A 57093-nucleotide genomic window follows, 5' to 3' on the forward strand; every position below is an offset into this window, starting at 1 on the left:
AGGCAGCAGGGAGAAGCCGCGGGAGCAGGAGCGTGGAGGGCCCCCGCGCCCCGAGGGGACGCCAGCTCTCCCGGGAAGGGCAGAGCGAGGCCGGAATCCCGAGGAGGTGGAGCGCCAGTGCCACAGCCGAGGGCCGGAGGGAGGACCAGAGCCAGGTGATGGGCCGCGTCTACCTCGCGTCGGCTCCGTCAGCATGTGGGTCAGGCAGGCCGGCAGCCGGGGTGAGAGCCGCCCACACAGGCAGACGGCGGGGGCGTCGGAGAAGAGGTGGCAGAAGGGGACACCATGGGGGGCCGAGGCGTGGGTGGAAGGCGGCAAACCTGGCTGAGACCAGGATGAGGCCCAGGAACGGCAGGGCGGCTGGCGCAGGGGAGCGTCGGCGGCCGGGCCGGGCTGGGCAGACCAGACTGGCGGTAGGGGAGCCGACGTCCTGCAGGCTCCGACCCAGGGAGGCGAGGCGAGCAGAGGAGAAAGTAGGAGAGGCGCAGGGGGTGCCCCAGGCAGGGGGTGCCCCAGGCAGGGGGTGCCCCAGGCAGCGGGTGGTCAGCGGGAACGGAGCCGGGCCGGCCAGATGGCTGGTGCTACGGGTCCAGCTTCCCGGCTGCGATCGAATAACTGAATTCAATGTAAGCCAAGGTCAGTTTTAATTCTGTGCTTTGCTGGTGCTACAGGATCCGCCACTGAGTCCATATGCCCAAGCTAAACCCATGCTGAAGCGGGGGCAGCTGTGTTCCACCGAAAGGGAAAAATGAAGGCGCTTTTTAACTATGCTCATTAATACGGTCGAGGGAACCTTGAGGAGACTTGACTGGTGGTGTTGAGATGCATAGAAGTTTTCGTCGAGATTCCACTTTTCAGGGATGGCGTTTCGATTCTTCACATCCTGCCTTCCACTAAGGTGCGCATTTAATTTAGTAGAAATAGCTACCAATTGAATACTTGGATAATCTTTTTCTTTATATGAAAAATAAAAGATGATTATTTGTGTACGCGTACATGTGTGGGTCAGGACTGGAATCAAACATAGGTTAAAGTCTTTGGCCAAGAACAAACAATGGGCAGATTCATAAGTTAGAATCTATAATTCCACTGTGAATTTAATTAACCTGTTACTGTAACTAAGGGGGCTGGGGCGGGGTGAAGGGGGTCAATGGGGGAAGAAAAGGGACCTCTGTAATACTTTCAACAATAAAGATAAATTTAAAAAAAAAAAAAAGATAAACTGGGCCCTGGCCAGTTATCTCAGTAGGTTAGAGCATCATCCTGAGAGGCCAAGGTTTCAGGATCGATCCCCAGTCAGGGCACAAACAAGAATCAACCGACGATGCATAGATAAGTGGAGCAACAAATCAATGTTTCTCTCTCTCTCCCCGCTTCCTCTATCTCTCTCAAATCAATAAATTTTTTTAAAAAAGATAACCCTGCCTCAGTTGAGCTATAGATTGTAAATCCTGTGTCAGATCAAATTTTTGCCAACAGATACTAATGAAAGCAGAGGATATTTAGTCAGAATGGAACGGAAAGTGAAAACACAGCCATTAATATGCTTATTATGATATTAGCAAATATTCAGTCTTTAGGATGATCCATGGTATATTCAACAGTTATCACAGAAGCACAGTTTTTTAAGTGATTTGTCCAAAGTTTCTATTCATCCATCCTAGTAACAGAGCCAAGTGTTGCTGCCCGAGGTACAACAGCTGCCCTGGGAATCCTGTCCAACCAGCAAGTCCACCACTCTCCGCAGTTATATCTGGTCTTTCCCACCCCCAAGCACACACACAGATTTTTGTCATTCTTGGCACTGGGCAATAGAAGTGGCGAGACGTGCCAGCGAGCTCCGAAGGCAGAGTGTCGCCCCACCTGTTTCACGCTGCAGGCCAGGCTTCCCAGGGCGCGGCGGTGAGGGGGCTGCTTCCCTGCAGGGCAGCCGAGTGGGCACAAGTGAAACAGTGGTCGGAGGGCTTTTCCACGTGCACCTGCTGGTTGTGATGTTGCACTGCAGCTTTGCGAGATGTCACAGCCGGGGTAAAACTGGGTGCACAGGATCTCTCTGTATTATTTCTTCCAACTGCAGCTGACTGTGCAATTATCTTAGAATTAAAAGGCTCATTATAAATAAATAAGTCAATCCACAGGGTGAATTTCTCAGCCTGTCCCTTTCCCCCTCCTGAAAGGGCAGATCGGCCCAACAAAAATCTACCTGCAACCACCAGCTGAGAGTCTTTGGCATCCATATTGATGAACACAGGCAGGTGTATCAGGAGGCCTTCAGGTATAAGTAAAAAAATTGTAAACTTCTAAAGAGAATGTTTTAAACTTTTTTTTTTTTTTTTAATTCCCCAAAGTCCCTAAGAGGAAGGACACAGTGAGTGCTAAATGAGAGAATGACAAACGTTTTGAGAGGCCAGTGTGCCACCCGGACCTATTCTCAGTATTTCTAGTTTCATCAGGAAACAGCGGGGCTGTTTTTTGAGGTGAAACAGGGCCTCACACGGGCCAGAGCAGAGCAAGACCACAGGCCTTGCTCTCAAACCACAGCTCGCACCCGGCCTTGCAGAAGTGGGAGGAATACTTGTCTGGTTCCCAGGACAAACAGGCTCTCACCTGAGCAGTTCTTGTGGATTTTTTGACATACATGTGCCCACATATTCAGTCTTTTTGTGGGGAAGACATTGATTGATATGGGGTGTTTCCCTTCACAATCTATTTAAAACTAGGTGTTTCAATTATCAGGTCAATTAAAACTATTAAGTACAACACATGTATTTTGAGCCTAATTTTAGACTGTATCAGCACAGCTACCAGATACTATACACATTTGCGTCTATCGATATGGTTGGAAACTTTTGTTTTGTGACTTGGAGCAGAGCCCCAAGCATAGTTGCTGGGATGGCTGAGAGCCAAGGAAGTATGAGGGATAGTTCTAAGACTTATGGGTTTTTTTGTTGTGTGTGTTTTTTAAATATTTTTTATTGATTTTTAGAGAAAGAAGAAGGGAGAGGGAGAGAGAGAAACATCAGTGATGAGAGAGTTGTTGACTGACTGCCTCCTACATGCCCCCCACTGGGGATCGAGCTGTAACTAGGGCAAGTGACTGGCAATCAAACCATGACCTGGATTCTAGGACAACCCTCAACCACCCAGCCAGGCTAGGACTTAGATTTTAGGACCTGGTTTTAAGTCCCAGTGCTTAGATGGGTGAGGGCCAGAAAGTAGGGAAACTCTTGACAAACAATCTTTATGACTCTCAGATAGCAGGTGAGCAAGCAGAGCACAGAGCTGGGAGGAAGAGGCCACTTCCCCCTTGACCCTGAAATCCGCGCTGCTCTGACCACCCACGGCTGCCGAGCTGGGCGGCTCTAGCAGCGGCCGTGGACGTGGGCCCGTCAGCGCTGCTTTCAGGACAGCAGTGACAGCCTGCCGCTTTCCACGTGGCCCTGCAGGAGGCAGACCTGGAGGAGCCAGAGCAGAGAGAACAGGTGCATCTGCGGGGCTACGGCAGCAGGTTCGTGAGCGAGAATGATGCATCCTGTTGGGGACGCCCAGAAATAGCTGGAGGACACAGGTCGAGCTGAGATGCTGTCGTTACCTTTATAATTTGGACATCAAAGGAAAGGGAACCTGATTTCACATCATCTGGGAGGCCTGGCCACGCTATAACTGAACTGTAATTGCAATTCACGGGCTGGTTTATAAGTCACCTAATTTCACAGGGTAATTGATGGCTTACAATAAAACAAGGAGACTACAGCCATTGCCAAAGGACTGAGAAATGGGCAAAAAATGTGTCAGGTTAAACAAAAAGGGCCTAATGCAGAGCTTGGAAGGAGAAACTCGCCCATGGAGGGTTTTCACCACAAAGCCCCGCATTTCTTTCCAAGAAGAACTTAGAGCGGACAGAAAATGAATGGAGGACTTGTCTTGGGCATGTCCTGCCACTCTGCTTAGACTGAGAAATGGCAGTTTTCCCACCGAGTGGTTCATGGACGTGGGTACTTGGGTATCACTGCTGACCCAGGGTATCCTTAGTTCTTGAGCCACTTCCAGACCAGTCTTGTCAGCTCCCACAGGACCGGTGGCTTCCTCTCCTCCCGGTAAGAGCCACCTGGGGTGCAGATGAAGGTCGCAAGTGTTAGGAGGCATGGTTACAGCCTGGAAAACCACTCCCCCAGAGTCTCCACTCTTCCCACCTGCTGGCATCCCACCTGCTGGCATCCCACCGCAGGTTTCAGTGAGAAACACCACCTAGCAAGCTCTCTGCTGTTAGAGCAGCTTCCCTGAGAACAGAGCCAGGGAAGCACACGTCGCAGCCCAGCTGACCATCCCATGCTGTCTGTCCATCTCCCTCCTGCCACTAACTTTATCTGCTCCTCCTGCGGCTCTCAGCTCGTAAGGGACATCCTCAGGAAAGCCTTCCCTGACCGGGGTGGGCCTTTCGTTACCCCCTTCACTTCTTCATACTTATAATTAGTTAATACTGATATAGTTGTGTATTGAATTCCTGCAGATCACAAGGACACGGGTCATGCCCAATTGTCCACTGGTGGGCCCTCAGTGCCTGGCACATGGAAAATAAAAGTATTTGTTGCATGGATGAAGGTTAGTGACATCTGCAGAGCTTTCCCTGTGCAGCTTAAGGCTTCGGCTAAAGTGCTTGGTGTTTTGCTTCATCCGTCCCACTTCTGCTATAAATATTTTTTAACATTATGTAAGCAATATGTGAATACGTGATCACTGTAAAAATATTCAAACAACACATACGCATAAATATGAAAGTTGTGGTCTTATATATGTAAATTATGCCACAATCAAGCTATTTTTTTTAAAGGCATAACATATATTCAGAGTGTTTTAGTGAGAGTCCAACCAGAAGGCAGAAGCCGTGCTCAACATCACAGAGGGAGTTCAATACAGCTGATGCAGGAGGGGAGAGGCCAGAGATCGCCCACCACCAACCTGGGGCTCGAGGGATGAAGGGAGAAGACAGTGTGGCTGGAGCCCCGGTGCTGGGGCCACCTGGAAGAATATGGAACCCCAGCAGCCCCCCAGGCTAATGCTGGACCATGGGGAAAGGGCTGTACAGCAGGTGCTGGGGACATGGATGAGACGCTGCCTGTCACCATTAGAAGCAGAGAAGAGGGGAGAAATAACCTGGCTTCTCCCCTCCGCTCACTATGTTCCATCCCTGGCTCTCTTTGGCCAGGTCTGTAAGGGCAACTGGGAAAATTGTTCCCAGGGATGCAAAGCCCAGGATTGAGGACTGCAGAGAATAGATCTGAGAGCAAAAGGACAAAAAAACCAGCATGTGCAGTTTAAAATAAAATACATAAATAGCATCAGGATATATTCAGTGCTCTAAATTTATCACATCATTTTTACAGGGATGAAATCTCGCTAAAATGCCCGTTGAGAGCAGGCTTGAGTCACCGAGTCAACAGTACAGCAATGGAGCACAGAAGGCGGTGGCAGACAGCAGGTGTGCTGCAGGAGAAATGCACTCCCCGCGACAGGAAAGGCATGTCGCAAAGCGGTAGCTCAGAGGACGGGTGTGGGTGCAGGTCTTGTTCCGAGGCAGCCAGGCCTGACCTGCTCTGCAGAGTGGGAAGGGGCGGGGTCGTGGGCTGATCACTGCCCAGGAGCAGGCTCGAGTCCGACTGTCGGTCGCAGAAAACTCAGGTCTCCCACTTCAACGCATGACTTCTGCAAAATGAGGAACCAAAACGCAGAGAAGTGACGTGATAGGACAAAAGCCTATTTTTTGTCCTTTTCTGTGTCTTGGGGCGCGGCGGCTGTGAGTCACTGAGCAGCCCCAGAGCATTCTGGCGAGAAGTGAGGAGCCCCGGAAGCACCTGCTCCCGTTGACCCGTTTCTTAGACAGTGCTGGGCACCTGGCATGTCTTATGAAGGAATTTGCCAGAGGAGACCTTTTCCTTAGAAACTCATCTGGCGTCCAGAGCCTGGATCTAATGGCCTTTGGCAAAATTGTGGAACCTTCAGCATGTGCTAGGTGCAAGGATGAACAAAATGCATTAAGGAATGAGCCTGGCCTTCCAGGAGTCCAGAGTCTCACAGGGGATGGGAAATGAATAGGGTGATGATGATACCCTGTGATAAATATAATAAGATCTGTGGCCCAGAAGAGGGAGTGAGTCATTGCTGGGGGAGGGCCACTCAGGGAGGTGCACAAGGGGTGACATCAGAGAAGGTGCAGAAGGAAGGCCAGGAGCTCCAACTCCAAGGCTAAAACAACAGCATTAACCAACCTTGCCTGAAACGACACTCTTACTCCTTGAGGATTTACAGAGCAACTGTTCTTGCCTTCTTCACCTCCCATCATGCATTGGAAACCATACATACATAATATTTTTGAAAGTAAGTGACAGATAAAATGAGCCCACTGGCCCCATCAACCAGGATCAGCAGGGCCAGATAGACCTTCAGAGACCGAAAGCGATGATGATCCCCAAGCATAATTTTAAAAATTTTTATTGAATTTATTGGAGTGACAGGGGTTAATAAAATGATTTAGGTTTCAGGTGTATAGCTCTACAATACATCTGTACATTGTTCCCCCATGTAATTTAATGGGAAATCAAATGCCATCAGTCAAATGCCTCTGAGGAAGTCCAGCAAAGTTCTGTCTTTTCCCACAACAACATCTTTTTATGTTTTTGCAAATATCAAATAGCTAACCATTATCCACACAATATTTTTGGTGTCTCAGCTTTGCAGGTGGCCCACACATGTGTTGGCCGGTCTGCCCGAGGAGAGATCCCCTTTGCACTCTGAGACACCCAGACGAGGTTGTCCCCAACATTTTTAACCAAGTGGACTTAGACCTGTTCCTTCACTTCCCCACAGAGCACATGCATTACGATTTTGTTCTTTATCTCCCTCTGTCAATACTCTCACCTTGCAACTCAGGAAGGTCATCTGAAGGCCTGAAGGTTGGGTTAACCATAAAGGAAGGCTGAGGTGAGAAACGATTTCCTTGTACCGAGCTCAGCAGCTTTTAACAAGAGGAACATCCTATTATAGTCAGGTGTTGATGACCACAGGCTTCTGAAACAGACATGGTCGGCTCAACATGCGCTCTTTCATATGACCTCGTGATCTTGGACAAGCTACTTCACACTGCTCGTCCGACTTTTACCCTCTACAGGATGTAGTCATTCTATAGAGGTCATTCTTTCAACAAACATTAGATACACTCCTACCAAGTACCAGGCACTATTCTTGAAAAGATATTGCAGTAAACAAACCAAGATTCCGGCCCTTACAGAGAGCTACATTCTATGAGAAGAAGAGAGACAACAAAAATGAGTAAGTAGTTACATATTATGTTAGGAAGAAAAGAGGCTAGACAGCATTGGCAGCGTTGTTGTTCTAGATGGAATGACCAGAAGACCCCGAGCGGGGGGGTGACTCAGTGTGTGTGATACAGCAGCAGATGGACATGCAGCGGGACAGCCTTCCAGACAGGGACATCCTGAGGCAGGAGCAGGTCTAATGTGTTTGAGGAACAGTGAGTCTGGCTGGGAGGGTGGGGACACAGCGGAAGGAAATGAGGCCAGAGAGTGGGAGAGCCAGGGAGTGGCCTCTGACTCACATCTGAATGGGATCCCTGGGCTGCTGGGCTGAGGACATGCTTAGGAGGGCGAGGGAGGGAGCTGGGAAGCCAGTCAGGAAACAACTGCAGGGACCCAGGTGAGAGATGAAGCGTGATGTCCTTAATGTGGTGCCCGACACGAACCAACGCTGTGACCCGAGTCCACACACGCGTATCCGGCAGGGAAGACCTCAGCTCGGCTCTCGCCTGCATCTTTCTAACCTACTGCCGCCTTCGCCTTCCTTACCACCCTGCCTTTAATCTTCTTTCCCTTTCCCCTCTCCCTGCCTCCTGCTTGGCCTGCTGTCTACCTTTTCACGCTTTTATGAGTGGTCTGTTCTTCTAGCGCATAGTTCTGGGAGTTTGTCCTGAGTCTTGGGGAGAGAGCAGTGTCCCTTTCGACTTGTTGGTTCCACAGGACACATCAGAAGGATGAGGGAGCAGAGGTGGGGTGGTGGGAATGGAAGGGCCCAGAGAGAGGGCTCTGCTGAAGGTTGTACCAATGTCACGGGCAGAATAGTCAGCTCGGAGTCGAGCAGGAAAAGGGAGCCCCTCGAGGTGTGTCAGGTGACTCCTGAGAGGTCGCCGAGGCAGGGAGTTCGAGGCCGACAGGGCCACTGGGAGACCAGGAGAGAAAGATCAGAAGGCTGTTTCCAGGAACTCGGGAAGTAAAGGGGAACCATGGCAACAACCCCACACCCTCAGCACCAAAGCAAAGGGTTCTCAGAGGAGCCTCATAGTACTAGCCACCGCCTGGTGTCACAATACCAGGGAAATTGTCACAGAGGGGAGGACGGGTAGTCCCAGAGCCATTCTGACAGTGGGACTACCAGCCATGGCTCAACTCGACAAAGACGTGTCTGAACATCACATGAATATATCCCACTAAAGCCCAACTCAATGTGTCCCCGACTCAACTCCCCCCATGGCCAGACCCCCAAGATACCCATTTCCATTCTAATCCCCCCGACCAGGGAACAGAAGGGATGTTAAAAAAAAGAGAGAGATGGGGCCTTGACTAAATGTGATTTAAAATCTCTTACTTTTGCCCTGGACAGTGTGGCTCAGTGGTTAGAGTGTTTGCCCTCACACCGAAGGGTCACGGGTTCGATTCCCAACCAAGGGCATGTAACTGGGTTGCAGTTTCCATACTAGGCCCTGTTCCAGGTGAGTGCAGGAGGCAACCAATGTGAGTGTGTCTCTCTCACATCAATGTTTCTCTCTCCCCCCTCCCTCCTTTCCACTCTGTCTAAAAATCAATGGAAAAAATATCCTCTGGTGAAGATTAATCAAAAAATAAAAATAAAAAATTAATAAAATCTCTTTCTTTGACCTATTTTACAAGAACCCATGACCCTGTGCACACCTGGCTAGTGTCTCTCCCAGGCCTTGCGTGATGTTGCAAGTGAAGGCTCCTGAGGCTTAAGCTTTTCACAGAAGATCTGTCTCTGCCTAGAACAGAAGGACTCAAACTTCACTGGCCAAAGAGCCAGTCCCATCAGAGGAAGGGGCTTCGGGCCAGTGCAAAGGGCTCCCCACAGCGTTGTTTGTGTCCATAACACTTTGTCCAGCTTAGAAGTTGCTCATAGCACTACTAGATAACTTATTACATGCATACAAATTTGAATTCGTAGGTAATGAGCCACTTTATGCAGCCTTTACACCCAGACACTAAGTCACCCCCTTTGAGGTCAACAGGTCCCAAGGCTGTCCTCAGCACAAGCATGAGTTGAGGACCTGCTCTGTGTGGGCACCGCGCTAAGCTCACAATGGTGAGGAGAGCAAACATGAAGCAGCCTTTACAGGGCCCTCAGGGGAAGATTATTATTAATAATCCCATAATCAGCCAAGTCTATAATTACTGGACTGGAGAGGGAAAATTCAGGTCCTACTGAGCATATAGGACAAGGGGGCCTAACCTAGTGGAGGTGACAGGAAAGACCGAAGGATTCATTCTTCCAACAGTTATTTGTGGGCTACTCTTTGCCCACAAGGTGCTACCGGCCAGGATAACGAGGCGTGAAAGCTGCAGCATCGGTGCCTTTCCACAGCTGTCTCCTGGGGGACACTGTCACAGAGTCGTACTGCATCTGTCTGTGAGTGACAACCTGACGACAGCCTCCAGGGAGGGGCGAGGCAGGTGCCTACGTGGACATAGCAAGGCGGGTGGGCACAGTAGGACAGGCTGTCAGGAGGGGCCCAGAGGCGGAGTTAACTGGATGGACGACGAGGCGGGTGGGCTTGAAGGAGTCTCAGGCGAAAGGAGCTACAGGAGCAAAGGCCCAGGACAGGGTAGAGCTAAAGGGGGGGGGGGGGGGGGAGAAGAGAAAAAGAAGCTGGAGTGGCTGGGGAGGCTCCAGGGGAGGATGGGGCTGGAATAACAGGCACAGGCTGGCGCGCCTAGAGCCAGTGGGAGCCCCAGAAGTTCTGGGGAGTGGAGAGAAATCGCCCAATTGGCATTTACGTGATCGCTCTGGCTGCAGTGAGAATATTGGATTACCAGGGCTGCTTTGGCAGAGCTGCATCCGAATGACTCCCCTGTCTCACTCTCCTTTCCGGTAGACACAGAGATTGGAGTAAATGCACGCCAGATACGCCGTTGAAAGCACCCCAACAATGAAGGGCTGTGTGCTCGGAGGAGAGCACACTGCCCCAGTCAGGCCCAGGCAGATCAGATCTCCACACCGCCTCCTGCGGGCCTGTGGCACCCAGGGAGCCACTCACCCTCTAACCCCCACTTCCCACCCAGTCTGAAAAATGGGGACAGTTATGCTCACTCCGCTGAGTTGAATGAGCAAAGGAAAGAGTGTGTGCAATTTACCTGGCATTTGGCAGAACACAGGGCATACCAGCCGTTATTGGAAGTAATCGCAATGCAGTCGAGCTGGTTAGAGGAAGGCATCTCAACCAAAGTCGTACCAGCAAAAACACGGAACAGAGCACAGGCTCTCCTATGAAAATATATAAATACATGCAATATTATACATGTGGATACATTTTTGTAGACAGCTATCTAATGAAATCGTCCTAATACTAGTGTTGGGAAACAAGTCTATGTAACTTATGCAATTAAAATATAGACATATACAATACAGTTTAAAATTTTTCTCAATAAATTCTGTCATACACGAATTGCCTTATTGCTGCCTTTTCCTGTAGGCAGTTGCTCTCTGGAGAAGCTGAGCGTACTTGTGAGCCTCCGGACTGCACACTAGCTTCTCAAGAATAACTTTATCTCTGTTTCTGCAGAGCCTCCTGGAGAGCCTGGCACTCAGTAGTAGGTGCTCATTAAATACTTGCCAAAGGGCCCTGGCTGGGTAGCTCAGTTGGTTAGAGTGGTGTCCCGATACATCAAGGTTGCAGGTTTGATCCCCCATCAGGGCACATACAAGAAGCAACCAATGATGCATAAATAAGTGAACAACAGGTTGACCTTTCCCCCTCCCTCCCCCACCTTTCCTCTCTATCTAAAGATCAATAAATAAAAATTTTTTAAAAATACCTGCAGAAAGGAAAAATAAAGAATGAATGAATAAATTTAACTTCTGAGTCTGACAACTATATGTTATAAGCCAAAATCAAGACATGCTGTATGTTCTACAGAATATGAGTGTCCCAGAGAGAGCACGGCATAAACTATTTGAAATCCAGACCAACCTGGAAAGTTCAGGATAGCTAATCCACATATACCTCAAAATAACTGCATCTGTTTTAAAGGAGCCACGACAAGCAGCTAGAACGAGCGCCACTGTGACCTTGGGTTACGCTGATTTTTCAGCATAAAAACTGTTCCAAGCCCTTTGTGCAGGGTAGAAAGAACAATCTAGAAGCTTTTAAAGGATTTCTGTTCAACCACTGGCACAAGGACTCGGGATCCACTTTTCCCTTATCTCACTTGGTGTAATTAATGAGTCGCCCTGATGGGACATCTACTGGCACAGAGCAAGCGAGTGAAACAGCCATACATTTTGTTTGTTAAGCGCAGCTGAGCCCAGCTCAACAGAGCATCGATTCAAAAGAGGGAAATAAAATATGCAGCAGAGTTGGGAGACGAGAAACAAAGAATCCAGTATGACAATCAACAGGAGAGCCGAAGGAGCACGCAGACGACCATCAGGATGCATCTAGAGAAGTAAGCTGGAGGGGAAAGCCCGACGAAAGCTGAAAAGACCAATTTTAAATCAATGAAGACATTGAAAACTTTGTTCTAACGGAATATTTTTAAGAGTCAGGTTTATTGAAGTATAATTTATATACAATACCGTGCACCTCTACAAGTTTTAAACACCACGTTCAGTCGTATAGCTACCGTCTCGATGGCTGAGAACAGTTTCACCCCCCCACGTTCCCAGGGCCCCTTTGTGATCCACCCCTCCCTCGCCCTTAGCTCCTCAACCCCCCTCTCACCCTTAGCTCCTGGCAACCCCTCTTCTGTTTTCTGTTCCTCTAGTTTTGCCTGCTTTAAAGGAATTTAATTTAATAATGGAACTTAAAATGGGGAGGGGAGAGGAACTGAGATTTTTTTTCCTTCCACCCACTCACTTCCTACACCTGTGAACAGCATCCTTTAGTGAACTTTTATATATTAAGGACCTTTTATTTGCCAAACATTTTACCTACATGCTCTTTCCTTTTCGTAGCTTGTCCACAAAGGAGGTTGTCCCCATTTCCCAGATGGGTAAGACACTCAAGCAGGTGTCAGGCTGATAAGAGGCAGAGCAGAGATTCAAAAATCTAAGTTGACAAAAAAATGTCACCATGGCTTACCTCTGGGTGTTAGATTCTAGCTGATCTGTGCTTGCTTCTTTATACAGTATTTGTACTATCAGGGTTTTCAACAATGAGCTTATATTTTAAGAAAAGTTATTTTTCTAAATAAATATATAAATACATACTACATACACTACATACATGCACACATATATACAACATTTGTTTAATAGCTGTTTGCTGAGAGAGGAAAAAATGGTTTAGAAAGGAATGAAGGAAAGGCTCCTCTTAGCAACTGGTACCCATGCAGAAGGGAGAAGCCAGAACCAAATTTACCAAAGGAACCAGAGTCCAGCTTTGCTCTGTCTCTGGAGCCCGTCACATCTAACATCTCTACCTTCAAAAAGTTCTCTAGCACAAGTGATCTTCCAAAGTGCCGAGGATGGGCCCTGGAGGCCCAGGGAGACCCACTGAGGCGGCCCCAGCCCCAGCAGACAGCCCTCATCGCCATCGCCGGACACCAGGAGGGCACAAGCTGACCACAGCAGGCACGGGGGCGCACAGCACTCTCACCACGCCCGAGAGGCAGGAGCGTGAGCGACAAGGCCAAGGCTACTGGGACACAGGGCACTTTTTATTGGGAGGGAGGGGATCACCTCTGAACCTGACTATGCTGAGGGAATATTATTCATCCCAGGGCTGCAAGGGGACTCCTGAGAGCATCCTCTGGCCTTTAGGCAGAACCCATTTATTCCTTGTTCCAAAAAATATCTGAGGGATCTTACAAAAATGTATGTAATACAAGAATTTTTTAAAAATAGATTAGGGCCCTGGCCAGTGTGGTCCAGTGGTTAGAGCATCAGCCCTCGCACGGAGGGGTCTCCCAATCAAGGGCACATACCTGGGTTGCACGTTCAGTCCTTGGCCCTGGTCTGGGTGAGCGCAGGAGGCAGCCAACTGATGTGCCTCTCTCACGGCAATGTTTCTCTCTCTTTCTCTCTCTCTCTCTGTCTCCCCCCCTCCTTTCCACTCTCTCTAAAAACCACTGGAAAAAAATATCCTCAGGTGAGGATTAAAAAAGAAAGATTAGGTACTAGAACTGGGTACCCAAGTGGAAAAACCATGAACCTTGACCCCCTACCTCCCACATTATACGAAAATTAATTTAAGAGGGATCATAGACCTAAATGTACAAATGAAAACTATAAAGCTTCTGGAAGAAAAAGGGAGGAATCTTCACACCTTAGGATAAGCAATGGTTTCTTAGAATACAAGAAGCAACAACCATTTAAAAATTGATAAACTAGATTACACCAAAATGTAAAACTTGCTCATAAAAAGACAGTGTTCATGAAATACAGAAGAAATCCACAGACTGATATACAATTTTTGTCAAACATATATCTGACAAAAAATTGGTATCTAGAATATATAAAGAACTCCCATACCTCAAAAATTAAAAACACAAACAAAAACAAAACCACCTTAATTTGGACTGACTTGCACAGACATTCCATAAAGGAAGGTGTGTAAATGGCTGAGTTGTTGAAAAGATGCTCAACATCATTATTCATCATTATTCATTAACGCAACAATGAGGTGCTGCTACCCACACGAGAGGCTAAAATTTTAAAAAGACTGACAACACTAAGTGTTGGGAGGACACAGAACAACCTAAACTCTCAGACTCTGATGATGACACAATCACTTTGGGAAAAGGTCTGACAGTTTCTCAGGAAACGAAACACACCTACCCTCCAACACAGAAATTCCACTCCCAGGTTGTAGCCAAGAGCTGTGAGAGCACGTCCGCAGAGCCTTATACAAAACGCTCATGGCAGCTTTGATTGCTAAGCACACTGAGGTGCATTCATACAATGGAATGCTGCCCGGCAATGTAAAGAACCGACTGATGCACACAACAGTGTGAGTGAATCTTGAGAACACTATGCTGAGTGAAGCACTTATGTAAGAGGACATACTGTGTGATTCCATTTATATGAAGTCCTAAAACAGGCCAAACTAATTATGGTGTGGAAAAAAATCAGGACAGCAGTTGCCTCTGAGGTTGTGGGGAAGAAAGAAAAGTCATGAAAAAACGTGCTGGACAGATTGGAATATTCTATATCTTGATAAGGATTTGTGTTACACAAATGTACCTACCTGTCAAAAATCATTGAGTGGTACACTTGAGGTGTGTGCACTTTGTTGAATGTAAAATTTACCTCACTAAAAAACAAACAAAAAACCTATAACCAAATATTGAACTTTAGTTAATGATATGCATACTAAAATGCATAGGGATAAAGTGTAGAGATATTTACAATTTACTTTGAAATATATCAAAAAACAATCGATATAATTGTGTAATAAAGCAAGTATAGGAAAAGGTTAATTGTGGAATCCAAATGGCAGATATATGGGTGTTAACTATAAAATTATTTCATCTTTTCTAGATATTTAAAAATTTTTATAGTGAAATGTTGGAAAAAATAATTGTATCCAAAGACAGATAGGCCCTTGAATATCGATAAGAAATATTCTATCATGTCTTATTGATCTACTTCAATGTATCTTGCTAAATCCTTTCCTCTCTGAACATGTACCATATGTTATGCACCATCCGGAATGATAATAATAGCTCTCTTATACCATATTTCAACTATTCTAAGATGCATCACTTTTTTCCACATCTTGACATTCTGAAATCAGAACAGGCCTTATAATCAATGGCATGCCATAAGTGGTGGGATTTTTTTTTCTCAATGGGACATAAAATAATAGTGTTTCTTAAAATCAATGGCATATTATATTTCATAAAACACAATAACTAGTGCTTCATGGTTCAAAGTATTTTCATCTTATTTGGGTCTCACAACATCATATTTTGGTGAGATAGGTTCCTATTCTAAATATAGAAGTTGAGATTCAGAAAGTTTAAATGACCTCTCTCTCCAAAGTCCTCAGTTAGACTAGGATGAAGCTATTGCTTTAATATGAACTCTCTGAATTTGAAATATCTTGTTTTCTCCCAATGTCACATAAAATATTTAGGGAATGAAATCTCCTTGGAGACAGGGAATTTGTTTTATTCACTATTATAGTGACAGGGCATAGAACATTGCTTGGCCCATAGCAAGTATTTAATAAATATTTACTAAATGAATGAATATTACAGAAGAGAATAAAAGGTCAGCGGGAAAGGCCTATGGGATGTAGTGAGCTGGAAAGTTTATATAGAGGGTGCCTATCTTGGTATCTCTTCTCTGCTTTGGTGAACTTCTCATTAATCGTTCAAATAGCACATACTCCAGGATGCTTTCCTCAGGTTAAACTAAAGATATTTGCTCCCTAATGGCTTGAGACTCAATCTAGTAAAATGCAAAACGTACTGATGTTTGCATGAGAAGACCTGGGTTTAAATGCCTTCTTATTTTAACTATTTATTAGCATAAAACTTTGGGAGAAATTACTTAACTTTCCTGAGCTTCAGTATTCTTGTCTTCAAAATTGGAAATAACCAAATCTACCAGATTACATCACTGTGAGACTTAAGTGAGACCTGATACATAAATGCACCTTACACATAATAGGAGCTCAATAATACTAATTCCTTTCTCCTTCCTATACCATGCTCCACTTCAACATGTTTTTGTTACTGGTGATTTTGGTTCTTGGTTCTTGAGTTCAGTAAAGAAAGAATTCAGATCCAAGAACTCTAGTGCAAGAGGGACTTCATTTAGCATGCAAAGTGAAAGTTCACTCAGAAAAGATTCCTGTGGGCTACTCAGAGAGCTGCCTTGGCCTTTTAGAAAGAAAGTCACAGAGGCAAAAGAAGTGAGCCAGCTGGGCTTCATGGGCTCAGGAAACAAGTTACAGAGGCAAAAGAAGGGCCCTTAGAGACAATAGGTTAGCCCAGGAGGAGCTGCCACTGCCCACTGCCTACTTCTCCCCTGGTTGCAAACCTCATGGGAACCGCTAGAGCTTAGGAGAAAGAAAGCAAAGAAGATACAGGCATGCTCTAGAGACAGAGCATGCACTGGGTTTTTTGTCTTAAGGTTTTTTATCCATTTTCTAAAGGCAGGAATGTTAGGGGAGGTTCCAGGAGAAGATGTCAATAGGATATTCATCAGTTTTCCAGGCCTTTCCTTTAATATGCTGATTCATCAGAATGAGTGGATAGAAGCAGGGTTGTGGATAGAATCAGGGTTGTGGTCTCTACTGATTGGTTGGCACTAGGGCAGCGGGTAGCTGATCAGTGCATCTGGTCCAGATGTCAGCCATGGTGTGATTTCATCTGGTTTTGCTGCTTTTCTGACCCTGGAGATGAAACACAACTGAGGCCTAGATGTTATCTCTAGTTTGACCAGAACTCTGTCTCTGTGATCAACAGGCCCGCGGCTTTGTTCCTAAGACTTTTTGATGCTGATCAGAACCTCATTGTCCGGAGGGCTTATAGTTTAAGGGAGTGGTTGTGCAAGGGGAGAGGCAGGTGATCAGGGTGCTGGATGAGGCCAGAGTTTGAATCAGCTATCTGTCTTAACTTCCCCATTCTACTTGCCAAGGAATTTTCCTGGCTTCTTACTATCCTGCCTCAGTTTCATTTTTGCAATCCACGTTTTCCCCCACAAGATTGTAGGTTTCTAAAAGAACCCCATTTGGGCCCTGGCTGGGTGCCTCAGTTGGTTGGAGCATCGTCCCATACACATTTTTGTTGTGGGTTCGATCCCTGTTTGGGTCACACACAGGAAGCAACCGATTGATGTTTCTCTCACATCGACATCTCTCTCTCTCTCTCTTTCTCCTTTCTCTAAAATCAATGAAAAAAACACTATCCTCATGTGAGGATTAAAAAAAATAAAAATAAAATAAATAAAAGAACCCCATTTGGTTCATATCCACCTCTACAGGGCCCAGGAGAGTGCCAGATACATGCTAAATGCCCTTAAACATTCTCAGAGTTCCTTCATTCACTTACTTAATTCATAAATACTTACTGTGTGCCTATTATGTGCCAGGCCCCTTTCTAGTCGCTGAGGATACAACAATGAACAACACTAACAAAATTCTCTGCCCTCCAGGGAGGCAGACGGACAACACGTGAATAAATAATGTATGGTGGTAAGTGCTATGGGGATAAATTAAAGCAGGGGATGGGGATAGGAGCCACGGCAAGGAGTGACTTGTAATATCAATTTGAGTGGTAAATAAAAGTGGTGAATTCTGAGCAGATTTCAAGGAAATGAGGGAAAAGCCATGCAGCTATCTGGATTAAATCTGAAGAGAAATATAAATATTTGTAGGGAAAAAAAGTAGACAGAACATTCCAGAATGTGGAAACATTTGACCAGAAAACCTGTAGAATGAGGTAGAAAGCTTGCTTGGGCAATGTTAACTGGACCCGTCTAACAGGAGCAACAAGACCTAGAGTATGAGTGAAAGAGTTTGTATTTCACGTTACGGACAATGGTCAACCACAGAGGGCTTTGAGCGATAAATGACAAGGTCAGGACAGCTCTACAGGAAGCTCGAGCCCCCCGGCAGCCCGCGCAGGAAGTAGGAGAGGAAAGGAGAGCAGCTGCGTCTCAGACACCGGGCCTGACTTCACAGCGGCTTTCACAGGGAACGTGCTCAGCCAACAGCTGGAAGTTCAGGCCTGGAGCTCAGAGATAGGCCAGGGCTTGAGATTTGGGGAGCGCAGCCAGTCTGCATCCCGACAGCTGATTGTAATCACCTTCCGAGAATCGCAGACTCTGTGAGCAATAAACAGACCTGCTTAGAGTCTTACTTCTGGCCTGCAAGCTGGTAGAGCGTTCCCCTTGGGAATTTTCCAAGCTCAGGCCAAGAGTAGACAATCAAAGTCAACAGTAATGAGAATTATATGCGGGACCTGACAGGGAGACACGCCAGCAAATTAAGGAGGAAAGGAACCCAGAAAGGTGGGTCAGGTTCTCGAGAAATCTGGGAGAGCGGGTATGAGGCCAGATGCCTCGGCCTCACGGGCGGTCTTTTGTTTAAACGTGTGCTGTGTACAGAAGATTTAGACCCCGGTCCAAGAGCAGCACGCCGATGGCCCATCCTGTCTGAGAAAACAAACGGGCCCTCACACTCGACGGGTCCATCCAGCACTCACTGAAAACAACAGAAGCCCCCTCTCTGCCATTCGGAGTGATTTCTCACTCGCCCGCCAGCAAACGGGAAGAGGGTCTGTGAAAACCCAGCAGCCGGCCGTAAACCTCAGCGAGGGAAGTTGCAGGGAGCGGTCGCAGCTTAGGCAAGATTCTGGAGGTCTGATGTGCCTGAAGCTGCCTGACAGTGGAAGCCTCCCGCTGAGAGGAAAGAAAGGAAAACACTGCCATGGAAATGGTTCCCGCTGACAAAGGCAACTGCACTCCCGAGCAGGTGCGTTCTGTGCCTCTCGTTGGCCGCGGGCTCCTGGGAAGGAAAGAGACTGAAAGGATGCAGAAGAGAGGGCCTCCTTTCCTTGAAGCGTATTACCTCCACCCAGGAATCTTTAAATATGTTGCTTACATAAGCCCCAAAAGAATTTTTTAAACCTCTGTAACTCCTCACATATTTTATGCTGTCATCTAAAAGTTTTTATCGTAAGATAAGATGATGATGGATAGTAATTGGGATAAATATTTCATGACACTATTTGATAAAATAGGTTTTAACTTCCCAATGACTAAAACACCCAAAACTTAAAGAAACCACTTGAAAGTTTTAGAAACCAGTTTTATCCAATGTTTTTCAAAAATATTGTTGTTCTTATAAGACATTTCAGTTCACTTTAAGAGAATCAGCATCACTAACTTACAATATTCAGCTGTTCTAAAACCACAAAGCCAATTATTCCACTTCTGATGCCCAACTTCACTGGTAACAGAAATATGTATATGATCAGCAAAGGAGGGAAGTCCCATGAATGTAGAGAAACTTGGCTGATGATAAATGCAGGTGTCTTCACCAAGCCAATATTTCTGTCTTGTTTTTTACTTCCACATGCACTTGTAAAAAATAAGAATGTTTTCCTATGTATCCAAAATAGGACTGTCACACTTAGCAAAAGTATCTGGTCCATATTAAAAGTTCTCACACATCATCCAAATTCCCGTTCTAGCTAGTTTAACAAACTCAGGACCCAATCCTGGGCCATACATTGCATTTGGTTGTTGTAGCCCTTACCTCTCTTTTAATCTAGAACATGCACGCTTAAGAGGTAAGCTCTCTTTTAATCTAGAACATGCATGCTTAAGAAGGGTGATATTGCCCCAAGGGAGTGAAAACTGGTTCCTGGGGAATGAAAAAAATTTTACTCCTTTTATGCACAAAGCACAGACATCCATATAGTACATAAATATACATACGTTGTGAATGAAAAAGGGGCGCTTGTAATACATCTAATCAAAATTAACCTCACAGGGTGATGTGATCATAAATTCCTAACTGGGCAGGTCATGGTGAGTAGTCACATCCCAGGCCCAAAACTTCCTGAGAAAAAGTTTTACCTTTGCCTTAAGCAGCCCTGTCCATTGTTTCTGTGCATCAAAGTTAACACACCGTTGAAATGCCTCTTTTTCTGACCCCTCAGTCTGAAATCACCCTCAAGGGAGCACATAGTCTTGTTAACTATCCTGTAACCCAATCCCCATCTTGCTTCTCCCACCTCCGTGTGATCTTCCTTACAGTCCCTCCTTAATTCCAAATGCATAAGAGAAATTACAAAACTGTTACTCTCTGGAGCATTTGAGAGCTTGCTTCCTGGCAATGCCATCAGTTTGGCTCAAATAAACTCTTATGAAAAGTCTCTACAGGTTTGGATGTTTCTTATGTCGATAACAGTATAACTCTGATATTAAATTTTCATGGTGGAGAAACAATTAGGAAAAAAATGTCTAAAAATGCTCCTGGAGTAGGAGGATGGGCAATAACAATAACTTTTAAAAGGTTGAAAAATGCTGATCTAGAACAACCCCTCTTTCTTGACACTGATGGATTGATGAGGCCCCCAAAACAATATCTCAGTCTATTCCCTTGTTTGGCTCAAAGAGGAGGTTTTCAGAGCTTAAGGCGATAATACCCTACTGTACAATTTGGGTTGAGTGAGGTGGCCGACTTGGGAAAGTACTGATCAGATACCTCCTCCTGGAAAGGACTGGCTGTCCAGCTGGGAGGAATGTGGCAGCTGAGATTCCTCAGGGTCTTCCCTAGCTTTCCAGCAAAGGTCACATTCCTTTCAGGACAACCCCAGCCAATGGCTGAGCAAGGCTGGTGTAAAGGGCCCGGCTATTTCCACCCAACACAAGAACTCTGAGGGCAATCTGGGCTCTGGAACTCCTGCGTTGATCTTGCAGAGATGTTGTGGGATGATCCCACTTTGCAGGATTCTGTGAGGATTACATTACAGAGCACACAAAGTGCACGGTGCCAGAATACAGTAAGTGCTTAATAAATGGTAGCTATTGCTTCAAGGATGTCTTATAGCTTCCAGGGGAATGAAAGCGTGTTGAGATCTTAGATCCACTGAATCCTTGGAGGATCACACAAGCCAAAGACTGCTTAAGGCAGGGTTAGAACTCACAGAATCATCATCAGTCTGTGCCCCTAAAACCAGAGTTCTCTTTGTCCTTGAGTTGCCAGAGCAGGAGGGAAAAAACAAATTGGTTAACTTCCAGCTGATGAATGCCCTCACTGGCTGCGGCAAAGGCGGCAGTCAATACAAAACTCTGCCCCCTGTTGCTACTGCAACTCAGTGCTTCCTGGGGGCAGATGCCTCCTTCATGCCTCAGAGAGTTGGAATCGATCTGAGAATCATGGAGGCAAATAACATTGTGAAGGACAGAAAAAGGTCACTCCTGTCCTATCATAACTTGATTCTCTCCACCTCCCTGCTCTCTTACACCCGCGTATAACTTCAGGGCCTCAGACACACTTCCTGGTCAGAATGCACTAGGTCCTGAATTAGTCAAGACTGTGGTTGCAAGAAACAGAAAGCCACATAAACCAGCTTAAACAAGCAAACAAATGCACAAGGAAGTAGAAGGAAGGATAGAAGAAAGAAGGAAGGTTATTTATTTGGTTCATGCAACGGGAAGTCCAGGAGGAGTAGACCCCAGGGGACTGCAGGGACTTAGCCACGCAGTCAGATCTATCATCTGTCTGTCTATCTAACTACCTGTCTTCCTCTATCTCTAGCTCGCTGCTCTGTTTACAGTCTCTCCTACTGTAGATGGGCTTGCCCTGCCTTGCTGTGGAGAGGAGGCGGATGGAGCATGGTTCAGACAACTCCTGGGTTCTATCACCTCAATCTAGTGACATCAGCTTCCTCATCTGAAAGCCTGACACAAAGTCCCAGGGAGAGTCTCCAGTTAGCTCAGCTTGATGCACAAGCACATTTCTAGCTAATCACTGTCGCCAAGTCGATGGAGACTAAGATTGGCCAAGTCTGGACCTCATGCTCAGCCCTGTAGACTGAAGACTGGCTTAGCAGTCCGTTAAAGCTGCAAGGGAAAGGGGTGGATCATTTCTCCCCAATGAAACAAGGTGTTGTACCAGCAGAAGATGGGAAAGGAGGTGCTGAACAGATGCCCCTGACTGGGGATCGAGCCCACAACCCGGGCCTGTGCCCTGACCGGGATCGAACCCCAATCGCCTGGATCCTAGGTGGATGCTCAGCCACTGAGCTCTGCCTACTTCTAACTCAACGTTCCGAATCAACAAGTCTTCTTACCTTTGCACCTGCCAAGTTCATGCCTAGCTCCATGCCTTTCCTCAGATTTACCCAGCACTTTCTATTCATCTTACCTCTTCCATAAGGCCTCCCTGAGTCACTCCAGCCCGTGAGGCCACTGTATGTCCATTTCTTCTGTATATCATTTAATTGACATTTTCAGTTCTTCCCAAATTACATCATTTTAAAGAGATACATGTAAAATACTACTTTGGTATGGGTCTCTCAACTTCCTAGAATATTTGGACCAGCCATAGAAGTACTTTCAAACACAAAAATGGTGTAAGACGAATTCAAGATAAAATACCCCCCACCCAAAATTATTGAGTTGCATCTGCTGTTTGTCTTTAACAAAGGGTCTTTCTAACAGGACAGCAGCGATGGGGGGGAAAAAGGGGAGAAACAGAAGCTGGCTCTGATGTGCTCATCCCAGCGCCCATAAATGATCTTTTCATGAGGACATAGCCCATCAGGAGAGAAGGAAAGACAAAAAGCCTTCTTGGCTTAGGGATGGAATAGCGGCTCCCTCTGTGTCTGATTCAGTCACTCGGAATGGCTTTCCTGAGGCTGAGCCCCTTGTGAGTTATGAGTTTCTCTCTCTTTCTCCAACCCCCACCCCCAGGCTTCATACTAAAGACAAGACGCAGCTGCCATGGTCTCTGGAGATTTCCCAGCAGTCTACGATGGTGAAATAAAATACCACGTTATGCTGGAAAACTCACCGGTTTTTTCTTCCCATGGGCTGTGCTATCTCATGGCTGGGATAAAGGACCCCAGGCCTGACCACTTACTGCTTCTCCTGAGACATGACCTTCTAGGCAGCACTCCATCTTTCTGTGTTCCAGCTTCCCAGGAGGCTGCTGAGTTACCTTCTAAAGCCATTGCGCGTGTTTGTCTGTCACACGGACACCCCACCTTCCTGGAATAGTGTCCTGGAGGAGGGCGTTTGCTTACCACTAGAGCAACGATTTTCCTTCCAGGGAGAGAGGTTCAGTGGCCCTGATGCCAGACGATTTGGGACTATGACAGGCTGTGGCCTCTCCCGTTCGCACTGTTTGTGTCATTATTACCAGAGGATTGCACTGCATAACCGGGTGGCGGTCCCTACATAATGACCAGTTACCTGCTTGTAGGGGTGCAATCTTGGCTTTATCTGCCCCAGAGGAAAGTGGAGCCGGGGAAGCAGGTCTGTAACCCTCGTGTAGATTTGTAGTATGCGTACTAGTGAAGTGATAGGACATATTGGATGGGAGGCAACCTCTAGTTAAACAGTTTGAGCTTTATTAGAGACTGAGGCTGAAGGTGAACCTGATACCTCGTTCTCACACCCTGATTTCAATCTATAAATAACAAGCTAGGCTTCCAATGCCAGCCGAGGCCTGCGCGATCCCAGAACAGAGGGGAAGGGAGAACGCGCGAGATGACCGAGTTCTCACTGATGACAGCAGCTCTTCAAGTGTCCACAGACAACCCTCTCCACACATTCCTTCCTCCCTCTCCCATGTCACCCTAGTTATTAGCTAGTGAATCGGGCAAATGAAGACCTCCCTTCCTGTTGGATGTGCTTTGTATTCAGAAATATTCACTAGACAAAATCATCAGGTTCTAAAAATCAACTTCCTTTCCAACCTCTCTGTGAATGGACATGGAAGACAGGTGGGTATGGATCCAATAGTGATTCGAATGCTAATTGAGATGCCATTGGACACACAGGCCCCTTTGGGAGCACAGGTATAAAATCTGAAAGTGCTTCTGTTTGCCAACTGAGGGGCAAAGGTGGGCTCTTAATGATTTTTCTATCATTTTTGTAATAGATGCTCAATATATGTGGTCGGGTTGAATTATTAAATTGAGAACATCCATGCCCATTTTGAAGAACGTAACCTGAAAAGATCAAATGCAATGGATATATAAACTATACCTTGAACCACTTCCCTGCTTTCAGTTGTAAGGTTAAAGAGCTTTCCGAGTTTAACTCGTTAATTTTTACAAGTTGTTGTAGTCCCTGAAGGAAGGGCAGTGGCGATCGCCACCATCGTTGCATTGTACAAACATGAGAACTAAAGGGAGGGCAGCGCTCAGCAGGAGCCAATGGGTCAGTCAGGATGGGACCATAGGCCCTGGCCAGGTATCCAAGTGGTTAGAGCGCCGTCTCGATACACCAAGGTTGTGGGTTTGATCCCTCGTCAGGACACATACAAGAAGTAACCAATGAATGCATAAGTAAGTGGAACAACAAATGGATTTTTCTCCCTCTCTCCCTTCCTCTCTCTCTCTCAAATCAATAAATTAATATTTTAAAAAAAGAACAGGATGATCTGAAGCTGGGATCTGGGAAGAGGAATGCAGCCCAGAATCCACCTTGGGGCTCCTTTTCTATCTCCTTGCCCCTTCTGATGATGACAACTTGGGAAGCCCTGGCACTGCACTCTGATACAACAAGAGAAACCACCCCTACCCACCAGAGGGGCAGAGCAAGGAGGTAAATCCCCTGCCCACCAGAGGGGCAGAGCAAGGAGGCAATGCCCTGACTTAGGGCAGGGACTCTATGTAGTTCCCTTCCGGGTGCTCACCTCCACCCAGCACGCTGGTGTCTACCTAGCTTAGCACTCAGCTTGGCCCTAGTCAACTACAGTAGAAAGAAAGAAAAGAAAGAGGAAGGAAAGAAGGAAGGGAGGAAGGGAGGAAGGGAGGAAGGGAGGAAGGAAGGAAGGGAGGAAGGAAGGAGAGAGAAAAAGAAAGAAAGAAAGAAAGAAAGAAAGAAAGAAAGAAAGAAGGAAGGAAGGAAGGAAGGAAGGAAGGAAGGAAGGAAGGAAGGAAGGAAGGAAGGAAGGAAGGAAGGAAGGAAGGAAGGAAGGAAGGAAGGAAGAAGAAAGAAAGAAAGAAAGAAAGAAAGAAAGAAAGAAAGAAAGAAAGAAAGAAAGAAAGAAAGAAAGAAAGAAAGAAAGAAAGAAAGAAAGAAAGAGAAAGAAAGGTCTTGTGACCCCATTTTGGTGTTTGGACCGTTAAATCAATATTTCTTAAAATGTACAGTCGACCCTTAAGAAGAGAAAAAGCTGCCTAGCATCACTTATCTGCCATTGTTCCTGCAAGAGAAGCAATAAGAATCTCTCCAGATTGACAGGAACACATGCATTTGGTTCCAGTGATGACTTTTTCTAATAAAACAAATACCTAAGTAGGTAAATAAGCACAAATACCATACACGAGTAAGGGTTTTCAGTATGTGATGAAGTGAGAAAATTATAAAACAGAATGTCCACTGGGCTGCATGCTTTCAGATGCGTGATCTCGTCTGAGCCTCACAACTACCTCCTGAGGTGGGTGCTCCTGTTGTTTTTACAGATAAGGACACTGAGACCTAGGAAAGTTAAGTCACTTGCCCAGAATCACACAGCTTGAAAATAAGGATTTAAAACCAAGCCTGTTTGACTCCAGAGTCTGGCATTTTATTGCCTCTCTCTGGTTCTTGCTCCCACTCTGGCTTCTTGACTCGTCTCTTCTGTCTCTTTTCTCTCAGTTTCTTTATCAGAGTCTCTGTCTCTCTCCCCCATCACCCGCCTCCTGCTGCATATGTTCATCTATGCATAGCTTTCTGCACATTCTCTAAGGGTCCATGATTTAGAAACGTTTCATTGCCAGACAGATCTCCTAGTCCAGATTCCAAGGCCAAGCGGGGTGTCCGATATCCCAGCCCCCAGGCCATGGCCTGAGGTCACTGCACAGCTGCTGAGCATGTCGCAGACTCACAGGCTCCGCCTGGGCCTGGCTGTCTGTGCACTCGGTCACTCGGATTTGAAAACAGCGATTATTAATTTTAGGAGCAGTGTTTAGAAACAGTGCCCCTTAGATTTTGTTGACTAGTCTGTATAAACATGTGCTATCAGTGTAAATAATTTACATCAGAGATGTGCTTGGGTTCTTCTGTAGATACACTCTTTCTGCTCTAGAAGTTGTGAAGATCAGATTATCCAAGGAGCAGTTGCCCCTCTTTCTTTAGTTCAAATGCATAGATACGTACTGCTCTTTAGAAAATGTTTTTATTGATTTCAGTGACAGGAAGGGAGAGGGAGAAAGAGATAGAAACATCAATGAGAGAGAAACGTCCATCAGTTGCCTCCTGCAAGCCCCACCCCCACTGGGGATGGAGCCTGGCATGTGCCCTGACTGAGAATCGAACCTGTGAAGTCTGGGTGCATGAGGTGATGCTCAACCACTGAGCCACACAGGCCAGGTCATACTACTTCTAATGGCTAGCATTTTGAGTAAGGACTCTGTACAAAACACATGCTAAGTGGTTTACATACATTATCTTATTTAATGAAGGCTTCTAGGGATTAAGCAATGGCCCTATTGTCACTTACTAGGACATGGCAGAGCCAGCTCTCCAATACAGGTGGGCCTTACATTGGGGCATTAGCTCACAACCCTTCCGCTCCCAGTGACAAGCGCTGGCTATTCTCGAGAAAAGGCAAGATGGAAAAAGCTCAGCAAGGAACTCGGGATCCAGTAGCGAGTACTTTTTATATCTAATAAGAAAGGGCAGAGTGCAACCTGATGTGACCCTCTCGGTCCAACAGATAAGGAGTAGTGATGATTTCTTAGAAGAGCAAACCTTTAATTTGCGTGTGATGTTTTTTAAGAGAGCTTAGAGAAAAGCGGAAACCACACTGCATACTCTGAGGTGGGCAGCCTTCCAAGCATCACAAGTACTTCTGTGAAAAGCAGAGCTAAGACCGAGGGGGAACAGGCCAGGAAGTCAGTGGCCGAGCGGGTTTAAAACTTGTTATGTGCATCTAGAGATAAAGGAGTAGGAAGGGCCAAGCTGAGATTAATGGCCACATGGCAGTCACCCCGACACTGGAGGAGAGGCTCTACCACGGGAACGGCACAGATGCCAAGAAGTCAAGAACTGAAAGCTGAGACCAGACGGCCCTTGAAGGCCAAGACCTTCCCTTGGTTTATTTAGTTTTGAAATAAATCATTTATTTAATAAACTGTCATTCTTAGGATACTATGTTCTATATTAATTTACGACAATTGTAGGGTTGAGAGAGAAAGCACAAAGTTTGTATACAAATCTCCCAAATTGTTTTCTTTAGATGTCTGACTGCGTGCGGGAGATCTTGAAATGTTGTTCTAACTCCAACTTTTTTTTCTTTTTTAATCCTCACTCAAGGATATTTTTTCCATTGCTTTTCAGAGAAAGAGCGAGAGAGAGAGACATCGATGTGAGAGAGAGACATCGACTGGTTGTCTCCCGAACTTGTCCCTGACTGGAGCCGGGGATCGGCCTGTGACCCAGGTACGTGCCATTGACCCGGGACCCCTCAGCCCTCAGGTGGACACTCTAACCTCTGAGCCACACCAGTCAGGGCTCCAACTGGTTTTAAACGACTCCGAGCCCCAGTCAGATTGGCCATGGTGTGGTCTTCCCACTGAAATGCTACTCTCCATTTTGACTTTAAAACATATTTGATCGTTTTGGAAGAATGCAGAGCTAGGGAGTTCAGTGGCTTGGTGGGAGAGTTGTAGGAACTTGACCCTCTTCAATATATGTTCATCAAAGATGGTATTTTTTCAATATGAGGACATTTATTTTGCTAACTCAGCTTCTGCCTGCAAGCATACCTCTTAGGGTGCTGTGCGGAACGGGAAAAAGCTATAAGGCTTTCTCAGGAAAAAAAAAAAAAAAAAGAAATTAGCTTGTACTCCATTTGCCCTTTAAGGGTTACTTAATAGATTGCATTTATCTTTCTCCAAAAAAAAAAAAAATCTTGCTAGAACTTGCAACATCCTACCAGAAAGTGGTATGGAGCAGTCAGGCAGTGACAAGGAGAAGGGAAAAAACAGCGAGTCGTGACTTTGAAAAGTATTAACAGACATTCCAGCGCATTCCAAACACATAAAGGATAAACTTAGCAGGGAAAGGCATTCCATGGGATCTGCGTGAAAGGAACACTTTATGTTACTGCTCCACGTCGAGAAAGGGAGCAGAAACTGTAGGCCCAGATGAAGTGTTCGTGGAAGGTCCGCGAGAGGGAAGGGCAAACGGACACCAAATAGATACTTCTCCTAAGGACGTGCCTTGCAATTTGAGCATTTTTGAGTTTGCAGTGGAATTTTAAAGCCATCCAGAAACAACAGATGTTTGAACCCAAATGATCCAACTTTTGATGCCAAAATTAGGGCTCTGAAGAGGAACGTTAGAGCTGTAACACAAGAACGACATCAGTGCCTCTTCTCCGGGCAAATAGCTGAGAGAGATTTATTCCGTGGCTGGCTGACCTCTCCTTTTATCTGGGCCCATTTATATTCTAAGCGATAAAAATTTCTGTCAAAAGGAAATATTAATAACCAAGATGCGGGTCTCTTTTCTGGGTCTGACTTCAATCTCCCTCTTCCCCCTCCCCTTTGAGCACTCTATCTCTAAATTGAATTATGAGACCAGGAGGAGGGCCCCTCCGAACATGATTTATCCCCAGACTCTTACATATGAAAACTGGTAACAGGTCATGGTTGAACTTACACAGCACAGCATTAGCTAGCTCATTTAAAGGCTGTAATCAGCAAACCAGATATTCCAAGCGAGCAAACAAGAGCCAGCCGATACCAACTCCCACCGACAATAAGTAAGCAGACTCGACTTTGCAAGCTCCTGTTTTTCCCAGATTGAGTAGGTAACAGATAAATGGCAAATCTCGGCTTTACTTGGTTTAAAGGCTACACCACGGTTGTTACCTCATTTTAAAACAAGGTTGTTGGTTTTTCCATCAACTTGTCAGATTACCTACCCACCCCAGCCCTGCCTCTTTCTTAAACAGGGGAATGCAACTTAGACATTGAAACACTTTATTCAGTTTTCAAAGAGACTTCTTGTACATCTTATTTATCAAATAAACTTTTCAACAAGGTAGCAAGGTTAACTGGATGTTAGCATTAAAATGTTTCTTATTTTGGCAAAGGAATACTGTAAAATAGGGCCTGTGAGGAGAAAGTGGCAGTACGGTCATGGTTTTTAGAAGGAAGCCAGGAACTGAGACTGTAACTGCATTTTAAAAATAGCATAGCACTATGATTATAATTTAGCTCTCCAGCACGTAAGCGTGGTATGAGCAGGAAATGGGAGTACATCTTCTGAGCCTGATAAGATTCTCTAATGTAAGACATATGCTCTGTTTCTGAGCTGAGGAGCTAGGCCCAGCCAGAAAGAAGAAAAGCATGTATGTTTATCCTTAACCCAAAGATCAAACTTACCAACCTCGGAAGATTTTCTGAATTGCTATTGAGTGATGAAGTCGAGAAATGCATAACATAGATTCAAATGTGGGGAAAATATACCTTTATTGGAAAAATTAAAATTTGAAATGCCTTCAAGAGGAAAATGAATTAAATGAGCTACGCACCTCAAGCCTGTGTCATCTCAGGGCAGCCTCCACAAGGCAGAGCTGCTCTTGGGGGACATCAGTGCTAATCAAGGGGACATTCCTGACAAAAGAACAGCCATTGTCTATAAAAGGCCAAAGTTGAATTCACTAAGGATCCTATGTTTGAGAACATTCTGCAATATCAATAATTATTCATAATTCTACTTATGACACCTAGAAATGTGATAAATTGCCCTCGAAGTTACCCTTATATTTTAAGAAGGAACTGATGGTTTATACATTTCCAGATTAGTGTTTAGCAAAAGTATGATAGAGCAACACGGCCCAGCAATGGACACATGACAGGATCACATCGCCTAATTTTACAGTTCACGTTAGGGACAGTGAAGTCTGAAACAATAATACACCAAGAGCTACTGGTGATAAAAGTGAGCTAACATAATTGAAAGTCCTTTGTGAGATTTAAAGAACACTGTAAATTAGTGGTAAGTTTTTATGCTTAGTAGGTGCCAAGAACTCAATCATTAATTACCCTGCCTAATGTCACACAGCTAGCAAGCGGTCAAGCTAGCACCTGGGCCCAGCCAATCTGACTCTAGAGTGTGTGCTGTTCATCTTTACGCCGTGAACTGCATTACTGTTATTCATCCAAAACGGAACACGCCTCCAGTGCCCGATGACACGATGTTGTGTCGTCTGATGAACGCGTACTATCAACCAAGCACTGAGAGGAAACCTGTAAATCCAGTAGCAGCCAAATTCTAAGGGAAAAAACAAATTATGCTACCTTGATCTATGTTCAACCTTTTCTTATTAATTTTTAATTTTTTTAAATTAAAGTTTTATTTTTCAATTAAAATTTTTTCTTTCTTAAAATTTTTTTATGTTTAATATTTATACTGTAAGATTTTTTACCTTATTTTATTTAGGCCCTTTTTTGGAGAAGTGGTTAATTCCAGGGCTAGAGCAGGAAAAATATAAAGTGAGTCTGGAGTATCTTGCGATGCTGAAAAAGGAGGCTATGCTCCAAAACACAATGACAGCACGTGAAAATGAAATCAGCTCCAACCAGAAAGCGCTCCAGTGGCCAGAGCTGGAACAATTAGAGCAAGAAATAAATAACAGTAGCATTGGAGTATAACCCATATGAGTAAATATCCATGAATCATACTGATATCAACAAACATTTACTTGAATTAAAAAATAAGTGGAGGAGGAGAAACAATCCATTTTATATAAAAATTGTAATGAATAAATGTGAAAGAAATGAGGAAAATAGAAAACTGGAAACAGACCACAGGAATATTCATTGCGGGCAGGATGCATCAGTGGGTGCTAAAGTTAGTGGAATAGGAACAGGATATTTTCATAATCTCAAAGTGTCCTCCCCAAATATTCATTAATTATAAAGGTACAAGTAGTAACTTACTGTGGGGAAACCTGGCAAATAGCATCTTAACCAAGTGACGGGCGTTAACATCACTGGTAATAAGATAATAGTATTGTGAACGCCCAGATTATGAGGTCCTGACGAGGGCACATCACTGCTGTGTATTCTGGTCAAAATACATACACTCAATTTAATCATGAGAAAACAGTGGGTATAGCAAAACTGAAGCACATTCTACAAAAACTTGACCAGTAATTTCCAAAAGTGTCCAAGTTGTGCAAGGCAAAGAGAGACTAAGGAAGGGTTCATGTTGTCAGAGACAAAGGAGACCCGACAATTAGGTACGATGCAAGGCCCTAGATGGGAACATAGACAAGGATGTCAGGGAAAACAGGGTAACCCAAATAAAATGTGGAGATTAGTTAATAACAGTAATATACCAATGATAATTTGTTAGTTTTGATCCTTATATCACAGTCATGTTAAATATTAATGTTACTTAGGGGAAGCTGGGTCAAGAACTACCTGTTCTATCTTTGTAACTTTTCTATGAATCCAAAATTATTTCAAAATAAAAAGTTAAAAACAAAGGGCCCCAATCCTGCAGTTTCAAACAATTGTTTAAACAACCTATTCCAATATATCTCCTAACTCAGTCATTTGAATAACAGATTTCTCACAGTTTTACAGAGGAGGAAACTGAGGCACAATGAAGTAAGTCAAAGTTACAGAACTAACAGGTGACCAACCCAGGATCCATCCTGAGGCAGGTAGATGCAGAATCTGTCGTAACTCCTCCATCCTAAATCCCTCCTTTGCCCAATACTGCTATCGCCTGTGGCCTGCTGATAATGTGGGGATAGTGCTGAGGTCACTTTTCTATACTTGGGTGATGAGATCTGCTGTCCATAGAAAGGATGATGGATCGGTACAGCTCCTAGGTCAAGGTGTGAGATGTTACGTCAAGGGAGGGGAGACTTGCTAGAAATGTTCTTGGTTAAGGAGGAGGGATGGAAAATTTTTAAAAAGATTTAAAAGAAAAGAAGAAAGGAAAAAAAAACACAAAAACCAACATGAAGGTGTAAGGTGGCAAAGAAAACACACTACAGAACATTCTTACTAGAAGCCGGAAATGCAGCCTTCCCTGGAAGTCTCTTGGGATGGTTAACAGCAGTTTCTTAGATGTATGTTACTATGTCTAGATAGAAACCAACCTGTTAAGAATTGCATTTGCGAATAATATTCAATATTTGGGTATAAGATCTAACATGGGGTGCATGACAAGCATCCCTGAGTTGAAATAATATCTACCTTACGAAATTATTATACAGAAATCAATAGCTTTTATATACATGAAAAAATGCTTAGGAAATATAATGGAAGAAAATCTACTGACAATAAGCAATATATATATATAAAATACTTCATCCTCATTTATAATAAATGTTATTAGAAACATGCTGAGATACCAATTTTCTCCCATCAGACAGGCAAAAATCCAAAAGTTTTACAACACACTTTGTAGGCAATGCTGTCAGGAAATGGGGACTCTCATACATACAGTATAAACTGACACAGTCCTGATGGAAGGCAACTTGGCAACGGTGTCGAAATTACAAATGCCTTTCCCCTTTAGCCTGCCAATGCCACTTCTGGGAACTTATCTTCTCTACCTGTGATACGTGAGGTGACTGACGCAACACTGCAGAGGCTACGTGTGAGGGGCACTGTTACTGAAGCATTGTTGGTAATAGGAAACGACTAGAAAAAAATCAAGCATTCATCCAAAGACTTCTTTGTGGAAAATATATTTGTACAAAAATTAATCATATATCTTGATTGAGGGACATTTTACAAAATACCTGACCAGTACTCCTTAAAACTGTCAAGGTCAACAAAACCAAAGTCTAAGAAACCGCCACAGCCAAGAGGAGCCTAACATGATGATTAATGTAGTATGATTCCGGAACAGAAAACAGTAAAACTAAAGCAATCCGAACAAAGTATAGACCTTAGTTAAGAATAATGTATCAGTATTGGTTCAATAATTGTAGCAACTGTACCATGCTAAAGTAAAATGTTAATAACAGGGGGAAAACAGGTATATTGGAATTTTCTGTACTATCTTCACAATATTTTAAAAGATCTAAAACAGTTCTTAAGAAATAAGTTATTAATAAAAATAAATTACAGGATAGCCACATAATGGAAATAATTCTATGCACTGTTCAGGAAAGAATAAGGAAGTTCTCTGAACTGATAAGGAAAGATCTGCAAGGCTATTAAGTGAAAAAAGCGGTCATATAAGAGCTTGTATTTGCCTAAAGAAACCTGCATATTTAAGAGGGGCAGGATAATTTGAAATGGAAAGGTATTCATCTAAAAAACAGAACCCTAGTGATCTGAAGAGTTAGATTCATTTTGCCTTTATTTCAGAGAACTGTTAGAAACACAATTCAAAAGGAAAGGCTTTGACTCTATGAGCTTCACGATGACATTATCTTCAAGTCAGGCCCACCTCCTACCAACCTAAAAGCTTAGGGTTGAATTTAGATTTCTCAGGCTCTTCTGAGTTCCATCCATACCAGAAAACAAGGAGGGGGGGAGAGGAGGGAAGCTGGTCTGCAGCCCATGGCCTCCCCATCCTTGTGAGGAAAGAGGTGGGGAAGAACCCAAGAAAGTTGCTTGGACCACGTGAGCTGGGAATTCATTCTTCTATCCAGGTTACCCCAAATATGGTGTGGTAGAGAGTGCAGAAGCTCTGAGTGGGCATGTCATCTCACCCGTGGGTGAGGTGGGGCCAAAGAAAGGCCAGAGTAGGGTTCTCAAAAGTTTCCAGCCCAGGAGGAGGGCCTTTCTCCTCTGGTCTAAGGGTGAATGTGCTTCAGCTGCTCCTTAGTGATCAAACATCAGGTGAGGGAATGGAGAGTGAGCCCTTCATTCTTCTGGGTCCTTTGGAATAACACTTTGGAACGGAGACCTTTTCAGTGATGATACTGACAAACAGAGAAAAATCCACAGGTGGAATGACTTGTCTTGGGCTTCACGCACCACTGGAATTTTTTGAAATTCAAGACCGTATGTAACATAAAGTGGAATTGGTTGGTTTTTATTCTTTTTATTTTTCCCATGTGATTTTTTCCATAGCATGTGATTCCAAAGACGACCCCTAGAGAGCTGGAAGGGTGGTAGGGAGAATGGAAGACTCACTCTTCAGTTGCTACCAGTCTTAACTGTTGGATTTTGATTTTGTCGTGTAAATACATTGCATTTACACTGAAACAACAACCCAAAAAAGGAAAGACCTTCTAATACTCCCTTAAGCATATACAGAAGTTTAAATGTTGAGTTTGACTGTCGGATCTTTTGGTCCCAGATGAAACACTGCCAACAAACAGATTAGGTAATGTGATCAATACAGAAACTCTATTTTCTCTTAATGCCAATACTCACATTTGAAGCAAGCTGTCAGTAGCAACAGCTTTGCCTGAGTTGCCTGGTTTAGCAGATGTCTTTGTTAGGAATGTGACAATTATCACCATTATTTATTCCACTGAATATAAAGCAGTACAGAGGGAAGCCAAATCCTCATCAATAGTGCACGTGGGTAATTATGTCATGCTATCTCTCACATGCTTTATTCTCTGATACTCGCTCTCAAAATTATCCTAAAAAGACATATCTGACTGACTTAAAATTGAATGCAGTTCAAAGTTAGTATCAGCTGTCACACAATACTATGTAGGCTACATAGGAAGAAGTGTGCTGTTTTTCCCAGTCCCTTTACTTGCTGTATGATAATATTAGGTAACATTTACTGAGCACTTAGTCTGTACCAAATAATGAGTAAGCATTTTACATACATTTTCTCTTAAAATCAGAAACACTGTGATATTTGCATATATTCTTTCACTTGCCCTGTGCCTTCCTCTTAACATATTATTTTTTGTATTAGCCAATGACTTATTTTGATATGATATCGTAAATTTTTTTCACTGAATAATTCCTGCTATAGAAGTTCTATTATGGATGGAAAACTTATATTGCAGTAAAGACCAAATGATTAAGGAGAACTGAAAATCTTGCTCCCCAAAACAACCTAAACTTTATTCTTAACTCTATCAGTCAAATCAAAGCAACTCTTGATATAAAATCCAACAATTCAGTAAACAATAAAACACTACTATGGGGATGCTTTACATTCATTGGGCACAAAAATGAATTCAACTCTGTCCCTGTCTACTAAGTGATTGGTCTAATGGAGAAGAGAAACAATTGGATGCCGAGACAGATTGTCCTAAATTCCGTGTTCCCGATATCAGCCAACTATTTAATAATGTGGGGAGCCTCTTGTTGCTACTTTGGTGATGAGGGGAGAGCATTTTGAAGGAGAATGACCTGAACCGAACAAAAGCTGGTCTGGAAGGAAGGGCACCTTGATGGAGGCAATAGTTTAAGAAAAGGCACCAGAGTACAGGGCCTGTTTGGGGGGACGTGTCACAGACCAGGCTGCAGTTGAGTGGGAGATGATGCTAAAATGATGGATTTGGACCTACTCATGGAGGGTTTTGACTATAGAAGGCAATGGGCAGGAAAGTCTTTGAGCTTCAAGTGATATGCCTAGATCTGAACCTTTGGAAGGTGACTCTAGCAGTAATGTTCAGAAAAGCCAACATTTAAGGTATTGGTGGGGAAAGGCAATTCAATAAGCCAAACCAGGGGAACAAGTTTTCTTTTAAATGCAAAAGCACTTATGTGAATAGCAAAGTTAGTTATTCTACTAAATGGAGGAAAAATCAAGAACAGGGAGACCAATAAGGAGGCTATGCAACGGCCCAGACAAGGAGAGTTAATGAGTTTTGAAGAAGGGTACTGACCAGATGATTGACTGGAGAGAGAGTGGTGGAAGGAGACCCCATTGGGTTGCTGAGCCAAGATAAAAAACACAGCAGTGAAAAGCGATGAGTTTAACTTAGGTCAGAGTTTAAGGTCAGCGTGGGACGCTCAGCATACAGTTAGGAATAGGGCCTGACTAGGGAAAGACAGATGAGGGATAAAGGTACAGAGCTGGGAGCCACCCTCTAAAGGGGACAGCTAGGTAGGTTAAGCTGTAAGATAGGATGGGATTACCAACGGACTCTCAAGAGCTAACACAGGACTGAACACCAAGTCTTCAGAAATGTTACATTTAAAGGTCTGGTTTTAGGGGGGTAGCATGTAGGGATTCTGGACAGAAATGAAACAGAAGCTGTCCACGAGGCAGGAGCGCCGATAGGATGTAACACGGGCTCCAGTGGGGTTTCCAGTAAGAAGATGGTGGTGAATGTTTTCAAATTCTGCTGGAAACAGAAGTTTTCGGCATCAGGACTTACCATAGGCTGACACGCAACCTGGTTCATTCAGTAAATACATATTGAGCCATGTGCTTAACGTGAAACTGATTCGGTGAGCATGATATGGTAGATTCCTCTCAAGTAACACTTTAATTAACATTAATGCCTTCCCACTGTCAGAGGGTACAACTTAGCACCTGATGAGCTAGCTTGTAGTAAAGTAGAAAATAAAACTGGTTACTCAGAAAGCTAAATCCAGTACCATCACCATGTACTTAAATTAATGGTTGGACCAGTAACAGTTATTCCCAAGAGGTTGCCCGTATTCAATGTGAAACTAATGACTGCCTAACGTTTGCCTTAGAGTATAAAGGTTCACACTCGGAGACTCTCTCTACAGTCAACGAATCCAGACCTGCAGCCTCTCTCGCCCTGTCACCCTCTGCATTTACATTACACTATCCTGGGGTTGGCACCTCTGGAGCCATCGAATGCAGTGGCCACAGCACACTGGACTCACTGGTCCTTTGTACCCCAGATGGAGACAGTCACAATTTTCTAAAGTTCTGAACGTAAATAAGTTGTTTATCCAAGGACAAGTACAGTGACTCTATTATATACACTCAACAGGAGACCGCGCAGGGTTTGGGATGTGGTCATCACCCAACTCAAAGGGGGATTGTTAGTCAGATGTTGGGAAATATATGTAAATGGGCCCTGGGAGGACATGCCCTCCCCGAGTCCTTCCAGAGAATGCTGACCCAGTCCTAAGGCAGTTATTTACACATGCTTTTCAAACAATTTTAAAAGCAAACTCAGAAGCCCTACTTTGCATCACATAGGTTGGTCCAGTACAGGCAAAATGCTGATTATTGATGACACAGTGCAATGGATATGAAATTTATTATACTATTCTCTCTACTTTGCATATGTTTGAAAATTTTCATAATAAAAAAACAGGGAAGGAAAAGGAGATGCCCCTTTATTGTGATGGGAGAGCTGGGGCTAGTAAGAGCCCCTCCTTGCTTTGCTCTCCTGGTAACATACTCGGTAACCTATGCAACCTTGCTCAGCTGAGTTCCCTTTCTCCACAACAAATTAGAATGTACTGACACTAATACGTGGATGGTATGACACCATAATTATTCCACATGTCCCTTTGTGCTACCTAAAACTCTTCCATGTGCTATCACTTCATTTATTTCTGAGGAATTTCTGTACCCACAGGCATTCTCCCAAATAGTTGCCCTCCCCAAGAAAAACTCCACACCAAAAGAAAACAGGTTTTAATCATTCATGAACCAATCTTTATTGAACAAATAGTATGTGCTAATAGCTTTGTAAGGCAAAAACTAACACCCAGCGGAAAGCCTTCATTTGCTCAATAGACATTTATCAAGCACCCAAGAGCTGCAAAGTAGATGCTCAGGTCTCGGTTCCACAGCACGCAGGGAACTTCTGCGTGGAAGCAAGAGCAGGTGAGGAATAGGGAGGGGCCCTTGCAGTGGGGGAAGGGGAGCTTTTAAAATGAGATCCTTAGGCTCCACACACAGAGCAGTTTGAGTCTGGCGTGGTCCCAGGAAGGGCTGAGAACCATGGTCTAAATCACCGAGTCTAAGGGACCAGCGCTAACTCCAGTCTGACTGAAGCTGGCATGGCCATCTATGGAATGCAGTTAGTGGGTGAAAGGCAGGCAGGATACGTGTTTGAAGCTGCATCCTGATGGCGGAAAGGATATGAAAACGGCCCAAGAGGAAGGATTCAGCAGGATTTGGGCAAGCAGTCAGGATTCAGAGCTGACTGGGCTTAGGTTCAAGGCTGGGCTCTGGTCCTGGTGGAGCTCTCAGCGAGGACCTAGAAAGGGCTGTGTGATATTTGGGTTCCTTTTGTGTAGCAGGCACTGTGCAGAGCTCTTCATTACATAATCTCATTTCGTCCTCATGACAGCCCTAGGAGGTTGGGTGGTCTGCCCGAGGCCAGACGGCCAGGAAGTGGAGGAGTCACAGTTAGCCTGACTGCAGAGCTTGCACTCCTTTGGCCCCTCCACGGTGCCCGCAGGGCTGGGGCACAGGCTTGTCAGGCTCACCTGGCTCACCCAGGGGTGTAGCTAGGAAGGCCTCTTGAGTACAAGGGGCTCTGCTCACATGAGGCAGCAGGCAGCTACTTCCACACTCCACTCTCTAGTGAGTGAAAACACTCCCAGTGACTCCTGACCACAGGGTCCTCATGAATCCCAGCAGCGTGTCCCAGGAAACAGTGATGATGCCAGGTTTTCCTTTGTGCCCCCAGCCTCCCCAGTGTTCCCTGCTTCTTCCAGTCCCTGAGGTGGTGCCAACTGTCGTGCTGGTCACCTCCATCCACATCATGTGATACGTGTGTGATGGCGGGTGAAAGCACTGTGCTTCAGGGACCTACTGCTTTGGAAGGAATGCAGACGCTTAGAGGAATGAACTGGTGTCAGGGGCAGGAGCTGGGAAGGATTTGGAGGACATGTTGAATTCCCAGAAACCAACCTTGAAGACAGGCTACAGCCCTTCAAACAGGTCCTGCTGCTCTCTGCAGGGAAACAATAAAGTATCAGGCGTGGGATGAGCAAGAGTCCTGCTGCTTGAGATTCCCCTGAAGTGCTTTTCATACCATGGTACCAGCCTGTCTGCACAAAGTCCTGGTTTCACAGGGAACAATGTGTATGTGTGTGCTCCACAAAGACGGTAATCAGGGGCGCCGGCCATCAAAGCATTTTTCTCTCGATAACCGAAGTTACAGACCCAGACACTGGCGTGTTAGTACTCCAAAGACCAGTACTGCCCTGCCTTACAATAAACAGAGGAAACAAGAGTGACTCCCTACCCACAACCAGCATTCAATGAGAGCTCAAGACCATGGAACTTCCCTCTGTTTATCAAAGTTACTTATAAGTTCAAAATTATTCTGGCAAATACTTCCGATTAGTGGCTGTGAAATATATAATCAATCGATCGATCGACATAGATAGATAGATGATAGATAGGTAGATAGATATAGACTTAGACTTAGAGGTGAGGGAATACAGTAATGACCTGTAAATGTGACTCTAAGATAATGTTAAACTGGACAATTTTCTGTATCCTATATGCACAGTAATTTCAAAAGGCAGAGTGATAAAATAGACCAAAGACTAGGCTTTGTTGCTTATTAACTATGTAACTTTTGCAAATTACTTGACTTCTCTAAGCCCTGTTTTCTGCCATAATAAAATAAAAACAGTAAAACTTGCCTAGAGAAATTTTTTTGAGGATTGGGTGTAATATATATAAAGTGCCTGCCTAACAATAACAAATTATTTGTGGAATGGATAAATAGTAGATGCTCAATACAGTTTTTATTTATTACAATATCTGTCAAACTTTATAGGCTTTAAACCTGTCTACCCCATGTTCTTCGGGAAATAACTTAAAAATTAATGGTTTCATTTTTCAGTTATTAAACCAAACACATCTGTTGCAAAAATTCAAATTATATAAGTATACAAATAAGTGTAAGGCCCTACGACAAAGCCCATACCTTAGATGTAACCACTGTTAACAGTTTGATATATATCCTTTCAGACCTTTGTCCAGGCCTATACAAATACAAAATTTCCAAACATGAGTTTGTACTATACAATGTGCTCTTATGTAAGTTTTTGGCATAGTATCTTGGACATCTTTCCAGGCCTGGTATTCTATTTGTATGGTTAGATTATAATTTATAATATAAATCTCCTGTTAATGTACAATTAGGCTTTTTGCTGTTTCAAGTGGTGCTGCAATGAACATCCTTATGTAAATATCATTTTGGCATATGTGCTAGTTATTTTTCTAGGATAAATTTAGGAACAGCCAACTCAAAGGGTATATATATATAGAACTAGACTCTGCCAACTTGCAGGTTATGTATAATGGACTGAACTGCGTTCCCTCAAACTTCGTATGTTGAAGCCCTAACCCCCAGTACTTCAGAATGTGGCTATATTTAGAGATAAGGCAATTAAAGGGGTGATTAAGTTAAAATGATGCCATTAGGGTGGGGCCCTAATCCAATCTGATTGGTGTCCTCATAAGAGGAAGAAATTTGGACACACACAAAGACACCAGAAAGGGAAAAAAAGACACCAGGGATGCACACACATAGGAAAGACCACGTGAGGACACAGAGAGAAGAGAGTCACCTGCAAAGAGAGAGATTTCAGGAGAAACCAAACCTGCTGACACCCTGATCTTCGACTTTGAGCCTCAGAACCGTGAGGAAACAAATCTTTGTTGTTTAAGCCCCAGACTGTGGTTATTTTGTTATGGGAGCCCTAGCAAACTAATACAGAAAGGTGTCCTTTGAGTTGAGGTCCGCGTGGTATTCTGGTTACTTGCTCCCTACTTACTTGATCCCTTGCTCTCTCTGTCCGTCTTTACCTTCCTTACCCTCCTTCCTCATTGCAGTTTATTTAATAAGGACTGTTTACTGTGAACATTGGGGAATCTCAAGAATCTTTGGATGTTTGTGAACTTGCTTTTCATGTATCTCATTCTGGCACAGCATTTAGATTAGCAGGAAGAAGCTATTAAGGTATTTACCCACTGAAGTAGCCTCTATTTTTATTACATGAACTATGAAACAGTGAGAAGAAAATCTTTCCCACATAATTTCTCTCACATTTCTTGCACTGATTAACAGGGCCAATAGCTCACCTTTGTAGATTACTTTAAACGCGTTAGATAAATCTTTAGGTTAAGATAATTAAATCACTCTGATCGACCTAGTGGCTAGCTTGAGTTAATGCACCCCTTGAAGCTGTGTTTTACCACAATCTCTCTTCCTAAGCACCCCTGTCCCTCAGCCTTCGTATGTGTCTGTGCTTCTGTGAGGAAGATGCAGAAATGAAACCTGAAATTACGTGGAATGACAATCTCCACTCTGCTCCACGTCCATCCTCAGTAACATTCACATGTTTGACATTCTTTGGATTTCCTGAAGAGTGACTCACCCAGAATTACAGCCACAGGAGCTGGAATAATTGGTCTCAAGGTCTCCTAACATTTCTCTCTCCCCTCAGCCATTCCTTTTACTTGTAACGTGAAGCATTGCTTTGCTGGAGGTGGCTGCGTGTTGGTGACAGATGGAAAGAAAGAGGGAGACTAACAGCCAGTGATTGAAAGAAGTTTTACTGTTGGAATCTCTTCTTTCTCTGTTTTCTTTCCAGAGTCCACTTTGGTTGCTTAAGCACCATAGGTCTGGGAAGGCTTCTGCTTACTTTTCCCCAACAGGTTAGTAGCTCTTGGGAAGCCAAGAGTCAGGCCTTCCTGTTACCTAGACCTGATCAGGAGGGTGGGAGAAGGGTAAGCAGCAGCTGGGCTGACACAGGAAAAGTAGGGTGGACCCACTCTCTCCCCCAACCCTGCCAATGGTGGTACCAGCTGAGCCTTTCAGGCGACTGTCAAGGTGATGCCAACCGCCCCCTCCCATGCCCCAAGCAAACGAGAAGTCTCAACGTGATGCTAAAGAAACAAAGAAATCTCTGCCTTTTGAAATCTGGGGGGAAATGTACAGGAAAGGGTTTTTCCCCTGACTTTTTTCCTCAATGTGTTTGGATATATGTGTGTACAATGGAAGTTAGGAATAAATTAAGGAGTAAATATGAAGATAATATAATTATCTCTTCCTATTTGCAATATTCAAGTTCCACTTTTTTTTTCTTTTGCCCTTTTATTGGTGCTGCTTTTTCTACTCTAGTTTTCCAAGCTACGAATGAACCCTAAAAGCATATGCAATTATTTCCAAAAAAGATTTGGGTGCCTACTGTGTGCAAAGCATTATGCTAGGTTTGAACAAGATAAAAAGATAGTTAAAATTTAGCCCACCTTCAAGGTCTACAGTCTCATAGGAAAGGTAGTTCATGGTCATGTTTGCTCACAAATTTGCAAAGCAGCTATATTTTTCAAGAGAAAACATTTTAATTGTCTAGTGCTCATTAACAGTATCTAAATGTCACTGACATTTAGCCCAAACCAAAAATATATTCTGAAATAACAAGCAATTAAATGAACACCTTGATTAGAAACAAGGATTTCAGGAGAGTTTGCTCACTTGTGGGCCATAAATTGTAGAAAGGAGAGTTACACCATGCCGTATGTGAACTATAGGGCTCTAAAGTAGTATGGTATCAGCTGTAACACATCTGCTTCATTTAGAGTTTGAATAGTTGGTATTGTGGCTTTATACATGACATAAAAAATTATATTTGAGAAAGATTCTGAATTTGGTAGGTAGTTGATTTAGAGTTATAAAGTCTCTTCCAACTCTTAAAATATTAGATTCTAGCAGGACACAAATGTAACCTTTTGGAATAACTCCAGCGGGAAATATCTATAGCTCAACATGAGTGTTTAATGCTGTATTTCTACCACCTGGGATGATTATTTTGGTCTCATAAAATCTATTTATCTGTTTATAGTGGTTGACTGGCAAGCTGTTAATTTACTGCCAAATTTCTGGAAGCAAAAGGAAGGGGGAAAAAATCAACTAAAAACCATCAATAAATCCCTATCGCGACTCCTTCCACGAAGTGGATCACATCATGGGTAACAATGTAATGCCACCCTTATTTGCTCTTTTATTCTGTATCTGATGCTTAACTATCTCCCTAGAATAAGATCCAATCAATGTCAAAGGATTAGAGATACAGTGGAAGCAAAAGGAAGGGAGCAATATACTATTTTAACTATTACTAAGCACTTGTCCACCAGTCGGTCTCCGTGGTGACTCAATGCAATCGCCTCACCTAAGGCCAGCACACTCGTGTGGCACAGGCATTTGCTTCCTCTCTCAGTTTCCTGTTTTCCTGGATAGGAGGTTCTCTGAGGTGAGCCTTCAGGAAACAGTTGCTCCCTCAGAGGTCTGCTAGGAAGAGTGCTTTGGAGAGGGTAGGTTCCAACTGCGTGCTAAAGTGATAGCCTTGCTCTAACCCAAGGCATGTCAACTACATAAACTTCCTTAAGTTGAGTTCAATTCACTTTCTTATACAGCAGGAGGTATTCAGTCGTTGCCAAAGTCAATATATTAACTCTGGTTGCTGAAGGCAGCTGGTTTCCCATAGAACCATGCGTCCCCATTTCCTATTTCAGTCAGTTTGATTCAGTGGTAGAAAATGCCAAAGGGAGCTGGCAACAATGGCCTTTTCCACTTATAATAGACTTTCTTTTATGTACTTTGGATTTTTCTCCACTATTGTGCTCAGTGGTATATTTACAGTGTAATCAGATTGGAAAGCTCTACAACAAGGTGCTGATTAGCAAAAAAATCTCAAAGTAAATGGCTTCCTCTCTTCCCTGAGTCCCAGAGGCGACTGTGCTGCCAGTCTATTACCAGGGACACAGGGTCCTCAGAGGGAAGCGGGGCTTTTATATGCATAAGAACCAAGTTTCCAGGAGAGCCCTGGAATTTGAAAATTCCTTAAGCATCCAGTGATAAGCTGAGATAAATCAGGCCTCCCTGGGCAGTCAGGATTCAGACATCCTATTTCTGTTCTGCTTTCCCCCCACCCCCTCTTGGACTGGTGGGAAAAAGAAAAATCCCTCCTTCTAAGGTAAAGAATTTAAGGATGGGAGTTATTTGTTATATAAACAGCTATTTTGCTGTTTGGTTAAGTCTCAGGTCTTCCTGTTGCATGGTTCTCCCCTTTTCTTTTCTTTTGTTTGTTATCACTGCTGTGTCTTTTGGCTTCTCTTCGTCTGTGGGGTGAGGTTTGATCTTTTCAAAAGAAGAGGAAGTAGGATTTTTTCTAATTTTTGTTCATTAGCTGTATAACCTTGCAAATGTCACTCACTTCCTGTACTGTATAGATTCATAATCTATAAAAAAGGAACGTCAATATCTATTCCCTTTCATTTGCAGAACATAAACACTGTCAAATATTTTGGTTACATTCTTTGATCTCAACAGAACTTTTTCTAATAACTATGCTATTTAATTATGAATTTAATACTGGAATGCACTATTTGTTTTCAAATATTTAAAAGTTAAAAGAAATATTTAAACCATACTTGGCTTGATTCCATGTATTTGTATTTCATGACACTTAAAAGAGATTTTGTGGATGGTAGAACATTTCTCTTGAGGAATATCTTGAATTATGAGGTTTCATATTATAAACTTGATGTGAACAAAATATACTCCAATATTCATTCATATGAAACTAGTTCCAGCTTTTGAGTAAGTTATATATTTTTCAATTTAACAAGGAAAAAATTTTAGTTAGTTAATGGCTATTTCTGACATCATTTCTCAGTTCTTCAGAGGAGGAATAAAGAGCATATAAGGGCTTTTTGAATATTTGGGTATTAGTGTTAACAGGGAAATACTACAGACTGCCTAACCCACTTAATAAAATCCACATCCGAAACCTCAAGCTCCACCCCTACCACCCAACCTATGTCTACTAGGCTCTGTCATTGTAGAAAACAGGACAGACTTGTTCCATGAGAAGCGCCATTTTATTTGTACTCTCAGCTGTGAGTTCTTGGCCCTCCAAGAAAACCTCCATATAGACCTAACACCATTCACATGTCCTTCTGCTTGCACTAAAGGTAAAAGCACTTCAAAACTGTAAAAACCATCTTATCCTTTCACTCTGGGTACAATGTGAAAAAGAGCTGGAGTAGAACCAGGCAGACAGGTTACTGCAGAGAGGCGAGGCAGGAGATAATATCAGCCTAGCTAGAACAGGAGTAGTGGGGATGGAGAGAAATGAGGAGATTACACATATATGAGAACGAAACACTGATGGGACTTTCTGATGGTCCTCAATGGTGAGAGGGAGGGGCTTGGTTGATGATGGTATTTAGAGATTGAGAACAAAGAAACAAGTATAATGAAAATGAGGATTTAATTTGGGATACACTATTTTGAGATATCTTGGAACATGGGGACATACATCTTGAAGGCAGTCTGGTATGCAGATTGGTAGTAAGAAAAGAGAACTAGCCATTTATATTTAGGAGTCATTAGCATAGAGGTGGTCATTGAGTCTATGGAAGAGCATGAAATCAGCAAAGGAGAGCATAAAAACTGAGAGAAGAATAAACTGACTAGGACACTTAAGCGACAGGCAGAAGATGGAGGTTCCAGAAGTCAAGACACTGTAATATAAAGAAGCCAGAGGAAACCTAGGCAAGTGTGGTTTCACAAGTAAGGGCTGTAAATGCAGCAGGCCACGGTCACCAGTATCGAATGCTGCAGAGGGGTCAAGCAAAATCAGAAAAAGGGACCACTGAGTTGAACAAAGAGGCTGTTAGTGACTTTGTGGAAGATCTCAGTGGAGTGGTAGGGGATAGACCCAATGGCAATGAATAAATAATCCACTGAGTAAAGTTCTTAGGTAGACAGGAGGAAACAGAATCCAGAGGACAGGCAGGAAGACAAAAGAGAGAACATGCAGAAATCTGTGCCTCAGATGGGGCAGATACCTGATGCATGGCGCTGTTGACAGGATGGGCGTGGAGGCAGGTAGGCTAATGAATATGGAGACAGGAAGTCCTCGGAGTTCCTCTGATGGGTTCTTCTTTCTCCTGAGGAGAAACGAGGGAGCAAAGGGAGGCTTAGGAAACAGTAGATATTAAGGCACAAAACAAGCTGCTTCCTTAGACAAAATGTCCTTCAGCAAAGAGAGAAATTACTTGGAAACATTTCAAGTATAAGGAATAGTATAGGAAATAATTACAATTTAACATCCATGTGTCCTCCATCTAGCTTTAAGGTTTTGCAACATTGTTCTGCAGATTACTTTTGGTAGAAAATAAAACTTAGATACAAGTGAACCCTGTCTATTACATTCCCTTCTCTTCCTCTCTGTAAGTAATCACTATTCTGAATTTGGTGCCTATCATTTCCTTGTATGAGTTTCACAAGTTTTCAAACTTTTATTTATGGTATACCATATACACCTTTCTGCAACCTGCTTCCCCCCCAATATTATGTTAATGAACTCTATCTCAATTAACACTGGTACCTTTGGCTCATTAATGTACATTTAGTATTCTGTGTATGTCAATTTGCCCAACAATGTAACTCATTCACCTATTCTCCTGTAACAGGCATTAAAATCGTTTCACTAATATAAGCAATACTGCTATGAACACCCTTACACCGGCTCATAAATATGAATGTGTACACACACACACACACACACACACACACACACACACTCAATTCCTTAACAAGCAGCTTAACAGGAAAGATAACACGTGTGCCTGAATTACACAGCGACGACAGCCATTAATTTTCAAGAAGGGCCCAGGAGCCCATGGACTGTTCTGAGCAAAGTGAAGCTACTTTCACTAAGAAGCATCTGGGGATGGCGCCGATGATGGAGGGGCGTTCACTGACCCGTAGGCCACACAGTTGCAGCCCTTGATGACTTTAACTGTCACCCAGTAGTCTCACGTGTGCCCATTCATTCTCTCCACTAGAGTGCGGGCCCCACGAGGCCGGAACCGGGCACAGGGTGAGCTTACCCAGTGACCGTGGAGAGCCCGCAGCGGAAGCTGCAGCGGCCACCTCCTGGCTGTGCCAGGCCCCGAAGTGACAGCGCTAGGGGAAGGTCGGCGCAGCGGGGCCTAATCTCACTTTCTACCCAGAGCCAAGGCAGCCGAGGAAAGGAGGGGGGCCGGGGCAGACACTTGCCTCGAAGTGTCACCTCACTTCCACGCACAATGCCGCCAGGTCAGGAGCTGGGAGCCCAGGCGTGGACCAGGCCCCCGCCCTGAGCGCCGCTCCCCAGCCTGGCCTCTCCCGTGGCGCCTCTCCGCCTTACGCCAACTCCGTAAGGAGGTGCTCTGGCCAACCGGGCGGCGCCCACCTCTCCGAAGCCTGACGTGAAATCGCGCGGGGCGGCTCTCGCGGCGGCCATCTTTAATCCGGGCACACCCCACCCTCGCGCCCCACCGGCCCCTCCCTCCCCCTCCCCAGGCTCTTCACTGACCAACGAGTGCGGCTGTTTAACCTTAGAGACCGTGTTGAAGGAACATGCACAGAGGCCTGACCACCCGTGTCTCCGGGGGTGCCGGATCCCGCCAGTTTAAACATGGCGGCTGCACCCAAGCAGCCAAAGAGGGCAGACGCCAATGAAGTCATGCTCGCAATGGAGCGGGGCGGTGAGGCAGGGCCGGAGGAATCTCGCGAGATCACAGCAGCCTGCGTTCGGCCCGGAAGCCTCTTCTGAGGGGGCGGGGGCGGAGGAGGGAGCGGGAGTCGGGTGAGAGCCGGAGGAGGAGTCCGTCCGCTGCGGGCTGCGTAAGCGGAGCAGCGACGCCCGGCGGCTGCGCCGCGGAATTGGCGTAGGCGGCTTTGGAGAATCGCGGGCTGCGCCGCTCCCGGGCAGGCGCGGAGGGGGAGGGGATGTCGGTCAGTGCGAGATCCGCTGCTGCTGAGGAGAGGAGCGTCAACAGCAGCACCATGGGTGAGTCTCAGCTTCGGGCCGCCGCGGCTTGGGTCCGCGGCTGCGGGCGCGGGGGGGGCTCTGCTGCCGCGGAACCGGGCCTGGGGGCCGCCCTGAGGTGGGGTGGGGGCGCCGGCGGGCCCGGGGCGCGGCGGCGGCGGCCCGGGGGGAGGGGAGGCGGCGGCGGTGACAGTTTGAATTGAATGTGAGCAGAGCCGAGGCGGCGGCATTTCCTGTGCCGCGGCGGGCGGGCCCGGGAGCGGGCCGACGGGACCGAGGCCTCCGGCGCCGGGGCAGCCCGAGGGGGTCGTCTCCGCCCGGCCCGCGGGCTGCCGCCGCCCTGCTTCCCCCGGCGGTCGGCCGCACACCCGCGGCCAGCTTCCCTCGTGGGAGCGGCCTGGCGAGGAGGTTGGATGTGTGGGCCGGCCCCGCGGGCGGCGGCGGGAGGGAGGAAGGAGGATGCACCGGGCTGCAGCTGCGGGGAAGGCGGCGGCGGCTGCAGCGCGGCCCCTGCCCGCCGCTCGGGGCTTCCTCTCCCCAGGCGCGGCCCCGGAGGCCGGTGGATGGCGGGCCAGGCTTGAGTGCGGAGGATAAGGAGCCTGATTTGGGCTTAATTTTTAAGAAAAGGGAAAGAACGTCTGGGAAGGGCGCCCTCCGGAGGAGTGGAAAAGGGTGGGAAGGGTCGCTGGAAAAGGGAGGGACCCTGTTGGAGATACGGCCTGGCGATGCTGAAGGGAATTAATTTTTGAAAATGTTTCAGTATGCTCAGTTACTCTCTTAAGAAGCCCTTTCATTTCCTTTCCTCCCCCACGTATTGGAAAAAGAGCAAGGCCATTCCATTCACATTTTCCACTGCCGAGTTCCATTTCATACTGTGTGTACAGGAGGAAATAAGCAACTGAGATGGTTCTAACACATTTTCATTTGCCGAGTTACATTGTGAGAGTACACTGTTTCAAATCTGGGTTTTTATAGTGTGAGGAAATAATTTGTGGCATCCAGGTGCTTGCTTAGTTACTGAAATAACATTGTTGCGAATTTATTGTTATAGTTCAACTTTAAGATTTCTTTTGCTTTTATTTTTATAAAAGGGAAGAGTATCCGATTGAGTGCCCTTGAGGATCTAAATGAACCAGGTAGTCTAGGTTCAAAAGCATATTACTTGCTTTACATACTTATATACATGCACACACACACACACCCAGTTTATAAGCAAGTTGAGGGGAAACTTCTTAGGCATTAAGTGTACAGATAGGGATGAAATGAAATTTATGGAATCCTGATAGACTGAAGGATGGTACCTTAGCAGGATATAAACAGTTACAAAGTTAGTTACTGCTGCCTGGATTCCTTGTTCCTCCAAATAGCAAGGGAAGGGGCAAAGGAGGAGGGCAGGAAACAATCTTTCATCCCACCCAGCTGTTCAGTGGGCGGGGCTGGAGGAGAGGGTTGAGTGGAACTATGAAATAAATGTGGACGCTGTATAGATGGTTTATATGGTAACATTGTGTCAGTCTGTGATGGGACAACAGGATGGATGGAGCCTGGTCCTCTTTTTTTTCCTTTTTATTGAGAAGCCAGGTTTTCTTAATACGGTTCTTTAAAATATCACATGTACTGTTAGGTTTACAGAATTGAAGTTCGTACCTGACTATAGAAATTCATTTTGTGTTTATCAAGTAGATTTTAATTTACAAAAAGGATGTATACTTGTAATTTAGTTAAGAATTTTTAGTTTCTGGTTTTCTTTTGGAGATAAGGTATTCAGTATGTAACTACACGTAAGGTAGTGTTATCAGTCGGATATGTTTCAGAAGTTTGTTATAAAATTGGTTGTTTAGATTTGTGGATTTTCCCCATAGAAATAATCTTAAATAAGCCCATGCCAGAACTTCTGAGCTAGTTTGAGACAAGGTAGGATTCCTGACAGACCTTAAAGCAGTTGTAGAGAGTTGACAGCAACTTGGACGCATGCCCCCCCACCCCCCTCCCAAAAAAAGCTTAGAGAGGAGAGTTAGATCTGTGGTTTCCAAGGTCTCATGAATGAGCGTGGTCAGATGACAAAACCAGAATGAAGATAGTGGTAGAGCTCTTTGGTTTCAAACTTCTTATAATTTGATGGTATACATATTCCCAGTATACTCTACTCTGGATTTTGCCAAAAGATTATTGTTACCTACTAAATTACCAGTTGAGAACCATGTTTCACATTTGGAGCTAATAAGCTATCTTCAGTTTTTTATTAGAGTTTCAAAATTTTTATTTGAACATTTATGTATTTTACTAAATTTTAAGACAAAACTTTGGATATGTTTAATGTACTAAGTTTAAACTGTAAATGATTTAATTGTACAATGAAACTGATGTAGAAAAAATGTGCTTTTGCAGAGTAGAATTTTAAGGTAGCACGATTATAGGTTAGGCCTGCCAGATGAGAGCATATTGTTAAATATGGACTATTGGTCTCTACAGCGGTGTTTTGCAGACCTATTAGTTGGTCTTGAAATCAATTTTGTGCATTTCTACTAATGCTTTTTTAAAAGTAGAAAAGAAATAGGAAATAGCAATCAATACATTACACTTAGTATAAATTGGGGGAGGGTTAAATTTTGTTTTATTAGTATTGTTTGTGGTATACATTTCTTTTATTAAGGATTATGGTCAAAACAGTTTGTAAAAACATTTGGGGGGTATGTAGTATGGATGTGCAATGTGGAGGATTGCATCTGTGCATGAGGTTGGAGGTCTTGTTTGAGGAGGAATAACTTTAAATGTTATTGAGTCCACGTGGCTTTCACTTATTTGGATTTGTTTATTCTGTCCTCTATATAGCTTGTGTGGTTAGAGAGATCTGGGGCTACTGCTTAAGAGTAACTCGTCTCAAAACCAGATTGAGAATCACTGCACTAGGTGACAGCCATTGAAGGATTGTAGGAAATGGAGAAGAAAGAAGTCTTTCTTAACCATCTAGTCCATAATTCTTCCTTCTAGAATTTTCAGACTTGGGAATCAGAATCACCTAGGTAGCTTTTGTGTGTGTGTGTACATTTGTCATTTAATAAATGAACTTTTGCAAAATGTGATCAGTAATTACTGGACATATAGCATTGTACTAGGTCAGTATTTTCCAAAGTATAATTGATGAACCTCATGGATAAGGGTCAATCAGGGCCCCTTATATAAGAACCCTATACAGGTGTACTATTTTTAATCTTTTAACATATTTTTACTGTACCTTTCCTATGTTTAGACATACAAATACCATTGTGTTACAGTCACCTGTAGTAATCAGTACAGTAACATGTGGTGCAAGTTTATAACCTAGGAGCAATAGGCTAAACCATATAGCCTAGGTGTGTAGTAGGCTATGCCATCTAAGTTTGTGTAAGCACCCAATGACAGAATTGCTTAACCTCATTTCTCAGAACATATCTCCATTAAGTGGCCTGTAACTATATATGGATAGGCTGTGATTTGTTTAACATGTCCCCTTCTGATAGACATTTATTTTCAATATTTTGCTATCATAAACCATGACATGATGAATAACTTGGGACATCGATCTTTTCACATGTTACTTTCTCAGAGCTTTTGAACTCTTTGACACAAGAACACTATTAGTTAAAGCAGTAGTGTTGATGATGTTACTAGCTTAGGACTTCAACACCCAAGTTCATTCATTTAACAAGTATGTGTCTTGTGCCTGCTGTATGTCAAGCACTAGGAAAAGTGAGTTAAATGCTGCAACAGTAGGAATAGAAGGCATGGTGATTAGGAGCTTAGATTTTGGAGTCAGGCCTAGATTCACATCCCTAAAACTCAACTGAACCTTGGGCAAGTAACAGAACTTTTTCTTGTTTCCTTCTCTGTAAAGTAGGACTCTAAAGTTATTGGAAAATTAAATAAAAATTAAATGAGATAATACATAGCAAGTTCTTAGCCTGGCATATAACAGTCACTCAGATCTTAGCTTAAAAAAAGGTATCAAACTATATATATGGCAATTAACTACTTTTCTGCCTCCATTGTAAGTTTCTTTAACTCAAAAACTGTGTTTTGTTCACTTTATATTCCCAGCCTGGCATTTGCTTAGTAAATCACTTGTGATATGATTTAAAGGTATGTGTACAGTGGGAGTAGAAGAGAGAAGAGTGCTTCAATCTCTCTCAAAATGGAAAAGATGAATCTTTAAAGTTGGGTACAGTGATTAGGCAGAGGAGGAAGGATACTTACTCTAGGCTGCGAATTCATGGTGGTGTAGGTTATGAGACTTAGAGAGGTAAGCAGAGATCTTGTGTGCTATGTTGAGGATTTTAAAAAATCTTTATTGAAGGGTTTTAAAAGAAGAGTGGTAACCATGAGCAATGTGATGATAATTCCAGTAGGGAAAGATTGAGCACCAAGGTGGGGCCGGTGAATTAAGGAAGGTTAATGTAACAGTCCTAAGGCTAAAAAAAGATGAAGGACGTAACTAGGGCATTGGCAAAGGGCGTGAAGTATAGGGGATGGTTGTGAGATTTGAGGTATGGAGGGGATGTAGGCGATGGGTAACAAATTCAGAAATATCTGAGCTTTCTGAATGAAGCATAGGTAACATGTCTTGAAATAGGTGATTTAAAACATGAAATTGAGCCCTGGCCGGTGTTCTCAGTGGTTAGAGTGTTGGCCAGTGCACAGGTTCAATTCCTGGTCAAGGGTGCAGGTTGCAGATTTGATTCCTGGCCCTGGTTGGGTGTGTGTGGGAGGCAACTGGATAGATGTGTCTCTCTCATTGATGCTTCCCGCCCTCTTCTTCCCTCCCACTCTCTCTCAGAATCAAAGGCAAAAAATATCCTCCAGTGAAGATTAACAAAAACATGAAATTGAGAGGCTTGGGGAACATCTAAGTGAGCATGTCCATTATTCTCAGTATTAGGAAAGATCTTGGATGGAAAATAAACATTTTAAGATGATTATAAATTCATTTATGCTTTGGATTTTTATGTTAGTAATTGAATCTGCCATATTGAACAAAAGCTATACTGTAGCTTGGTCAATAAATTTTTGTGTGTTTGTTTTTTGTTTTTTTGGTGTGTGTTTTTAAGAGTTAGTCGGTGTTTGTGCTTTGGTGAGCAAAGTTGAATGAAATTGGAATAACATGATTTGTGTGAAATTTATTCATTCTTCAAAGTCAGACAAATCCAAGTCACCAGTTTCTTGAATAGTACTAAGATGTTTACTTATTTAAAATTTCTGCTGATTTATTTTACAGCAGCAGCTGTTTCAAACTAAGGGTCATGCTAGTGTTTCTTTGCACATGACATTTTGTATCCCTGTGTATTCAAATTGTTCATTCAGATTGTAATCAGAGTTCTTTCTTTTTGAGAAGATTTTGGTATAGATTGGCGGTTTTAGGAATCTGTAAATATTTTGAGTGAGATCATTATCTGTTTAGAGGAGGCAAAAATCTTCATAGTACTTTTATCCTAGTGCTTTCTGTTTATAGTGTTATTAAAATGATCAGGGTACATTTCATTTGTTACGTGTAGCATTCTGGGATGTGAGGTGACCTAAACAGGGAAACATTTTTCAGTAACTAATATACCTTCAAGTATCAACATTTTAAACTATTTTTAATTTTAAAAAGTTTCATATATATACTTAGTTCCTTTTATGATTAATTTAAACAATTAACCAGGAAGGGAACAGGCCGTTATTTCAATCGCTAAAGTTAATTTGTGTTCTTTTTAAATTACATATATTTTTTTCATGGTTGTAATTAGTGGTATATTAGTGGTTAGTGGTCCTTAACCCTGGTCAGGCATTGGAAACACTTCCAATGCTTAACACTTGAAGGCTCATTAACTCACTAGCTGTGAGGTGGGGGTTCAGAATGCTCATTTTCAGTATTTTAGTTAATTCTGATGAACCATCAGGGTTGGCATGAATTATATATTATGAGGTAGTATTTGTAAAAGTACTCTGTAAACTCTTAAATTTTATACAAAACCAAGATGTTATTCACTTAATATTTAATGGAGTTTTTGGTGTATTAACCTATATGAATTAAATGTGAATTAAGCATATGTATTAAATATGTATATGGTGTTTTAGTGTTGATATCCTAATTTGCCTAGCCATTTTTATTATTTTGTAGTTTCAATAAGAATTTTAAGTATTATTTTAAAGTCTATTTTTAAGTAGACCTCTTCTGCCTTCCCTAGTTATTTTCCTAGGGTATTTGTTAGTTTAGTACATTAAACTTGTTTTAATTTATGTTTCTTATTACTGGAGAGAGATTTATGTATTAACTGATGAGCTTCCTATTTTCAGTAGAATATACAGAGCTTAAAATCACTATCAGGAATTTTTGATTTTGTGCTGTGACTTATATAATACAGGACTATTAAATAATGCAGTATGATAGTCGTTTTTTCTTTTTAACTGTATATACATTGCTTTTCACATTTTTCTCTTCTATATCAGGTACATTCTATATGGTAGTATATACGTATGTTATTCTATCCCTGAAGTTTGTAGCTATCCAGTTTGCTGTTAAAAATCTTTGTGTTTTAGTTGCTCAGCTTTTATTTCCTGGTTCATTTCTCTGTTGAAGGTCTGCCAGCTGTTAAGCATTGAGTTTGAGTTCCATTTCTGTTTTCCAGCTGTATTCTGTGTAGTTGATATGCTGAGTGAAAATGAAATAGAGTAGAAGTTATTTATGTTTTATGGGGTATAAAATAATGTGCAGGTAGGAAAGAACCGCAAAACCCAAAATATATAGTCATTGTATAATTCGCAAAGACCATACCTACTCAGAGGACAACTTGTAGTCTTTTATTTTTTACATTTATTGATTGATTGATGAGAGAAACATCAGTTTGTTGTTCCACTTACTTATGAATTCATGACCAGGAATCAAACCTGCAATGTTGAAGTATTGGGGACCACACTAACCATCTGAGCTACCCAGCCAGGAATTTGCCTTTTAGTTTTTTCACTGCTGAGAGTAGTGAATCTATTAGTTAACATATCTCTAGCTTAAGTTTGGAAATAGAACTTGACAGAAAGGATGAAATGAGTGATCCTAGTTAGAAGTCTAGTCATTTCTGTCTTTATTTTTGTATCAGAATAGAAAAGTTGGTCTAATACAGAACTAGGAGTTATATTATGAGGTGATTCTTTCAGCTGTGAGCCAAAAAGATAACTAGAATGACTTAGCTGGCAAGTAGACTCACCAAAAGTAGTTAAGTTTGTATTTGACCATGGTTCTGTGCTGTTAGAAAGATGTAGTTCCTTTTTTTTCTTTTTTGAAATTTTGGAATAATTTTAGACTTGCTTAAAAGTTGCAGCCCCTGCCTTTATGAAAGTTAAGTATTTGATCAATATGGAGGAAATGCAAAAGTAATACCACAGACTTGTGGATACATCATGTTATATGAGATAAGTGTACCATCAACGTTAGTACTGGCCTAGAGTGTGGGAATAAGGGAAGAGTTTTGTACTTGATGGAAACTTATTTGAATTGTGTTAGATGTTTTTGGGTAGGGCTGAGAGATTCCAATGATTTTTTTTTTTTTTAATTGAAGAGTGAGTGTTCTAAGTATAGTTACTCACTAGTGGATTCCGTTTAACAGATTAGAATCTAACAAAGATGAACAAAGGACTATCTTTCCATTGAGTAGTTTCCTCATTGGTCTCACTGCTTCCAGTCTCATCCCACTTCATTTAATATACCTTTAAGATTATTGTACCCCAAATATTACTTTTATAGTTGACCAATTATAGAACTTTAAGTGTCTTCCTATTCAGAGTATAGACTTCTAAGGTTCTTGTTAAAAATAACTTTCTTGGACCAGCAAGATCCTACTTCTCTATTTCTAGGCTGAGGCCCAGATAACTCTTTTTATAAAGCTCCCCCAATGCTTCTGATCACAGCCAGGATTGGGAATCTCTTATCTGCAAGATAAAAGAACAGAGACCTTAATCATTGCACACTGTATGTACTTTGTGTAAAGTGGCAAATATTTCATTCCTGTGTATATATGTAAACATTATATATACCTTGAAATAACCTCATAAAAGACATCCCAATCTAAGGCTCAGAAAGATTATGTAACTTACCCACCAGAGCATAGCTCTGAGTTAGAGCAGATGCTGAAATTCATGTTTGTTTATTTATTTATTTTTTAAAACATGTCTTTATTGTTGAAAGTATTACAGATGCCCCTTTTCTCCCCCATTGAGGTCCTCCACCCGGCTCATGCCCCCTTCTCAGGCCTTCACCACACTATTGTCTGTGTCCATGAGACACACATATATACATACATACGTACATATATGCATGCACACACACACACATATATATATATAAGTTCTTTGGTTAATCTTCTCCTGACCCTGTACCGCCCCCTTCCCTCTGAGATTCGTCAGTCTGTTGCATGCTTTCATGGCTCTGGATCTATTTTATTCGTCAGTTTACCTTGTTCATTAGATAGAATTAATATTTCCTGCTGTTCTTACATTGCTTTATGATTCTGTGTTCCTTCATTAAAAACTTAAAGCACTCACTTCAGGTCTTTCTTGGTTTGGCTTTTTCCTTCTACTCAGATCAAATCATGTTTGCTATTTTTGCTTCTGCTTATGCTATTCTTACCATCACCTATTATTAAGGAAGGTCCAGATCAAAACTACTCATTCAGGAAAACTGTCCCCAACTACCTGAGTCTACAGCAGCTCTTGGGATTGCTACCATTCTCTCTTCCAGTTCATCTTCAATATTTTTTAGTAGTTCATCTTCAGCATTTTTTTAGTGGTAAGTTTCTAAAATATGAATGTGACTCTGCATATGAATTAGTGTGATTGTGCATTCTTCTGCTTCAAATCCTTTAATGATGTCCATAAACTTTCAAGATGAGGTCTAATCTAAGTTCCTTAGCTTGGCTAACAGAGTCCTTCATGATCTGGCTTTTGCTTAACTTTCCTATACTTTAGCCTCTAGGCCTGAAAATGAGGTGTATTGAACTCTTCGTAATTCCTATGAAGAACCAGGTTCTCATGCTTTGGGACCTTTATAGTTACCAGCTAGCCTGCCTGAGACACACATTCTCCAGCACCTACCCACATTTCTCACCAGACCAAGTCCTACTAGTCCTTCAGGATCTAAAGGATGATCCCTATCCTGGGGTCAGATCCTTCCTTCTTTGTTCTCATAGCCATCCTCTGTGCTTGCCTATCAGTTGTATTTATTTATCACTGTGTTATTATAATTGCCTTCTAACTTATCTGACCTTAGGTTCTTAGTTTTATAAACAGGGACCTTGTTTTTATTCACTTTTATATTCCTAATTGCTAGTACATGCATTGTAAGGATTCGATAATTATGTTGAATAAATGAAAGAGTGTGGTCAGTAAATCTACAAATAGAGACCTACATTCCAACTTCAAAGCAAAGAAAAAAGTATTTAAATTTTGAAGTATCTCATTCTGACATGTGTTCATA

General features: G+C 43.5%; 1 protein-coding gene across 6 annotated transcripts; it reads right to left on the reverse strand.

Moving 5' to 3' along the window:
* Positions 1-1480: 1480 nt before the first annotated feature.
* LOC107544413 (uncharacterized) lies at positions 1481-47293 on the reverse strand. Of its 6 annotated transcripts, none has more exons than XM_016222301.2 (5): positions 47157-47293; positions 45643-45744; positions 10434-10563; positions 6916-7012; positions 1481-4108 (listed from the first exon to the last, which is right to left on the reverse strand). In XM_016222301.2, exons 1-5 carry the CDS (start codon positions 47258-47260, stop codon positions 4029-4031), a joined length of 513 nt encoding a protein of 170 aa, XP_016077787.2. In that variant the 5' UTR covers positions 47261-47293; the 3' UTR covers positions 1481-4028. The 6 variants fall into 6 exon arrangements, 3 of the variants coding, with proteins under 3 accessions (XP_016077787.2, XP_016077788.2, XP_016077786.2); XR_015715198.1 differs by lacking the exons at positions 1481-4108; positions 47157-47293 and adding exons at positions 4119-5703; positions 46859-46964; XR_015715200.1 differs by lacking the exons at positions 1481-4108; positions 47157-47293 and adding exons at positions 4119-5703; positions 46690-46776.
* Positions 47294-57093: the final 9800 nt, after the last annotated feature.

Source organism: Miniopterus natalensis, chromosome 10 (assembly GCF_054644295.1).
Source record: "Miniopterus natalensis isolate mMinNat1 chromosome 10, mMinNat1.hap1, whole genome shotgun sequence".
In the NCBI taxonomy this organism is placed as follows: domain Eukaryota; kingdom Metazoa; phylum Chordata; class Mammalia; order Chiroptera; family Miniopteridae; genus Miniopterus; species Miniopterus natalensis.

What these genes read in the sequence shown, in the direction of transcription:
- LOC107544413 (XM_016222301.2), bottom strand. Translation starts at nt 47,260, where the DNA reads ATGTTTAAACTGGCGGGATCCGGCACCCCCGGAGACACGGGTGGTCAG. An exon ending in TCAACAGCGCCATGCATCAG is followed by an intron (nt 10,564 to 45,642) that starts GTATCTGCCCCA and finishes ATATTTTCATAG; the next exon opens with GAGAGCCTGTGCTCTGTTCC. An exon ending in TGTGTTCTGCCAAATGCCAG is followed by an intron (nt 7,013 to 10,433) that starts GTAAATTGCACA and finishes TCTTGTTAAAAG; the next exon opens with CTGCTGAGCTCGGTACAAGG.